The sequence below is a fragment of the Equus asinus genome, chromosome 7 (assembly GCF_041296235.1).
Source record: "Equus asinus isolate D_3611 breed Donkey chromosome 7, EquAss-T2T_v2, whole genome shotgun sequence".
Lineage (NCBI taxonomy): Eukaryota > Metazoa > Chordata > Mammalia > Perissodactyla > Equidae > Equus > Equus asinus.
The window spans coordinates 101,201,787-101,273,297 of record NC_091796.1 but is presented as its reverse complement, the minus strand read 5'-3'; the positions used below and the strand labels follow the sequence as shown (position 1 = coordinate 101,273,297).

The window sequence follows — 71,511 nt, the reverse complement described above, 5'->3', positions numbered from 1 at the left end:
TTAGGCTTTTAAATTCCTTCTTGAGTCAGGTATGATAACCTGGGTCTCTTGGGGAATTTATCCATTTCATCTGAGTTGTTAAATTTCTTGACATGTTCTTGACACCTTCATAACACACTGTTATTACCATGTTAATGTCTCCAGGATAGTGATAACCCATCTTTCATTCCTGATACGGTAAATTGTCTTCTCTTTTTCTTCTCGATCAGTCTAACTAGAGATGTATAATTATTTTTGTAGAACCAACTTTTAGTTTCGCTGACTTTGTCTCCTATTTTTTCTGTTCTCCATTTCATTGACTTTTGCTCTTATCTTATTATTTCCTTCTTTCTACTTACCTGAATTTTTAATTTGCTCTTCTCTTTCTAGCTTCTTAATGTGGAAGCTTAGATAATGTGAGAGCTTAGATTTTCTATAGAAGCTTATTTTGTATTTTCTGATGCAAATGATAAGGTTATATTTAATATCATTTCCATGTGTTTATGTCTAGCATATAAGATAAAATTTATTTTTATATATTGACTTTATATTCCACAACCTTGTTAAATTCAGTCATTAGTTTTAGTAGTCATTTTGAAGATTCCTTAGGATTTTCTATGTACACAATAGTATTATCTGTGAATAAAGATGGCTTTACTTTTTCCAATCCAATCTTTATAATTTATATTTATTTTCCTTCCCTTACTGCACTGGCTGGGACCTCCAGCACAATGAGGAATACAAGTGGTGAGAGCAGATGTCCTTGGACGACTTCCAATCGTAGTGGAAACACAGTCCATCTTTTACCATTAAAGGATGGTTTTTATTAGATGTCCTCTTAGGTTAATGAATTTCCCTTTGTCTCTATTTTAATAAAATAGAAATAGGACTTTTTTAATGCCTTCTTTTGAAATGAGTATTTTTATGGTATTTTATTACATTTCACTTATTGGCTTTCTAATCTATATTGTCTTCAGAGAAAAATTTTTGTGGTTATTCTAGGAATTACAATCTTGTGTCTTTAACTTATCACAGGCGACCATGTATTGTTATTATATCACTTTACATATAATGCAAGAACCCTACGATAATATACTTCCATTTAACCCCCACTTTCTTTTTTTTGTGAGGAAGATTTGCCCTGAGCTAACAGCCATTGCCAATCATCCTCTTTTTTTGCTTGAGGAAGATTATCCCTGAGCTAACATCTGTGCCAGTCTTCCTCTACTTTGTATGTGGGATGCCTCCACAGTGTGGCTGATGATGATGAGTGGAGTAGGTCCACACCTGGGATCTGAACCTGCAAACGCCAGGCCACCAAAGCAGAGTGCACGGAACTTCAATCACAGGGCTGGCCCCCCCTCCCATTCTTTACGCAATAATTTTCATGCATTTTATTTCTACCTGTGTTATAATCATCTTACTATATTGTTATTATATTTGATTTAAATAGTCCATTATATTTTGAACAAATTAGGAAAGGAAAAGATGTTTTTGAACTTACTCCATACTTACTATTTCTAGAATTCTTTGTCCCTTCATGTGGGTCAGTTTCAAATTGGTATAATTTTCCTTCAGCCTGAAGGGTTTGTTTAACATTTTTTTGTGTCATGTAATTCTTCTGATAGAATTCTGGTGAATTCTCTCAGCTTTTGATCTTCTAAAAGTCTTGATTTTGTCTTCCTTTTTGAAGGATGTTTTTGCTTTACATAGAATACTAGGTTGTCGGGTTTTTTTCCTCTTTCAGCATTTTAAGGATATAATTCATTGTCTTCTATCTTTTATTCTTTTTTTTCCCCTGAGGAAGATTCACCCTGAGCTAATATCTGTTGCCAATCTTCCTCTTTTTTTACTTGAGGAAGATTTGTCCTGAGCCAACAACTGTCCAATCTTCATCTATTTTGTGTGTGGATTGCCCCCACAGCATGGCCACTGACAAGTGGTGTAGGTCCACGCTCAGGAACCGAACCCAGGCTGCTGAAGCAGAGTGCACCGAACTTCACCACTGGGCCATGGGCCAGCCCCTATCTTTTATTCTTTATCATGAGAAGTTCATGGTATTTTTTATTACTGTTTCTTTGTAGGAATGTATGTGTTCTCCAACCCAAACCCTAGTTGCTTTTAAGATTTTTCTTTGTATCACTGGTTTTCAGCAATTTGATTATGATGACTCTTGTGTGGTTTTCTTTGTGCTTAATCTGGTTGGGATTTGTTGAGGTTTTTGGATCTCTGAGTCGGACATGTTTTATAAATGGGAAATATTTTTGGCATTATTTTTAAGAAATTTTCCTCTGTAACAATCTCTCTTTCCTCTCCTTCTGTTACCCCAATTACCTGTAGTTAGAATGCTTGATTTTGCATTGATGTTGACAGCGAGGCTGTGCCATTATTTCCTAGCCACTTTTCTCTTTATATTCCAGTTTGGATACTTTCTATTGCCCTGTTTTCAAGTTTAGTGATCTTTTCTTATATAGTGTCCAAACTGCTGTTAATTCTCTCTAATAAATTTTTTATTTCCAATATTGTATTTTTCAGTTGGTTCTTTTATATAACTTCTACTGCTCTACTGCGATGTCCTTATCTGTTCACTCATGATGTCCATCTTTTTCTTTAAATTCTTAAACATATTTACAACATCTGCTTTGAAGTCTTTTACTGCTAATTCCAAACTCTCTGTTATCTCTGGGCCATTTTTCTTTATTTTGGGGGTCATATTTTCTTGCTTTGCATTTGCAGCAATCTTCAATTGTATGTCAGAAATTGTGAATGCTACATTGTTGTGAGTCTGGATTTTATTGTCTTCCTTTACAAGGTGTTTTATTCTATCTGGCCATTAATTTCCTGACAGACCTGCATGATTTGTTTTTATAGACTTATTTTTAAGTTGTTTGGGGGTTAGAGCAGCCCTAATTCAATGATATGACTTTCAAGGGGCTTCAATTGAATGCCTGGAGAATTTAGAAAAGTCTCTCTACTCTAGAACTCTAATTGGAACTCCTATAGGTTCCAGCTCTGTTGACATCCAGGGTCTCTGTTCGGGTCATAAATTCCCAATGGCTACTCTCTGTCAGGCATCAGAGAGTCTCACTTTTCTTTCGCTGACATATTATCTGGCAAAGACTTAAGGGGATAGCTATGTAGATTTCTGGATCTCTTTCACAGGGCAATTCCCTTTTCCTCAAATTCTGCACTGCAGATTCCAGGTACCTCAGCACTCCCAAATTCTGATTTCTGCCTCATCAACTCAGTGAGACTGCTGTACTCTGCTTCAGCTCTTTCTGCTACACGGTGATCCAGATAATTCCTACAGTCAGAAAGCCAGGGGGATCTTGGCGCGCATCTCATGTGTTTCTCTTCTCTCGGGGATCAAATTCCTGTCCTGCATATTGCCTAACGATGTGGAAAACAGTAGCTTCATATATTTTGTCTAGTTTTTAGTTTTGTCTTTTTTAAAATTGGCACCTAAGCTAACATCTGTTACCAATTTTCTTCTTTATTTTCTTCTTCTCCCCAAAGCCCCCCAGTACATAGTTGTATATTCTAGCTGTAGGTCCTTCTAGCTGTGGCGTGTGGGATGCCATCTCAGCATGGCCTGATGAGCGCTGCTAGATCATCACCCAGGATCAGAACCAGTGAAACCTGGGCTGCCAAAGCAGAGTGCATGAACTTCATCACTCGGCCACGGGGCCGGCCTCCTAGTTTTTAGTTGTTTATGGCAAGAAGGCTGGTCTGGTATCTGGTATTTCCTTGGCCAGAAATAGAAGACTTCTCAGATTTTTAAAATCCAGTAATTTTTTGTGATATTTTCTCTTATGATAAATAAGGGTTTACTTTAGTGCCTAATTTTGTATTTGTAATTTTGTATTCTTTTTCTTAAGGAGGGCCCCAAATTGTAGACACTGTAGACCCCACAAAACTGAATCTGTCTCTTATAAGACTATTTTCTTGAGTGAAAATAAGAGTTTATTGCACAAACACAAAAAAGAGTTCCACAGAAACCCAAGGGGAGGGACGAGCGCACTGCTGGGTTTGGGAAAACTCAAACTTGGAAAAGTCAGGAACAGACGCTCCTCCCTGTCATGGTACATCCCCCTCGCTCTGCCTGTGTCAATCAGCTATTGCTGAAAAACAGCCATAGAGGCTCAGTGGAAGACAACAGTAACTATTTCTCATGCACACGTCTTCAGGTTGATGACCGTGGCTCAGGCTGCAGGTGTGGGTTGGCTATGGGAACTGATCCTGGGGGCTCATTTTCAGATTCGGGTTGTAGTGCCAACAGATACCCAGAACGTATTCCCTCACGATTATGTCAGATGCTCAAGAGGGGAAAATTAAATGCAAAATCCCATCCCAAAGCTCTGCTTGCCTCATATCCACTAGCATTTCTTTAGCCAAAGCAAGCTATGTAGCCAAACCCAAAGTAATAAGCTGGGGAATTAATCACGGGAAGTGGGGACAGGGAGAAAAATATATGACTCTACCATATGGGAGTGAAGAATTAGAACCAATAATTCAGCCTACCACACGGTCTGTATGTTTCTTTCCCTCTCTGATCACTGTACTCAACACTTCAGGCTGTGCATGGCCCCCGAGATTTTCTCATCCCTCTGTATATCATGGAAACTCTCAATATATTTATCTTTCCGAGCTGGATCCTTCCTGGAAACTCCTATTTATATCTCTTGCAAATTGAATTGACCCAGTCCATCTTTCTGAGCCAGGCTACATACAGCAAGGGTCCTTGGCCTGTCAATGGGAGGAGGCATGAGAGGTGGTGGGGGGTGATGGAGGTTGGGGCGTAGAGCTGGAGGATACAGCTAAGGATGGAGCATATTGACCCTTTCTAGGAAGCCTGGGGATAAGGTAACAGATGGAGGCAAAGGGATATTTAAAATATCTACTCATCTGTATGGCATGGGAACTAGGTAATGAGAAGGTGCTACCGACCAGTCAGAACGGGTGACAGCCCTAACAGACACACATCCACACAGGTGCCGACCCACTGAAGACCAGCTCTGGAAGGAGGGCAGGAAACAAGAGGGAGGATCTAGGACGATAGTCTCAAATCATTTTGCATCCATATTATTGGAGTCATAGTTAGAATTACAGGAAGCATAACTGAAGTATTTGTACTTTAAGGAGGAACAATAAATATTGGTGTGTTCTTATCCATCCCTGGAGATTCTATTCAGATATCACAGCCTCCTCTAAGGAAAGAGTGCTCAGACAAGTCGTTTGTCTCAAGACCACACAGCTAGTAAGTAGCTTCAACTCCTTACACTTTCCGATGTGAGATCATTTAGCAAGAGGGGTCTAGAATGTCATGCTGGAAGAGGTGGTTACTAAGACTGACTTCAAAGGAGCAGAATGCAGCCCTTTACTCCTGCATCTTAGGGAAATAATAATAATAACTCCCACTCAGTAAGCATTTTCTATGCACCAGGTACCATGCTAGGCACTGGATATGCATGATCTGTAAATCCTCATCAAATCTTTGCAAAGGAGCATCCTATTTTACAGATAGGAAAGCTGCGGCTCACAGAAATGATATACCTCGGAAAGATAAACGCTATCTACTGTAGGAGAGGAGCGGAGAACCAAGGGAGCTATGGCGACCTCTTCCAGCAGCCACGGCTATGGTTCTGTCTTCTCCTGGGAAAGGAAAGAGGCAGCGGAGGGCACATGAACACTGGCCTGAGAGTTCAGGAAGGATGTGCTAATTCCTGATCGAGACGGATGGTTGGCTCCTTCTGCTCCATCCACTTCACAAATACCCTTCTGAAGACCGTCTGGAACACGGGGGGTTAAAGTCCATAGTAAGTTCTATCTACACAGAGGACTTTTAAAATTTCCCATCTGCCGATTTTTCACGACACACAAACACCTTTGTCTTCCTAATAAGTATTTCTCTGTTCATTTCCTTTGTGGGTAGAAGACAGGGCCAAAATCTCAAATGACAGATGAAGAGCTCAATGTGCTCACATTTTAATATGTAGCTACTTCCAAGTGCCCGATATTTAGTTTTTCAGTTAAATAGACCTCTGCCACCATTCCAAGCAAAGCTACACATTGAATTTTGTTGGTAAAAGGACTTGGAAACATTATTGAATCTGATCCTTTTATCTTTATCATTATGCCTTAGTGGAAAAAAAATTTTAAAAACACATATTTTTAATTGCTGTTATTAACAGCTAATAGAAGCAGAGATTCCTTAGTTCCCAAAATATTACATAAAGATATAATCTACACAGCTACACTGAGACCAGATTTATTAAATTCATGACAAGAAAATGAAGGCTCAGAGATATTGAGAGTCTGGTCCAAGATCGATGGTCAGTCAGTGGCAGAGTTGGTACTTGAATGCTGATTTTCTGGTTCCGACCCCATCCTCATTTCTGGATGACTTCCTGGTTGTCAGAAAAAACGAGGGGGTGGTCATTGGTGAGGAGTGAGTGACAGGCTTTCTTCATATGTTTATTGCTCAAATACCCACAGACAATGGAATTATCTACTGAGTTTTCTGAAGGAAAACGTGATAGCAAAGAATGATTGCCCAGCTTGGGCGGCTGAGCCAACATCAAACCAGAAGACCCCATTGAAGTTGAGTTCACACGTCTCTTTAGTACTGAGGCAGAGTCTCACAGCTTCAGAAGCCAAAGTTCTACAGCAGAGTCTTTGGAACTAAAGACACTAAAATGGATTCTTTAGAACTGAAGACAAAGTTACCAAACAAAAAATGTAGCCAACCTTGGTCAGGTAATGACCTCAGAGGTTGGGACAATAGGGACTCAGTCGGTGAGAGGTGGGGTGGGTGGATGATGACGACAGGAAGGACAACCACATTGTGGAGTGTTGCCTGATTCCTGTTCTAGCAACTACAAATTCTCAGTCTCTTTGGGAACTGACCAAAGGATTAGGAGAGCTAACGATGTGTGCACTCCAGTGGAACCTACACGTTTATTCTGGAATATGCAGGTTTGTGTGGAAGTGCCTGAAGTTGACCTTTCCTGGGCTGGGGGTCCCAGAGATTCAGGGGCCTGTAGGCATCTCAGCAGCTTTGATTCGCATCTGGTCCACACCGATGGACCATCAGTCTGTGCGTTTGGCCTTTTATGATAGAAGTGGCTTCTTCCTGATTAAGAGAAAGATGTCAGCTTACAGGTAGGGGGTTTGAGGAGCAATCTTTGGATCTTGCCGGAATTAAGGCTGACTCACCTCTGCTTGTTCTAACTTTTATTCCTTTAGTTCCAATGAGGCAGACACTAGTTAAACAAAGATGTTCCTTTTATTTTTTACTAACCACAATGCTTAGGGCGTTTCAGCTGTTACTCCACGGCTTTCTGCCCACAGCTGCCACTGTCTGGACGGGACGTTGAGTTGTGCTGTCCTCTCAGTGATTAGGGACAGGTGACAGAGCTGAATGTTCAGGCTTTGAAGTCTCTACATACCTGGCAAGCTGCTGCCTGGGTAGGGAGGTGTGCCGACCCTTCATCGCCTTGCCGTGGAGACATCCAACCATGACTCTTATCTTATTCTGCCAAAGCGTCCCCATTATGCTTCAGCAGAAATGGAGATGGTAAATAACTCATCCCGCTTAAGGAAGAGGCTCATAGGGGAAAATTTACAGATATTATGTGATCTTATTTCTCAGGGCAATATGTAGCCCTTCTTCTGTGAAAAGTAGAGAGTTTTGTGTAACTTGTTTACGAACAACAGGGAGTATTAACAATCTGTTTGTCCCATCTGCTTCCCTTGAGAGGGAAGAATCACCACATAGTGATGTCACAGGGCCTCCCAGCCCGCAGGGGGATCTTTCTGGGGGTGGCTCGTAATAGAAGTCCCGCCATACAGGGAGGTGGAGGCCACAGGGTCTTCTAGGAGAGCTCTCGCAGGAGAGGAGTCAGGAATGTGGCCTCTGGAACTTTCTCTTCCCAATGCATGGCATTATTATAACCAGTCTGGGCTCCCGCAGTAGCTATTAGCAAAGTGCTTAAATGGCTGATGGGATTGTTTCTGTGGAGAACAATGAAACAAGGAGGCGGGCGGGCTTGGTCTTGAGTGGGATGGTCCGCAGGCAGCTGGTGGGCAAAGGGAGCCCTGAGCCTAAGTGCTGGTGAGGGGAACATTCAAAGGACAGGAAAGTGAGCTGAAGCCCTGGTGCTTAGGGGAGAGAGCAGGGGAGAAGGTGGAGGGAGGGAAGGAGGGAGAGAGGGAGGAAGGGAGACAGCGAAGGAGGGAGAGTAGGGAGAGATGGGGGAGGGGAGACTTACTCTAACTAAAGGATGCCTGTGATTTTGCCATCCAGCGATGTACACAGCGGCACCTGAGAGAGCCCACCTGTCCTCCCAGGCATTCTGCTGGGAGCTGTATCTGCTTTCTCGTCTGACTTTCACAATGACCTGCGATCCAGATGCTACTAGCAGTTTTTTATAGGTGAGGGAACCTGGGTAAAAAGAAATGAAGTGATCTGTCCAAGACCAGCACAACTGCCAGAGTCCCGGGGGGCCTCAGAATCAGGCTCCCAGCTCAGGGGGTCATCCTGGGCTCTAACCGTATCAACACCTCCATATATGCCTGATCATCTGGGAGGCACTAAAAAGACCCCAGGCCAGGCTCTGCTGCAGAGCTATTCAGCAGAAGCCTGGTGGGGAGAGGCCTGAGAACGTGTGTTTTTAATAAGCAGCCAGGCGATTCCTACCATCAGTGTAGTCAGGGAAACAGTGACTCACCAGCATGCCGTCCTTGAAGCTTGTTGTAAGGGCTACCGACTCAGACCATTCTAAGGGGTCATGGGGAAGGTAAGGGCAAGGCTTGCGATGCTTTAAAGAGCAAAGCTGAGTGGTTCACGGCAGACGCTGACAGTAACCTGAAGGTCCCTCAGTAAGAGAATGGGGAAACACGTGATGTCTACACAACAGACACTACAAGCGGTTTGCAAAATAGAGTCATTGATATGGAAGCACATTCACGATTGTTAATGAAAAAAATGTCTGGAAGCAATGTTCACCGCATGGCATCATTTGTGCAAATTATAATATTCAATCTACTGTTCATGGGGAAATGTCTGGATGGCCAGTCACGGATGGCCGCCTAGAATGTCTTTGGGCCCAGCAAGTAACAGAAACGAGGGAAGCTGTCCACTGTAACGGGGGACGTGGGGACCATGATCTATAAAGAATATGCTCTGTCTGAAGGCAACAGAATTTTACAATTTGAAGGAGAATGGTCTGAGCAAACAGATAGGCAGGGCACCTGGTCCATAACTTATACACTAAATGTTAACAGTGGTTGCAGCTTTTGGTGATATTTGGAGATTTTTCTTTAGTTGTACTGAATTTTAAAAAATTGTAATTCTTTTCAACTGTGACAAGGCATGTGTGATTTATGAAAAGATAAGTCAGAATAAAAGAATAGGCCTGAGTGGCTGTGCCAATCGGTCCCCTTTTGCTGTTGGCGTAAAAAGGCCTCTCTCTGCTTCTGTGCAAAGCTGCGCTCTGGGGGTAGGCTGCCACCTTCCTGAGGATAACACAGGGGCAGAGCTCAGGATTCTCTGAGAAGCCATTTGCTTTGCTTAGAAATCACAGAAATAGGCAATGAGAAAGGCCTGTGGGCCAGCTCCCAATAACCAAAAACCTTTAAAATAAAAAAATCTCCATAAACCTTCTTTTCCCAGGCTTCCCTTGAGACGTCAGCACACCCGAGCTGTGTGACTCTGGCACTTGATCCCGTCTGGGCCTCAGTTTGCTTATGGGTTAAAAAAAGAAAAAAATCTTAGGGAGAGGGTCACTCTGCCCTGCCCCTCCCCAATCTTGCAGAATCCGTGAGACCGGAAGCCCCTCCTCTCCCATCACAGGGTCCGGGTCCCTCACACTGCACTTGAAAGTCTTTGAGGCATTCTCCCCCGCCATGGAACCTCAGGCCCCCGGGGCTCTATACGGGAGCTTAAATGTCACTCTTTGGCTGCAAAGGGGCAGGCAGCCTGCCTGGAACCCAGGTCTGACTCCTCACCAATGACTTCACGGTCCTGGGGCCTCTGCTAACACCACTCAGCTTGCCAGGTTGCACTTTCAGCGTCAGTTCAATGAGGTAGAAACACCTACCTGATGGGGTTTGGGGGCTATTATTACCCCCCATTTACAGGGGGGAAAAGAGAGGCTGACAGAGCTGGTGTGAACCGCCCATGGTCACCCAAATCATAAGAGGCAGAAATGGGATCCAGGCCCAGCCAATTTCTCACCATCAGCAAGCACCTTGCAGCTCCCGACCTCCAAGCCACACTGCCATGCATGCCTGGCCCTCCCCTGCCAGGACCCAGGCTCTCTGAGTTTTTTCCCAGGGTAGAGGTGAAGGCATCCATTCAGCCATGCTCTCGGGCCACCTGTACTGTGATCAGGGAGAGGCAGGGTTGGTAGGAAGCTGTGTGCTGCGAGACAGAACTAGCCAGATGGCTCCAGCGGAGCTCAAACCCATAGCCTGGGCCCCGCAAGATGCTGACGGCACGTGCATGTGGAGCCAGAAGGTCTGATTCTGCTGGTTTCTGGCTGTGCGACCTTGGGAAAGTCAATGAGCCTTTTCCTTCCTCTTGCAAAATGGGGATAAGCACACACATCTCCTGGGGTCGTTGTGAGGGTCTGTAGGAAGGGTGGGACGTGCTGGGTAAAGTATAGAGGCCTGGCGTTGTTTCTGTTATTGCTGCTATTGGCCGGGCTCGGCTCAGTACACTGAGACTCTGAAGACCCAGGGCCACCGGCAGCCTCTCCCCTCCACATCCCCACAAGACGCCTTCAGATCCTGGGGGAAGCCGTGAGTTGCCCAGTGTGCGTGCTTGGGTTCTGCTAAATTAGGAGGGAAATAAGACAAGGCGTCTCAGAGCCGCGGGACAGAGGGCTGCCGCTCTGGGTGGCAGTCACTGAATGGGCAGCTTGATTTCCAGGCTGTGGATTAGGACAATCTAGAAGAACCATCGGGGAGCCGTTCAAGGGTTGGAAAGGCTGTTTTTCCCCTCGATAAATTTCAAATTAGTATACTTGAAAAATCACTGGGGCTTCTACAGTCTAAACAAAATGGTTTGGGTTTAACAGAATCACACTCAGTTTGATGATTTTTGTTGTTGAGGAAGATTGGCCCTGAGCTAACACCTGCGCCCATCTTTCTCCACGTTATGCGTGGGATGCCTGCGACAGCATGGCTGATGCGTGATAGAGGTCTGTACCTGGGATCCCAACCCGTGAACCAGGGCTGCCAAAGCGGAGCTCGCCGATTAACCCCTCGGCCATACGGATAGGCAAAGGAATGACACTGAAAATTTTAAATACTGCAATGTTGGGGTAAAAAAAAAAAGGACAACAATAGTTTTTTTCATTGCACCTTTATTGTTTACTCTGTTTACTGTTCAGAATTTTCATACAGTCTTTCTAGAACCACACAGAGCCTGTGAGACAGCTGCCTCCCCCGACATTCCATTTTCTCTCTAACCGCCTCCTCTCGTCCCTGGTCCTTATCTGTATGCTATTCTGCCAGCGGTCAAGGAGTTCCCAGGGGGTGCTTATTATTATGGGGCTGGGGAGGGAGGAATACTGAGCTGGCCCTCAGCAAAGCCATTGGGTTTCTGTCCTGACCCCCAGGACCGTTTCCTGTGAAGTCACCCCTTCTCTTCCCAGCAGCCTCCAGGCCCTCAATGGGCGAGGAAATGAGGCAGATGAGGGGTTAGAGTCCCGACTCACCACGTGATCCCAGGGAAGATTCCTGATCTCGCTGAGTCCTACTTTCTTCTTCTACAACGTGGGGAACAGAATCCCTATCCCACAAGGTTACTGCAAGAATTTAATGACTTTAGGAATACAGTGTGTGGCACAGCGCCTGGCACACAGGATGCCCTAAATGGACACCAACCTCCTTCCTTCGGGTGGGGAAGAGAACACATCTGATGAATCAATGTCAGAGCCAGGTGCTCAGGGGCATTTGCTTTATAAAAGAGGCTGGAAACCATAGAAGAGCCCATGAAATGACTCTCTAATGGTGAAATTTCAGACACCACAACACGAGGAGGGAGAGATCAAGGGGCAGAGACCTCCTGGACATCATTCGAATCCAACCAGGCAGGTCGCTGCTTCTGTTGCCCACAGGCAAGGCTGGTGCTGGCAGAAGGAATTCTGACCCTCTTTTTAAGGCCTCGCCGCTGCAGCCAGCAAAGGCCTGTCTCCGGAAGCCAGGAGAACAGGGCAAACTCAGATTTATTCCACCATCCCCGCCCGGGAGGAAGCAGCTGCATGTGGGTGTAAACCAGGAACTTTAGGAAGTGCAGCGATCCCTTAGGGCCATCACCCCGTCCCCTTCCAGTGCCCCTGAAAAGTCACCCGTCACGGGGGTGTCCTTGCAGCCTGAAACGCCCAGGTGAGCTCAAACAGTGGGGAGTCCGTGTTATTTACACCCCCCCTAGGGAGCCCAGGCGGCTCGCTCAGGAAGGAATTATGCATCTAACGCTGAGCTTCCCCCCCATACAAAGCCATTAAAATCAAAATCTGATCGCCAAATGGTCACAAGAATGAAATAATATGCTGCAGAGAAGAAGCGGAATATTCCATCCCGTAGCGGATCTGCAAACTTAGCTGCGCTCTTCCTCAATGACAGTCCTTTTTAGATTATTTTAAAGCTGATCTGTCACTCAGACCTTGTTCATGCATAAATCTCAGTAAGGGTACGGTGCATCTAAGGTCCACATGCCCACGATCGTTTTATATCTCCGATATTACAACAAAAAGCCGCTCGACGGACAATCTTAAAACATGCACCAACCAAGAGCATGGCTGGTATTATGGAAAAATGTCCTCCAGACCAAAGAGAGGGGGAGAGAAGGCCAAAGGCTAAAGATGAGAGAAACAGGATTAGAATGACGACACAACAGAACATCGGCAGTCTAGAGGGCAGAGCAGTGAAAGCAAGGAAGCTCTATGTATCTGGGAGCGCCTCTCCAAATATTTGGTTCATGCTAAAAAATAGAGCACATTTATTAAAAATATATATTTATAAACCTTGATATGAACAGATACACATGTCAAGCCAATGAAAAAAGAAAAATAAGTTATCTCCCCAGTATCAAATAGTTAGACACTTTTGATGAATGGGATGTCTGTCAAAGGACTGCCCCTGCGGTTTCTCGTCCTGGACAGCCCATCGAGTCAAGATGAAATGTGTGTCCTGGGAGACACACCGACGAGCGGAGTCTGCCCTGTTCCTCTCTTTGAATACGTGATGTCGTCAGCGACCAGGCATCTTGAACGTCTGCACCCATGCGCTCTCCGACGGCAGCCAAGGCTGGTCTTCCGAGCGTTCTCTCGGGCCCTCTGCCGAAGACGCTGAGCTCCTCGTTGCGTGGATGAGTTCTGTTGGGTTCATTGTGCTTTAGTGTCGGCTCCTTGTAGCAGGATCGGTTGATTTTTGTGACCTTTGATAAAGTTCAAAGGTGCCTTTGATCGAGCAGCGTGGGTAGGTCAAGCTCGCTTGTTCACACAGTGTCTGCTTACCGATCTGTCGACACACAGGACTCCCGTCTTGGCCATCCCGAGGCCTCTGCGGACCCGCTGGGCCGTTCACAGAGTGGTGTATATGTACACAAATATGATCACGATTAGGTTCAGGATGGTCCCGATGATGCCCAGCATCGCCAAGACACTCTCCTCTTTGCTCTCTTTTTCTTGGCCTCCTCTGTCTTCGTCATTTCCACTCGTGATTACCATCTTGGTTGCAAATGTCTTTATCTTCCTCCCCAGGCTAACCTGTAATTAGAAAGAGACAGCACAGAAGATGACTGTTTGGAAGTGCTGTCTCCCCAGCCAGGGAGATCTGGAGGGCCAGGTGACTTCCAGCCTGGGGACTAGATCAGGTGGGAGAAAAAATCCACCCACGGATCCAATGGGACACACGGCTCTTGGCCGTGGGGAAATGGCAGAGCATGACTGTCCTGACACGGGCCTGGGCACCACTCACTCTATTAAGCATGTTTTATCCCTTTTCCTAGAAGCAGAAATGCAGGCTGCTTTAGAGCAGTCCAACTAAAACATGTGTGCTTTCCCCCCGCAGCGGGAATGTTACACACATTCAAGTCCTGAGTCAAACCCAAGAAACGTGCTGCCCTGCGCTTGCCCGGAGCATGAGGGAGGGAGTGGCCGTCGCCCCGTTCTGAGCGCCGGCTGTGATGTGCGCAGGGGTGGACAGACGGGATGTGGGAAAGGCGATTTACTGAGACCAGAGAGGATGGTAAGAGGATGAAGGGAACAGCATGAGAAACTCGCATAACCTCTAGCAGGATATAAATTGGTAATCATTCTGGAAAGTTCCCTGGCATCACCTAGAAAAGTGAAGAGACACATGTTCCAGAGCTGGGCTGGACACCTGCTCTCCGAGCTGTACATCCTAGAAAAATCCCCACACCCGGGCACCTGGAGATGCGGGCAGGAACGATCCCACGAGCTTCGCGTGTGACAGCAGAGGACTGGGAGCCACCAGAACACGTGCCCGAGGGGGGGCAGATGGACACGTGGTGGTCCACGCAAGGACACGTCCTTACGATGGAATTTCATATGACAGTGGAATGAACGAAATGAGGTTCCACCTGACACCGTGGTTGAAGCCCCAGTACTTACCGTGGAGTGACAAAGCATGTGCACAGTGGGTCCAGGGTGAGTCAACTGGAGACACATACTTTGGTTTTCATAAAAAGCAAGAGAGTGATCAGCACAGAATTCAGCAGAGTGGCTCCCTCCAGGCGAGGGCAGAGAGGGAGGCCATCTGGGAGGGGCACTAGAGGCCTTCAACGTCGGCTCATTTTGCATCTGTCAAGCAGGGTGGGGGGTACCTGGGTGCCCATTTTTCTCCTCATCCTTTAAGCAGTACGCGGTTGTTTCAGCAGTTCTTTTGCATGTATGATACATTCTGCAATAACCAAGATCATTTCTTATTCTCTACGACAATGCACATGGCCATCCAGGGGCCCAGCGGGCAGCTGAAGTCCAAACCACATGCGAAAAATGACCGATGTGCGGTGATGGTGGCAGCCTGTCAACTTGATGGGATGTGCCGTGGGCCAGACCAGGGCCCCCAGCCACATTTCTTCCAGTAGAGAGCTGCACTTTAGAGCCAGAAGGCTTTTCATGCACCAGGGCTGTGATGGTTAATTGAGTTATGAGGTGCCCAGACGTTTGGTCAAACATGATCCTGGGTGTGTCTATGAGGGTGCTGCTGGATGAGATGGACATCTGAATTGGTAGACTGAGTAAAGCAGATGGCCCTTCCCTAATGTGGGTGGGCCTTGTCTAATCAGTGGAAGGCCTGAATAGTGAAAAAGGGCTGAGTAAGGGGAAGTTTCTCTGGCCTGACGTCCTTTGAGCTGGGACATCAGCTTTCTCCTGTCCCTTGGATTTAAACTGAAACATCAGCTCTTCCTGGGTCTTGAGCCTGCTGGCCTCCATACTGAAACTAAACCATCGGCTCTCTGGAGCCTGCTAGTTGCTGACTCACCCTGCAGATCTTGAGACTTGCCAGCCTCCACGATGACATGAACCAATTTCTCATAATAAATCTCTTTGTCTGTTCATCTATTATCTATCTGCCTACCTACCTACCTACCTATCTATGTACCTACCTACCTATCTATCTATCCATCCAGCCATCTGTCCATCCATCCATCTATCTATCTATCTATGTACCTACCTACCTATCTATCCATCTATTCATCTATCCACCCACCCACCCTTCTATCTATCTATCCATCCATCCATCTACCTATCTATCTATCTATCTATCTATCTATCTATCTACCTATCTATCCATCTATCCATCCATCCATCCATCTATCCATCTGTCCATCTACTCATCTATCTATCCATCTACCTGTCTACCGATCTATCTCTTATTGGTTCTGTTTTTCTGGAGAACTCTGACTACACAGGGTCAAAGGATTTCTCAGGGAAGCTCTCCAGGAAGGATCATAAACAGGAATCCAGGAAGGTGGGGAGTGTGGCTGCAGAGTGAAGTATCTGCACGCCTCCCTCTGTGGGCACAGGAACCCCGAAAGGGCTGGCTCAGACACTGTGGATCGAGTCCAGACTTCGAAAACAGTACATGCAAATAGCTGTCTGTGTGAAGGAGAGACGGACAATCGCTGAAGACTGGGGGAATTGATGCAACATGAACGGGCGCACAAAGGAACGAATGAGTATCTTGGAGCGAAGCTTCATTTCCTTCACAAATTTGGTTCACTAGACAGGCTTAGAGCAGGTCTCTACCCCCACAGCTCACCAGATAGAGCTTCTAGGTAGATCTGGTTGGTTTTCTTTTTTCCCTAGTTCAACCTTTGACAATGTATATACACACACAGAAAAGTGCACACTTGAAGTGTACAGCTTGATACATGCTCACCTCTGTTTAGCTAGCACAAAGATCAAGAAACAGAATCTTCCAGCCCCTCAAAAGGCCCCCATGGTGCCCCATGCCTCTCACTACCCCTTTCTCTCCTCTCCCCGAAGACCATTATCCTGACTTCTAACACCCTGGGTTAGTTTTGCTGGTTTGTGAATTTTATTTAACTAGAATCATACAGCAAGTCCTCTTCCGAGTCTAGCTGTTTCCCCCAAAATTATGTTGGAGACATTCACCCACATTGCTGCGTGTAGCTGTGGTTCATTCACGCTCACTGTGAACAGTATCCCTTTATAGAAACAGACCCACGATTTATGCCTCTATTTTACTGCTGATGGGCATTTGGGTTGCTTCCAGTTTGAGGCCATTATGCTGCTCTGAACATTCTCGTACATGTCTGTTGGCAAACATACATATGCATTTTCCCCAATGATTTACATGAAATTTTTCAACATACAGCAAAGTTGAAAAAAACTTTATGGTGAGCACCCACACCCTCACCATCGAAATTTCACCAACACGTTACTATACTTTCTTTATTGGATATCTATCCATGGGTCTATCCGTCCATCTTCTTTTTTGGGCACATTTCAAAGTAAACCACAAATATTATTACACTTCCCCTTAAATACTGCAGCATGCATGTATTAACTAGAGTTCTATATTTGCTTGCAATTGTTTCTTTTGATGAAAAATTTATACGAGTGCAATTTCCTAATGGCTGCACACACCCAGGAGAGGAATTTCTGGGGTATAGGGTATGCCTGTGTTCGGCTTCAGCAGATATTGCTGAACAGTTTTTCAGAGCGGTTGTGTCCGCTTGCTTGTTTGTGAGTGCTAGACCAATCCCTTCTTTTATTTTGGTGACCCCATGGCCCGGCCTTTGCACGAGAAGGTACTATAGACACCCACTCTCTTCTCTGCTCTGGACAGACACCAGGTATCTCTTTAACAGGTCTTTTGTGTCTGGTAGTCTCCATAGCTAGACTTCCAGCCTTGGGGGCAAGCTGTTGAATCTCCGCCTCCAGGCACAGCGCCTGGCAGGGACCAGGTCCCTAGGAAAAGTGTGCTGGACGAAGGGGTGGGTGCTGCCGAGGGATCTGGCATCCGCCCATCTTTGCAGGGCAGGGAATAGATTGCCAAGGTCCGTCTAAAGAGACACAATTAGTGCTGCCCTTAAAACCAAAGACCCATCATCGCAGTCACTCAGGCAAAACCAAGGGCCTGTCACAGAGGTGCCGGGTTTCAGGGCTTAATTTAGCTTAGCCTCTTCCCTGAGTTAACCCAAGAGGACTCTGACTCAGGAGGAAGTGGAGGGGAAGAATCAGGTCGGCCATGTTTACTTTCTGAGGACGCTGCACGAACAAAGGGCCCAGAGGATCCCGGTTCCGACTCACAGAAGAGTTGAACCCCAAAAGTCTGTTTCTCAGGTGCTGGAGTCATCAGCCTGCACTTCCGCCTGGAAACCATGCTGGGAGTGCAGCCGAATTCCCAAGGGAGCTACCGAGGGCTCCCTAGGAAAGAAGTGGGTGGAACACTGTCTTCTTGGTGGAAGGTGTGAAGGATGAAGGGCGGTAGAGGAGAAGGAAAGAGGTTGGGCGATCAGCCTGGAGACCAGAGCAGTAAAGGAGATGAGAGGGGAAAATAAAACAGAAAGCAAAGGCTGGGCCAGGCCTTCCAAGCCTGCTGCACGGGCATGAATTCATTCATTCACTCATCATTCGCTCGTTCCTTCCTGCCAGGAGTTGGGTGGGTGGGGGGGTGACTGTTAATGGGGACGGTGTGTCTTTTGGGGTGATAGAAACATTCTAAACTTAGATTTTGGTGATGGTTGCATGGCTCTGTGAATGGACTAGAACTACTAAATTGTACACCTTAAATAGGTGAGTTTTGCGGTTTGTTATAAACACACAATAAAACAATAAAGATGTTTATTTTAAAAAGTTAGCATTTGCAATAGTAGCTGAAGTGTAAAGTATCTAGAAATAAATCTAATGAAAATGTGTAAGATCTTTATAAAGAATATTAGAAAACTTTACTAACAGACATAAAAGAAGGCCTGCATAAAAAGAAAGATATACAGCCATGTGTCACTTAACGATGGGGAGACGTTCTGAGAATGCATCATTAGGCAATTTCATCATTGTGCAAACATCATAGCGGGCACTTACACAAACCTAGATGGTACAGCCCACTACACACCTAGGCTGTATGGTACTAATCTTACGGGACCACCATCGTATATGCGGTCCATCATTGACCAAAATGGCATCATGCAGTGCATGACTGTGCCGATCCTGGCGTGCAAGATTCAATATCCTAAAAACATCAGTTCTTCCTATAGCGATCCACAGACTTACTGTAGTTAGAGTCAAAATTTCTGCATGGTTTGGGTGCCACTTGACAGCCTGATTCTGAAATGTATATCAAAGTGCAAAGGGACAATAATAGCTAAGATATTTACTAAAGAAGAATGAGGTCGGGGGACTTGCCTCATAAGACATCAAGAATTGTGATACAGCTTTAGGAATTAAGCCTTAGACAAAGAGGCCAAAAGAAGAGAAACAGAGCTACACACACACACGGACACTGCTATCTCTGGGAGAAAACGGGCCTTGGGACAAACAGTGCTGGAGTAACTGAGAATCCATATGGAAAAGTGAAGGAAATTGAACCAGTATTTCATCAATTCCAGATGGATTATGACAACTGTGAAAGAGAAGAGTTAAGAACTTTTATAAAATAACATAAGTGAATATCTTTATGACCCCGGGGTAGGGAAAGATACCTTAATAAGACAGAAATCTCCAACTATAAGGGAAAATATTAATAAATTTAATACTTCTGTTTATCAAAAAATATCATGAAAAAGTGAAGAGTTAAGCCATAAACTGGGTATATATATGTATAGGTATGTATGTGTCTATCGTATGTATGATAGACATACCATATGTGTCATATCATGTTAGTATCAAGTCAGTAAGATAATGATAAGCGTCCAGTAGAAAATTGGGCAAAAGTCATGTCCAGGCACTTCTCAGAGTAAATAACTACAAAGAACTAACCCTCAGTAATCAGAGAAGCACATGTGCTACCACCCAACGGCCATCAGATTGTCAAGAGCTAAAAAATTCTCCAAAACCACCACACACTGACAAAGGCTGTGAACAGCGACTCTTCAACATCAGTTTCAGGGGTACCACTTGGTTACTGCCACTTTGGAAAATGAGATGACATCATTTTGTAAAGCCGAATATACTCTCCCCCTGGTGACCGGCCATCCCACCTCTGGGCACACCCTGAATGCACCTGCACCTGGGCACCACGGCATGCAGACAAGAACGTTCATGGATTGCATGGTCAGAATCAGTGACGTGCTGGAAACAACACAAATGTCCATCCACAGTAGCCTGGATCTACCGTCACTTCTTCATACACTGGAATTCTATACAGCGGTGAAAAGGAACGACATGCTGCAACAGGCATGAATGAATCGCCAACATGACTCGTGAGAAAGCATGCCGCCAAGGCTGCAGAGAGGAGGCGTCCACTTATATGAAGTTCAGAAACAGGGAAAACTAACACTATGTTATTTAGAGCTATGAGTGTGATAAAATTACAAAGAAACGCAAAAGAATAACAAACCCAAAAGCCAGGGCAGTGATTACTACTACGTTAGAGGGAAGGGGATGGAGTTCTTAGGGACGGGTGCTCAGGGAACCTCTGAAGTACCAGGAGTATTTCTTAAGCTGAGTTGTGAGCATATGGCTGCTGCTTCTCTATACCTGGCATTCTCTAAACAGGCTTCTGTTATCTATCCAATAATTAATACATCAATTAATGGATTAATAATTATTACAATTGAATAATTAATTAATAATAAAGCAATACTGATAAGAAAACAAAGTAGTAACTAATAAAAAACAACAACAAGAAGCACAACACTAGAGACTAGGACTGGGTACCAGAGTACCCTAGGGTACTAGAGACTCAGGGTACTGAGAGCTAGGCTAAATGCCAAAAGCACCCCTGCATCCTGGAACCAAGGAGGCAGCCATCCTTTCTGGAAAGACACAGACCCCTAGAGTGTCAAGGTGATGGACAGCTCGGGTTTGAGCATGGTCCTCAGCAAACTGGTCCTCTGCTAGACTGCTTCTGATAAACACACTTGAGAGTTTCTAATAGTTTAACTAATTGGAATGTATGTCTTGAAAAATAAGCCCCAGGAGTATACAGAGTTGGGTGTGGCCTGGGTGTGGAGGCTGCAGGGCAGCTGGAGAGACCCTGGAACAGAAATCCGGGCTCTGTGTGGCTGCTGGAGTCACAGCCAGTCAGGGCGAGCAGCCACCGAGGTTACTGCCCACCAGACCTGCCCAGCGTCCTTCTTTCGGTATCAGTGTCTTGATTTCCTCTGGAAAATTATCTTTCTAATGGATGCTGTCAATCAAGGTGGCAAAGGGGTGGGCCTGGATCAGGCTAAGCCCATCGACAATCTCTCTGGAGCTCAGTCTTAGCCAGGGTGACAGAAGATGGGACAACTGTAAAGCCTGAATGAGATCCATTAGCTGCTGCCGCCCGGATGCCTGGAGCCAGCCTCACTTCTGCCCTTTTTAAAGCTGGGCTCACTGTTTCCTTCTATGCCATGAACTACCTCATTTTCTGCAAAAAATAGAATGTTTCTGCTTAAGGCAGTCAGAACCCGTTTCTTACCAATATCTGCTGCCTGCAACCAAAGAACGTTTACTTGCACAGAAGGGCTACTCATGTTTATTTCCTCTGCTTCCCCCTCTGAGCTTTGATCCCCTGGTAGAACTCGAAGCGTACATTGGGCCCCTGGAATACCTCCCGTTGTTCGAACTTACCACCTGTCCAGACAGCTCATTCTACCTGCCGAAGGCTCGGTCAGGAAAGTTCTTGGCTTTGAAACAGAATGTCCTCCCTGTAGCATGCACCCACTGGGACTACTTCTGTTACTAGGAACTAAACAAAAACAAGGCCTTGTCGTCTTCTGCAAGGCAACAGCTCAGGTTTTGAAAAATTGATATTCGGTGGGAAGAAACAACAACTCTGGCCTCACATACATTTGGAATCCAATCATGGCACCTTCGTTTAGCAGCTGTGTGACTTGGGCAAGCTGCTTCACCCCTTTGAGACTCAGTTTCCCCATCTGTGAAGTGGGGGGTAATACTTAGCTTGTAGCATTAAAGATAACGGATGTAAATTGCCTAGCTCAATGATTGGCAGCTCCTATGATTAAATGATGATGGTGATGATGCCGATGATGATGATTGAGGCTCGTTCCCATTGCCCCATGTCCACACAGCCCCTCGCAATCATAATGCCTCTCCTGGAAAGGCCCATCTTAAAATCACAGCACGCATAAGGAGAACATTACTCAGGAAAGGTCTTCCCAGCCCCCATGGGGCAGGGCCGCCCCTCCCTCATTTGGATGCAGCACACCCATCAATGCTGCTCATAAGCACATCGGCTTCGGGCCACACTGTGCTGTGGATTCACGATGCAGCACAACCGCCCCGCCTCCTTCCTGTTAGAGGGAGGGAGTGTGTGAACCCCACGACAGGACCGTGCATTTGGATCTCATTACGTTTCAGTTGGCTGACTTGCGCCCACAGTGCCACCCTGTTGAGATCACCTTGGTTCCTGGATGATTCCGTCTTCCTACACAGCCGCTCTCCTCCCAGCTTCAGAAAATCCACAAACTGGCTGTGTACACCCTCCATGCAGATGTCTAAATGACTCACTTCCCAATTTTTGACCAGGTCTCAGGTTACTACTAGCTGCTTAATTACCACTCTCCGGATGCCATCATCCTGTCGTTTGCCTTCTCCTCCTGCCCCCATTTGTCCATCTTTTCTACAAGGTGCCCCAAATTCCAGCTAGGATATCTACGTCTACTAGGCTAGTAGAAAGACACGGTTGAGAGATGTCCAGTCTTAGGGACCATGCTGCGTCCTGGCAGTTTGCCCCTCTGCTCGCTTGCAGAGTCTCCTTCTCTACACCAATTTCTCAGGGCCACTTACTAAAATCAGAGATGTCCCTTCAACCACTTGGTGGTCAACAGCAAACAGGGAATGAAAATACTACAGGATCATGACCCACTGAAACATCACACAGCAGTTAAAAGGCATAAAGAAGGATGCTCATGCTATGCTACAGGGAAAAAACCACAGAATACTAAAATTCAGGCCCACTTAGAATTGAACAAAATTTTTTTTTTTTTGTGAAGAAGATTAGCCCTGAGCTAACGTCTGTGCCGATCTTCCTCTACTTTGCATGTGGGACCCCACCACAGCATGGCTGGATGAGTGGTGTAGGTCTTTGCTGGGGATCCAAACCCAGGAATCCAGACTGCTGAAGAGGAGTGTGCCAAACTTAACCACTATGCCACTGGGCTGGCCCTGCAAATAATATTTTTAAAACCTCCCTGGTACAGGAAAAAATGCCTGGGGGAGAATATTCAGAAATTTTCTGTAATGTGGTTGCTTGTGTTATTTTACTGTTTTCATGTTCAAAGCACATGTGTATGTAAGTCAAACGATAAAACTCCGAGGGCTTCTGTTTTCCTACAATCCTGGAAGAACCTCACCCCCCAAGTGATAAGAAGAAAGTGTTCAATGCCACTGAGCAAGGAGACATCTGTGTGTCAGCATCTCTCTGCTTGGGAGGCTAGAATTTCAGCTGGAAAGGGGGCGTTGCTGCCATGAGAATGACAAATGATAAAGGTCGCGACAGCCTTTCCATAACATAGCAGAGGTGTTCAGGCTGCATGGGGTCTGCTTTGGAAACATTTCATTCCTGTTTTTCGAAATAATGCCAGTCTTGGAACTAAATCTGTGCTCCCCAATGTGCTGAAAGGTACCACACATTCAAGACAAGGAGGGGAGAGACTTTCCTCCAAATTCTCCCCATGGCTTGCTGACGGGCTTCTCTGGAGTGGGTCAGCCTCAGCTGAAATTCCAAGTGTTTCTCCATCTCAAGAACACTTCTATACTTTGGGATGAGGAAGGTTTGTTCCGATCCTATTCACAAGGACGAGCTCCTGCCTAGAAACGCAGAAATGCCAGGTGACAAATGGAGTGGATGCCACTGGAGCGTCAAGGAAGCCTCAACTTCTTCCAGAAGAAGAGAGTGCCGTGGTTGCCTAAACACAGCACCCCCTGGGGACCATGAGGCCCAGGCTTCCATCGAATTCCCCTGAGTGCCCACGTCGAGCCGAGCCCCACACTAAGCAGTGGGCACACGCAAATAAAAGACAAGGCCTTTGGCCATCAAGGTCCTCCTGGCCCAGTGAGGGGAACACACAAACAGATCACCATGGGGACGTGAGCCCGGGGCATTGTGGGAGCACAAAATGGGGAGTCCCAACCTGCTGGGAGGGCACGCAGGGAATTCTCCCTGGAAGATGGGGTGTCTAAGCTGAGATGTAAAAGCCCAGCAGGACCAGCTCGGCGATGGTGGCAGAGGAAGGGCACCTAGTTAGAAGACTGACAGGTGCAGAGAAAACTGAATGTGCAGACGGCCGCAGCAAGTCTGGATGACGAGGCATCGCGGCGAACATGGTAGGAGCCAAGGCCACAGGGGAAGAAGAGACCAGAACAGGGGCTTTTGCAAACCATGCAAAAGGATTTCGGAATTTGTTCACGTTTATTCAGTAGATGCAATGGGTATGCGGATGTTCATTTCATACGCATTTTCCCAACCGTACATATACACTATTTACACTCTTTTATACACACCAGACACGTCATAATACATTTTAGTTCCTAAAATCAGACCGCAGTTAAGTAAAAGGTGGTAACTTGTTTTCCAAGATAAAACACTTGGACCAGGTGGCCCCTGGCTCTGCCGACATCTCACAGAGAGGCCTCGCTCCCTGCCTTCCGGGGACTCAGGGAGTCAGCTGGGAGCTCTCCCCAAGTGGCAGACACCCGGCACCCAAGCGCGGTTCTTGGCGGGGGCTGGGCAAGAGTTCTCCAGAGGACAGACTCTTCCACGTGTGCCCCTGCCCAGCCTGGGCGGCCACAGAATGGCCTAGGGGGTCACTCAATGGCTAGTCAAGGGAGATGGCAGCCAGGACACCCCTGGTGACTGGAATTTACTCCCAGGAGTGCCAAGGAGCCATTGAAGAGAGGGGACATCTGTAAAGTATTGAATCTGCTCAACAAAGGTTCACAATTCTGATTAGGACTATGATATGATTAACAAGTAGAGTGCAGTTCGTCATTAATTGCCAAGACGTTGCTGGATCTGGCTTTGCACATGACGTGGCCAGTAACTGTTTCTCCAGCTACACACGATGACAGCCATCGTAGCTGCTAATGAGCAAGTACAAGGCAGAGGCCAAGCCCTGTATCGTCATCCAGCCATTCGACACATATTTACCGAGCACCTACGATATGCCAGGCCCCTTTCTGGGCTACTAGGATACAGTAGCAGTGGCACAGACGAAAGTGTTATTCCCATTTTAGAAAAAAGGAACTGAGATTTAAAATTGAGCCTAAGGACCTAGCCATGAGTAAAACACAGAACTCATCCCAAACTGGGTCAAAATTGAACTTAGCAGGCGATTCTACTGCCTGACACTGCTTACCTCCTGCCTGCCCTCGCATGCCCCTCTCTGTGCTCTCTAACCACAGTGCATTTGTTCATGCTCTCTTCTTGGCTTGGACAACTGCCGCTCATCCTTCCAGGCTAAGCTTGCTTGGCAGCATCTCCGGAGCACCCTTCTTATGTCAAGGCCTGCTGCAGACTGCATCTGAACACCTCCTGCCCTATTCCATAACCAGTCCTTTCCTGCTAAACTGTGAGCTCTTGGGAGTTATGGGTCTGAGTCTGATTCATTTCAGATCCCCCAGCCTCTACGCCTGGCCTGGAGCACCAATGGTGCTCAGGGCACTGAGCGAGACAGTGAATGAATGAATGAATGAAAAGAAGGAGTGCAAGCTAGCCTGGGGAGGCCCAGCTTCCAGGTCAGGGGAGGCAAAGTCACCTGAATGGGTGACAGGGATGGTCCAGCTCAGCCCACCCAGCTGGACCTCACTATAAAGGGACAGGCAGTGAGGAGAAACTGCAGCAAATGAGCGTGCCATCTTCCCTGACTCTCCAAGCAGGGTCAGCTGGAGTGGGCCGGCTGGCTGGGCTGATCAGTGTGGGGGGAAGGGGTACAGGGAGGGGACTGCGTCGGGGGCAGGGCGAGGGGTCAGCAGCCCCGAGGCTGCAGTGAACAGAGCGCTCTCCTGCTCCACCAGCTCCTGGCTTCTTCTTTCTCTTGTCCGCCGTCCACAAATGGCGACAGCTACAAGCGTCGCACTCAGAGAGCTGGACAGCCTGGGCCTCGCCTCCCGGCTCTGCTCCTACCTGGGGAAGAGCCCAGGCAATGGCTCTGGGCTCAGCTCGTCCGTGTCACCGAGAAGAGCGAGCACCAAGATGAAAAGGGACAGGGCCCTCGGGAGGGTTGCTCGTTCTCATTCCCACCTTGAAGTCTGATGAGAAAGAGGCTTTGTTTACTGTGTGTGGAGAAAGGAAAGTTTAAACACTGATGGAGGGGGACGAAACAGCTCCCTGTACTAACCCTTTAGGGCAAATTAATCAGGATTTCCCTTGCTCAGATGCAAGTAAGGTTTTCAGTTGTGGGAAGAATTAATTACGTTAGCCTAGGCTTCCCCGAGGAGCAGAGTCGTCAGGCAGCTCTGTGGCAAGGCTGCTTAGGCCGAGCAGTGGAAACGAGACATCGCCCTGCACCCCCATCAGCAACGTCACACCCACCTGCCTGCTGCTTCCGCTGGGCCATGCACCCCACATGGCCATGGACCCCACTTGCCAGCAGACCTCACCCCCAGTTCCCAGGAGCAGCAGGAAGGAGCCTGGGAGTTGGGGAGCTGGACTGGGGTTCAGCGTGGCCCCCAGTGAGCTGTGTCACCTTAAATACATCCTCCCCCCTCCAGCCCTCATCTGTAATTGACTTGGGATGGACTCAAATTGTTGACTTTCAACAACAAACAGGTATTTCCAACGGATGAAGGTAAAGCTTAGTGGGGGGAAAGTGGGCAACATCTAACAAAACTCCCTATGCACTTACTCGCCAATGTGGCAACCCCACTCCTTAGACTCTACCCTGAAGATAACCTGCAGCTCTGTACAAATGCACCTGCAAGTTTATTCACTGCAGCATCATTTGCAAATGCAAAAATATGGGAGCAACCTAAATGCCCAGATACAGGAGAGGGGCTGAATAAACTTGGTACAGCCACACAATGGAGTACTATGCAGCTGTGAAGAAGGATGGGGGAGAGTGACGTGAACTGATTTGGAGAGAATTCCAGAACATACCGTTAGACTAGAGAAGTAAGAAGTGAAGAGTACTTATGGTATGCTACAATGCACGCAAGAAAGGGGCCATAAAATATATAATCTGCTCATTTGTACAAAAGAAATACAGGAAGAGTAAATCAGAAATGAATGAGACTGATTACTCAGAGGAGGTGAGTGAGAAAGGGGTGGAGAGAAGGGGGGACGGGACTGGGCTGGCAGGAATGAGGAGCGGGTGGCACTTCTCTGAGTGCATCTTTCGGTAGAGATCTGATTCAGACGCTTTGTAATGTTTTGCATGCCTTTCATATACCCACAAAAAGGTGATGAAACCAACCAAGATGTGAGGGAAACATGAATGGAATATAAACACTAACAAACGGATCAAACTATTACAAATAAATAACATAACTACACTGGAGTGGGTGGGAAAGAAAAGAACTAACCTCAGTGACTTTGGAAAATAGTCTTTTGACTGGATAGTGTAAGGCTGAAGACAGAAGGACTGTGCACAAAAGCTGGCATCTACTTAGCAAATGTGCTTCTCACAGGGTATGGGTGAGCAATTCTGAAACTACTCTAGTGTATTCTTGAATTAAAGAAATATATTTTAGCTAATGAGAGCTGGGTTTCTCACCGTTGGAGAAAGAAGTTACAAAGGGGAGGGGCTGGCCCGGTGGCAGAGCAAGAGTTAAGTTCGCACGTTCCACTTCAGTGGCCCAGGGTCCACCGGTTTGGATCCCAGGTGCGGACATGGCACCACTTGGCAAGCCATGCTGTGGTAGGCGTCCCACATATAAAGTAGAGGAAAGATGGGCACGGATGTTAGCTCAGGGCCAGTCTTCCTCAGCAAAAAGAGGAGGATTGGTGGCAGACGTAGGCTCAGGGCTAATCTTCCTCAAAAAAAAAAAAAAAAAGAAAAGAAAAGAAAAGAAATTACAAAGGGGAGAAGGCTAAGTGGACCTTGTCCTGTTGGACTAGAATTAGGGATATCAGTATAAACTGCTGGTTTCTAATAAACATATAGGTAGGTAGCTGCAGAAATACAGATGAGCGTGCACACGTGTGTTAGTGCATATCCGTGTAACTGCGAGTTGTGTCCCCTGAGAGGGTCTAGAAGCAAGGTGCTCCAGTAGCAGTGAGCACACCTAGCACCCAGATCTCGGTTTCTATACACCATTCTCCAAGGACAGGAACCAGCGCTCCTTGGAAGAGCGTCTGGTTGCAGGGTTTGGGAAGGGAAAATACGAGATGAGCCTTGAACACCTTGTGAGTCGAGAAAGGAAGGAGGTGCCCAAAAAAAAGATGAAAGGGGAGAGGGTTTGTCAAAAACACAAGCGCGAAACTGAAAGAACTCCTAATATTAGATCAAAACTGGAACAAGCTGAGAGGAGAATAACCACAGTATGAAATCATAACTCACAGAATGAATATCCAGGAGTCCACAGTGATATAAATCAATAATCACAGAAATAAATAAACAGGGGAGAAGGGACAGTTCTTCCCCACAGAACTCCAAGTAATAAATGTAGAAAGAAAGAGGGAAATAGAAACTCTCCAGTAGGTAAACATCACATTAGTAACTGTTGTAGACAAGAGCCGCCGAGGGATGCTAAAACTAACAGGTGGACGTTTAAGGAGAAACAGGATTTCCATGGTCTCAAAGTATCTAGGCCAAGACATTTATCATTTTAACAAAGGAAAGACAGGAACTTCACGGTGGAGATGTCTGGCAGACCACCTTAAGCGAGTGACCAAGATCGACATCACTGTGATAAGACATGGACACCATGAAGCCCCGTACGAGGCACCGAGCAGGACGCAACATCACCTCTGTGGGATTCTTGCCAAAAATGCCCAGCTTTGCTCCAATCCTGACAAAACATCAGACAAATCTGAATTTGGGGACATTCTACAAAATAACTGACAAAAGAAGTGCCAGGGTCACGAAAGACAAGGAAAGATGGAGGAAGTGGTAGAGATTGGAGGAGACCAGGGAGCTACGATGACTAAAGCAACGTGGGGTCCCAGATGGCATCCTGGAAGGGAAAAAGGACATTGACGGAAGATCTGGAGACATCTGAATGTGGCCTGTGGTTTAGCTGGTGGTACTGGATGGTGTTAACTTCCTGGGTTTGCTGACTGCACTGTGGTCGTGCAAGATCTGTGGTCATGCAACGTGGTTACTGGAGGGAAGTTGGGCGAACAGTACACAGAAACTCTACTATTTTTACAGCTTTTCTATAAGTCTAAATTATTATTATTATTATTATTATTATTAAAAGAGGTAAAGCTTAGATTCATCATTCAGTTATTCCACAAACACTTATGCCAGCCCACCAGGACTTTGCAAGGCTCTACTTAAGGGATTGCTTAAGCGTCAATCACTCTGTGAGGGTTGGAGGGGGACAGAGGCTAAGGGGTAGGGTCTTGGATTTGAACCAGACCCTCCAGGGACCTTTGGTTACAGGCTCTAGGCGAGTGTTGGGTCATGAGGAGCCTCAGAATTGAGGCGAACTTAGGGAACAATCTATCCAACGTCCTCAGCAGGGCTGGAGTCCTGAGGGGAAGGAGTGTATAGTCAGCCCCTTCAGGGTACCCAGCCTGGGCAGGCCCTCCACTGCCACCCCTCTGCAGACCCTGCCCACTCTGGTTCTCAGAAGCAATCAGGACCCAAGACCACCATCTCTCAGGGGCCGAGTCTCAAAGGCCTCTGCTTCCAGCCCCTCAGATTCTCTTTTCAGGGCTGCCACCTGGGCCTTGCCAGGGCACACCACACATACTTCCCAGGACCAGGCCTGGCTGAGTTCCTGGCTGAGGAGCCGGCTTGGAGACCCTGGGCCCGGGCCATTGACTTTTGTGCCTGCCCCTCACTCTCCAAGGACAAGGGTCCTGCTCCAGAACCTGCCTGGTGGCTGGAGCTCTGCTCCTGAGGCAGGGGGTCAGGCTGCCTGTGTCCACCCCACCTCTCCCACCCCCTGCCCCTTAGCTCTGCACATCTTGTGGCACACGTCCCACTGCCCCGTGCCCCATGGACCCTGAGTGTCGACTGCCTGCCTGGCCTCAGTCTGTCCGCCAGACGGACTTTTTCCCAGCTCCCAAAAGAGACACGATCTGGCCTAAGCCACTCACCAGGCCAAGCGGCCTGTCTCCAGGTGTCTCTCAGGTAAGGCCCCTGATCTGTTCTAACGGAACCAGCAGAACTCTGGTTACGTGGGAGCGAGCCGTCAAACACACTCAGACTCCACAGCATCTGGCTAACCCTCCTTCTCCAGCTGCAGAGGATTAAGGATGACCACAAATCTGCTGACACTCTCCCATCGAGAGGAGGGCGCCTATGTCCCCGCCCCTTGGGCGACAGCACTCAGTGGTGGCGCCCCTGTGCGACTTCTGGGTCCCACCTTAAGAGACTGGCAGCTTCCACTTCCTGTCTCTTGGAACACCCAACTCTGGGGGGAGCCAGGTACCCTGTAAGGAGTCCGACTACCCTGAGACCACCTGCCGTGAAGAAGCCCAAGCTGGCCCCGTGGAGAGGAATGTGGAGAGAGATGCCCAATGGCCCCCGGCTGTGCCAGCCGCCCAGCCCAGACACCAGACAGCAGACGGAGGGGACTTCAAAACTACCCCCTGACTCCGGTGCAGGGGAGCCCAAGGAGAACTGCCCAGCAGAGCCCGTCCCCTCACAGAACCGCATCAGATCACAGAACTTGTGTTTTAAGCCATGAAGTTCTCAGTTGGCTCGTTAGGCAGCCATAGATAACACTGGCCCAACAGGCTTTTGTCCGCAGTCCTTAAGGAAAAGGTTCTTCTTCTTCAGGCCACAGCAAGTGCTTCCCGCAGAATCTGAGAGATAAATGGGCAGACCGAGCCTTCTGGGGGAGCAGCAAAGGTTAGGAGCATCAATTTTCTCCTCTGTGAGGTGGGGTCATAATTCCCCAGGGAAGCAGAGGAGACCTGAGTGGCCAGGAGAGTGGACCAAGTGCCGCGTCTGTGGTTCACGGCCACTGTGTGCACTGTGTGTGGGGAGGGGGTGTTCTGGAATCCTTCTCCCTCAGTTCCAAGTTCTCGCAGATCCCAAGAATCCAGCAGGGTCTCCGGGTATGAGTCTGGTTGTCCCTCACCAGGATGATCCCGCCCGGCTATGACATCATCTCTCACTTCCTGCCAGCCAGTGATCTCAGCCACACTTGGAGCAGTCAGTGGGGCCCCCGGGGTTACCGAGCGCTTCCTGGAGGCCAGGCAGTGTCTGAGCACTTCGTATCCACTGATAGGTTTAATCTCACAACAACTGAAGAGGGCGAGGTGCTACCATCACATTTTACTTTATTTTACTATTATTTCATTTTATTTTATTTTGTGAGGAAGATTGGCCCTGAGCTAACATCTATGTCAATCTTCCTCTATTTTATGTGGGATGCTGCCATAGCACAGCTTGATGAGCAGTGCCAGGTCTGAGCCTGGGATCTGAACCTGCGAACCCCTGGCCACCGAAGCAGAGTGCCTGAACCTAACCACTACACCGCTGGGCCGACCTCTATCATCACATTTTATAAATGAGCAAAGTGGGCCCAGCAAGGGGAGGGGACATCCCACGGCAGGTCCCACAGCTGGCCCCAAGCCCACCCTCTGGAGTCCCCATTACATGGCTTCCTGGCAAGCAGCCACAAACCTCCCTTCCTTCTTTCATCTCTGAGCCTCAGTTGCCCCACCTACAAAATGGGATGACCACACCTCCCTATGATTGTCATATGGACTAAATGAGAACGCAACCCCGCGCCCAGCAGATGTTTCTCCCTCTCTCTCCACCACGATTCTTTATGGCTCGAAGTTGCAAATAAAGGATATTTACGAGAAATGCATGCTCCCCTCTCCCGCTCTAAGTCCCACAAGGAAAAAAGATAATCCTTTTTAAGGAAATCCAGCTTGAAGACCTTGATCAGGTCAGAAATAGAAGAAACGGAAGGAGTGGGAAGGAACGTGGACCCCTCCCCATCGGCCACAGTGAGGCATCAGTCTCTATTCTTCGCCCCCAGGGTCCATGCTGAGAGCTCCCGCTAGAATATGAAAGGGATGTGGCCAGAAGGTGCTTTTAAGAAGTGGGCTCCCCCACTGCATCTCAGGATTCCCGGGCACCTGTGCATCCCCATCTCTCAACGCCCCTGGGGAGATCCCAGGGTTTCCGGAGGGCACAGAGCAGAACAGCACCTGTAACTGAGACTTTTCAGCCCTCAGGTCTTGCTGAGCAAACAGCTCGGCCGGCTAGCTGTGGATCGACAGCCTGTATTTCATGAATATTTTTCTTTGGAGGGCTGTACCCATCAACATTTCAGTTACTCAGGAGCATTTGCATTTTAATGTGATTTTTTCGACAGGACCAGACAGCTGGGTGGGTTTTACCGTCCTCAGAGATACAAAAATCTCATCTCTGCATATGGACCTCTCCAAGTGGGTTTGTGTCCAGGCTGGAAAGAGCATCCGTCTGGATGATGGCTTTTTGAAGAAACTGCCACTGACATGCAGAGAAATTCAGGGTTATAATTTTGATCTAATACTTGTCTAAAGCTAATGGGGGAAAAATTGATTTTGCTATGAGGTGCAGTCACCGAAAAAATATACATGACGCAGCTCCTGCCCACCTGTCCAAATTCCTCCTACTCTCCCTTCCTCTCCGTCATTCCTCTACCTACTAGCACTCTTGATCTTTCTTGAAAATACTACCCCAGGGCCTTTGCACTTGCTGTTTCCTCTATCAGAACACACTCTGCCCAAACTTTTGCAATGACTTGCTCTCTCATAGCATTCAGGCTCTGCTCAGATCATAACATCAGAGAAATCTTCCTGCCAAGCTGTCTATAAAGGTCCCCATGCTTGTTAGTCTCCATCCACGTGTCCTATTCATTTTCCTCAAAGTACTAATCACTACTTAAAAGTATATTATTTTTTCATTGCTCCTCCCCACTTTGAAGATAAGCCACACGACGGCAACCTTTTCCTCTGCTGCAGCCCCAGTGCCAAGAGCAACACCAAGCGTACTGCAGAGACAAGCTGTTTGTGAATGAAGGCATAAGTGCCCATTTTCCGGAAGAGAAAGTTGTGGCTCAGTGGGGGTAAGTGATTTGTCCACAACGGCACTGTGAGGAGCCAGGGGCGTCAACCCACAGGTTATCATGAGCACAAATCCATCCGATTAATTGCAACATTCTACATTTGCCTAATTGGCATTTCTGACTTAATCAAAACAGACTAGCTCCTTTGACAACTTTACCGCCACCATCTACATGGGGCCTGGCGCCCAGAAAATGCTTGCAGGAGGAGGTCTGAGAGCACGAGCAGAACCCCCTGCCCCGACTCCCCAGGCTCTTCCCGTCTGGCCACGCAGGGCATACTCAATCTCTTCTCTAACAGTTTCGCCGCACGGCTGCCCAGACTTCGGGTGGAGCATCTCAGGACTGCGGGACTCGCCACCTCCCTTAAGCAGTCCCTGAGCAATGTCTCTTGTCAGCGCCGACCCTCGGAAAGTCCTCAAGCCGAGCCAGACAACACAGCACTTGCTCATTTCTCTGCTAAGCACACGCCTTCTGGAGCTGTTTCTTGGATGGCCTCCCACCCATCTCAAACGTTATGTTAGAAGATAAAAGAGAGAATCAATAAATGATCACTGAAAATAAAAAGCAGGGAAAAGGATGCTCTTAAAAGATAGGTTAAAAAGGCTGAAAAAAAAGGAATCAAAAAGCACTTACAAGCCACCTGCCCCTAGTCGTCTCACTACACATCAACGGGCCATCCTTTCACTCCACGAGCCCATTTGCCTGTCTATAAAATGGGGATTGGGGGCAGGTGGGGTCACCCCTTCTAAGGCTGTGTCGCTCCCTCCCTTTTGCTATTAACTATTTGTCAACGCCGATGGTACTCGGAAATCCAGAACCACTCGTCCTCCGAACTACTCACTGCCTGGGGTCCTCAGCCACCTTGTCATACACGGTAACAGCTAACATGGGTAAGTGGTACTGCACACCCGGCACTGTGCCCACCACCTGTCCAGGCCGGCTCCTTCACTCCCCAGCGTGGCCCTGTGCGCGAGGTAGGTACTGTGCCCCTCGTCAGACAAGAAACCCAAACCTCCAAGTGGCCAAGTCCTCTGCTTCCCTAGGCTCCAGCCCATGGGGGCCCCACAGCCCTGGAATGGGCCTTGCATCTCTGCACCTCTGGGCCCTGGCTCTGTCCTCAGCCATCCCTGCCCTTCTCACAGGCTCCATCGAACGACATCCAGCTCACGCTGCCTGCGGAGACAGAGACCCAGCTGGGGGCAGGGACGGCATCCTCCCCACCCCTTGAAAGTAGCACAGTTTTATGCTTACAGAAAGATTTCATATACACTTGCTGAATAAATGAAACAAAGAAAGGCATGAATAAAATCTCCTGCTAAATGCCTGGGTCTCCATCCTGCGTGAGTGAGTGGCTTCCTGAAGCTGGAGGGCTGTGAAGAACTTCCTTTAAGGGATTTTATCGTTTCTTCTCTGCAAGTCAGAAGGCTCAAAGGAGAGTTCTGAGCATCAAAAGATGAGGGGGAAATTAGCTGAAGACCCTACGGTTAACATTTTGTCCACATTGTCCGAATTTGGCACCCTGTCTGGAGTCATAAACCCCCTGGAATCCTTCCGTATGCAGGTGGAAGCCGGGGGGACCCAGGAGTCCCTGTAGGGGGCGCTGCTCCAAGGCAACAGGGGGGTACACTGGGCTCCCCAGGTGGCATCCCCAAGTGGAGGGTCTCCCGTCCTGGGAGGGAGGAGCCCGAGTCTACACTCGGGGCTGTGGGAGCCTAGGAGTGGATTCTGCAGGCCCTGCCTTTGGCAAAGAACACCGGGCCAGGGAGAAGCAACCCTCCCAGGATTGGGCTGCATACCCCCTGACAATCCTGAACTCGGAAGGAAGGAATTTCAGAGACCTCCTACTGGGGCAGCAAAGACCAGTGCACGGGAAACGTGATGCCAGTCGGAAGGGAAAACAGAGAAACAGAAAAGAACGAGGGTCTGCACCTGCGTGGGGTGTGGGGAGTGCTGCCTGCACATGGGGTCTGGTCATTGGCCAGCTGTGCGGCTTCAGACAGGCCACTCCCTCTTTGTGCCTCTCACCGTCCCCATCTTTGAACTGGGTTGGGATAGATGAGACCAGACAAGCTCTGGGATTGCTTCCAGCTTCTACATCCCATTATTCAATAGCCTAAGTTGAAAAATATATGAGAGTGGAACGGGATCAGAAAGCCAGGTATCTATTGAAGCCACCAGGACGCTCCAGCAGCGATAACTCTCCCTCCTTTGCAGAGATATTGGGCCAAATGTTTTCACTTGGTGCTGCGCGGAGCACGTTGCATCTCAGTGACGCGCTCTGACTACCTCGCCTCTCCTGCCACACTTTGCAGAATGAGAAATGTGTCCTACTCCTTTCTGTATTCCCAGCACTTAGCACGGTGCTTGGCACTCCATGAGCACACAAGAAACGCTTGCTGGATGGATGGGTGGGACTCTGGAGGTCTTTCTAGGAGGGCTCACAACACTCTCTCGGGTGGAGTCCCACCATGTCCACACTCTGCTTTTCCTTGGCATGCAGCCAGGCGACATTTCCCATCTGTCCTGTAGTTAGATGTGGCCAACGTGCCTGAGGTCTTGCCAAAGGAATATGAGCAAGTGATGTGCGAGGCCTTTGGAGGGTGAATGGTTGAGCTGCTCTCTTTGCCCTTCCTCCAGCCAGGTACAGAGGATGACAAGGTCCCGGAGGATGGGGGAGCGACAGGAAGGGGGAGCCTGGGTCCCTGCATCACCGCATGGAGAGTCGTCTACCGACCAGGGACACCCACTGGGACTATTCATGAGTGAGAAATAAATTTCTATGGTGTCTGAGCCAGTACCTTTTTGGGTCATTTGTTACAGTCATTTTGCTTGCCCTGACTAATAAATCATCTTTGCCCTTTAAAAAATGAAAAAGAAAACTGTTGAATTGTGAAAGGGGAAGGTGGCAGAAAAGCTGAATGCATTTGCAGGTTTTCCTTTGGAACTGGCGTTTCCAGGGCATTGAGGATCAGATCGCTTGTCCTCTTACTGACACAACAGCACCACATTTCTTTCACAACTGGCTATTAGCAGAAAATTCCAGCCCTCATACAGATGAATCTGGGCCTAAAATCTACCTAAAATCAATCAAGTCTTCTGGAAAACAGGTACTGAGGGCCTATTATGTATAAAGCACTGGGATGGATGCCCTGCATTTGCTGTATGTTATGTTTTTCCAAACCCTAAATCAGGCCACATGGCCTGAGAAGCACAAGAAGAACCAGCACAGAGGCAGCAGGAAAGAGTAAGTGACGCTGAGAGAGTCCCCATGACCTCCCAGATGCATGGACGTCACAGGGAAGGACATCCAGACCTGGAAGATGCAGGCCTGCCCTCTAGGTGCTCAGAGCTCACTCAGGGGAGGTGTGAACACGTGCTATTGAGAAGCAGAGTTGTGTCTGGGGAAGGCGAGCCCATCAGAACGCAGAAGTTTGGGCTCTGAATACCAGCTGTGCCATTCCACCTGTGTAACCTTGGCCAATGACTCAATCTTTCTGAGTCTGATTACTTATTCACTTACTAGCCAAGGAGGAAACTCACAGCAGCCACTAGACTTATCTCAACTCTGGATGAGCAAGCACAGGAGGAAATGAGCAACAGGAAGAGAAAGATCAAGATAAACAAACACAGAAACTGACCTTGGAGGAGAGAGAAATAATTCACGGACCAAAGCAAACAGACACACAAAGCTCTAGTTAATGTTCTCCCACTCGATGTATTAACAGCTAGGATACAATAGATTCTAGGAAGAGGAGCAATCAGAGATAAGAAAAAGCTCTTAGAAATGAAAAATATTAGTGTCTAAATGTTTTTAAAAGTAAAAAAAAAAAGATGGACTGGAAAATGAAGTCAACCAAGTCTAGAATAAATAGCAAAAGGCAATGAAATTAGAAAAATAGAAGAATAGAGAAGAAAAACCCATGCTGGAGGGTCTAAGAGCCAACAAATAAGTTCAGAAATGCAGAATGGAAAACACAATGGAGATTTAAAAAAAAAAATCAAATACATTAGGTTCTCCCAAAGCTGAAGGACACGAGTCTTCAGATTACAGGGGTCCACTAAGTGTCTGGAAGCATGAAGGAAGGAAGGTTTTCCTCATAGGATATATGAATGCCAAGGATGAAGAAAAATTCCTAAAATCTTCCAGGAAAGAAAAATAGTAAAAAGAAAATGTACAAAGGACCTAGAATCAGACTTCTCATCGGCAACATGGAAAGCTCTGAAGTCTTCAAAATTCTGAAGGAAAATGATTTTAAACTTGGAAATCTACCCTCAGTGCGAGTATAAAATACAGACATTTTCAGACAGGTTACTTCCCATGGATCTTTTCTTCGGAGGCTCCAAGCCAGGCAAGCAATGAAGGGGAGCGCAGGACAATGTCTGGGGACCAGCTGTACGGAGAAGGGGTACATCTTGGTATGGGAACAGAGAGGATCCTGAGGGGACAACAAACCAAAACCAAAACCAAATGGAGAGGGGTGCAACTGAACAGGTGGTATCAAGAAAGGGAAGATGTGATAAAGGCAGATAATGCAAGAAGGAAAAAAGAAAGGCAATTATAAGCTCCAGGAAAAAAAAATCCTGCACAATAAAGTCATGACCCAAACCTGAAGCAAACTAAACTATGGCATGATTTTAAGTAACTGATGGAGTGCAGCAAAGAGAATCCACTCGATTCTTTTATGGGACATTCTGCCTTGAGCAACCCAGGGGGCTGGGAAGCTGATCTCAGGAGAAGGAAACGTAACCCCAGCACATGGTTTACCCCAGCATTAGACACTTCTGAAAGAGCAATAATTGTATCAGTGTTGCCTACTGTTTTGCACATGGTGGAGAGTACAGGACAGGACGTAAATATAAATGACCTCAAAGTAATATCAATCCTAATGTAGAGGTGCATGATGCTGAAGGCGAGATTAAGGCAGGAAAAATGGCAGGTCACTCATACCTCATCTTACCAAATGAGGAGACGGAAGAACCGTGAAAGGATGATGGAGAAAGACATGACAAAGATTAAAAAGTAACTGACAGAAACATTTTAATAAAAATAGGTAAGAATGGGAGGAGGAGGAGCCAACTCTTCCCTTTTCACTTTAGAATGTCCACAGCTATGGCCTAAAGGTGATAACACTGCCTGGATGCGAATCCTGGCTCATGCAGAAAATAGAAAGGGTTGAGGTGAGGATTAAACGGGTTTGTACGAGTAACAGCCCCAAGACAGTGCCTGGCACACAGCAAGCACTCTGAATACACCTAGTATTTCGTTATCCGTCTGCCCAGACAATTTGATTTATTACAATGTGCGTGTGTCGATGAAAAAAGAATGTTAAATGTTAAATAAAAAGATACGCCAAGTAGAGCTATTTGAAGGAACAAGTGGGAAAGTGGACTCGGATCAGGGCACAAACTGTAAAGTTCTATTTAGAGACTGCTAAGCAGGGCAGGCAGCTTGCCCTGGGAGCTAATGAGCGGCAAGAAAATAGGGGACCGGGGGCTTTGGTGAGGAAGGCTGCCCAGGGAGAAGCCTGGAAGGAGATTCTGCTCTCGGCACTCCCACACTGTTTGCAAACTGTAGAGCTCTCTACCGCTGCCTTACATCCACATAACAAAGTACTATTTTTTTTGCAAACAGAAGTCTATACACTTTTCGGGGAGCCAGGGCAATTCCTAAAAACGCCTTACAAGTGGGATTCAGGCTGTAACTCTACTGCTCAGGTTATTTGCAGAGTAAGGCAAAGGCTGCAGAGGCTTTCTTTCTGTTTTCACGAAAAGAGAAACAACGGAGGGTCAGAACAGTCTCCAAGGTGCGGGAGGGCATGGAGCAGCCCGCAGCTTGACTCTAGTCCACCCCAGGCCCTTATTCTGAGCCAAACAGGGCAGGAGGGACCTCGTCCCAGGAGGTGGGGCTGGAACAAACCTTGTTGACAAAGACTCCGTCTCCAGCAGGCCCAGAAGTGTGAGGCCTGCACACTTCCCCTACTTAGGAGGATCAGCCCCATCTCTGGGCTCTACCTCAGTCTCCCCATCGAGCCCGAATACTGAGGTCCTGGCACTCTGCCTGGCTCCCTCCAGGGCCCCATTTCTCCCACTGCTGGCCGCGGAGCTGCTCAGGTTGGCCTGAGAAGGAGAGGCTGGGTGGTGCAGCGGGACTGGCACAGGCGGGGAGACAGAGAGAAGGCCGGGTTTAAATGCCAACCCTGTCCCTCACTGGCAGTGTGAGCTTGGAAACAATTCTTAACCTCACTGAGCTCTGGCTTTCCCAACGATTCATTGATTTATTTAACAAATACTTCACTAAGCACCTACCTGGGGCCAGGTGCCGTGCTAGGTGCTCAAGGCACGTTGTACGCTTGCAAGGAACTTAACGAGGAAGAGGCCGCCTGGTGGTGGACGCTGTGATGGACAAGCTCTGTGCGCTAGAGGAGCCCAGAGGTACAGGAGCAACAGCCTGCGGAGGGAGGAGCCGGGGTCAGGGAGAAGGGGCTCCGTGAGGGTGAGGAGGCAATATCTGAAGGAGGAGCAGAAGCAGGGAAGTGTTCCAGAAGAGCACACAGCATGTGCAGTGGCTCAAAGGAAGGAAAGACAGACTCGAAAGAACATCCAACGGTTTAGGGCACAGAGTGGTAGTGGTGAGGGAAGATTCCAGAAAACTCTGCTAGGAAGATCAGAGGCTCTGTAAGTCTCTGTTGTACCTTGTAAGGGTTTTAAATCAGTGGTAAAATGCAGAAGATGATTTCCACTTTGTAGAAATGCTAGGTTTAGGGAACCATGACCCTGGGGCGAGGGGCTGACCCCTGGGACCAGCATTATTGTGGACTGTATGATCACCCTGTAAAAGCATAGTTGACTAGTTGACTCGACCATCCCACTGCCTGGATTTTGCCTTGCCTCATTTTACAACGCTCCACCCCACTGAACCCGACACACATGCACATGCACACACATACACCAAATACAGGCACACACGCGTGCCTGGCTGGAACCAAGCTCTCTGGACACTGAGGGAGACTGGGATCCCAGCACTCCCCCCACCAAATCAAGCCTGCGTGCAAACCTGTCTCTCCTGCCCCTCCCACTGGCTCATGCTAACTAAGACCCATTGCGCCTTGCCTAGAGCTCCCCTCCCGGGTGAGACCCAGATCTGTTCTCCCTGCCTGGACTGTCCTCTTCACATGGCTGGCTGTGCTCCTCCTTTAAGACACAGCTCAAAGGGCCCTCCCCAGGAAGCCCTCACTGACTCGTCTGATCTCAATGCTGGTCTTCGCTCCCTGCACCCACCACCCGGCTGACAGCATTTGTCACCATCCTTAGAGGCACTGCTGTCTGACCTCCCTCCCAGCTCGGTTAGTCAGCCTGACCCGCCTCTGCCCTCAGCTCCGACAGGCGCCAGGAGAGAGGAGGTGCTCGACAGTCCACCTCACGGGGTCTCCACACAGCACCGCACGCCACTTCAGGAGAACCCGCTGAGCCAGGCTCCCTCCCGCCTCTGCGTCCTCCCACCGTCCTACGCCTACCTACACCTGCAGCTTCGCCGCACATCATCCCAGGCCCATCTGAGGCTTGCCGAGGGGCCGGCAGCCTCCTCTTCTAAGATCTCTTAAAGCTCTGCAGTGGGGCCAAGAGAAGCAGGTAAATTTGTGCAGGAGTTGGCTCTTTCAGGCACGGCCTTAGGGATTTTTTTTTTTTAATGTAAAACCTAACAATCTATAGACCCACAGCTCGGCACCTGCAGGAGGTCATGGGCCCGATTCCAACTCTCCTCCCTCGGTCGACTGGTAACAGTTCATGCCAGGGAAAGACATTTTGTCGTGCATGACTGCTGCTGTCAGTGGCCCGCCAACCCTGTCCTGCTCCACGTCTCACCCCCGACCCTCCCGAAGCTGGAGTGCGGCCCTCTCTCCCCCTGCTCTCCTCCTGCCCTGGATTAAAAGGCGAGCAAGAGGAGGCCGCCCAAAGCACGCTGGGCTCCACCAGGGCGTGACTCTGTCTAACCTATCTAATTCATTTAGGGACCCCAACCCCTCGCCCAGATGCGGCACGTAGCGGGGGTTCAATGAGAGCTTGTTAACAGGAACTGCACTGCCTCGTCCCCAAGGAGAGGAGTCCTGACAGAACCACATTTATTTCACCAAAAGGAGCCCTCGTCCAAGGAGATGAGCTCTTTTGCCTCAAACACCCCAGTCCCCCTGGCCCTTTCCCCAGCACTCACGGCCACTACCCCAGCTCCAGACCCCCAGGCACCTGCTCCCCCTCCTCCCTCTTCCCCAAATCTGCCATTTCCCTGAGCTGAGTCGCCTCAACACAAGGAGGCCGTGCGCCAAAGTGTGGCAAAATCCGCTCTCTGCCTTGAGTCAACAGGAGCAAGGGTGTCAGTGTGCCAGGCACTGTGTGAGACCCGCCACACACATCGCATTTGCAGGGCTGCGCCTCGGGTGGTTTACAAATGATGGAACAGGCAGGGCCAGGCAGGGCACGTGCCCAGCAGTGGAGCCGCGATGCAGCCCTGGAAGGCATCTTATTAGCCCTGGATGTAGCGTGTAAAGTGCGGGGGCCCAGCCATCAGCATCTTTCAAATGCTCTGGGGAGAATATTCTCATATGCGGCTGCAGTTGAGAACCCCAGTACTCGAGAAAGCTGTGTCAGGCAGAGGGTCTCATCTTCTTAACTGAGCTCCTACTATGCACCTGGCGCTCTGCTGGATGCTGGGGAAACCTGTGGTCTTGCAGAAGCAGCCCCTGCCCTCAGGGAGCATTCATGTGGCTTCAGAAGCAGGGCTACACGCAGGGGCAGAGGACAGATCCGAACTTATAAAGAGCTAGCTAAGGATGGCCCCTTCGCTGTGGGCCCTGGCCACTTGAGATTCTTCTTTGCTGCAAACTTTTCCTTAAAGGGCCAGGCAGCCAATATTTCCAGGTTTGCTGATCCCATGCCCACCCAGGTTGCTCCAGGCTCCTGTCCTAAGACCTTGAATTTGCCTCCTCCAAACCTGACTTTCTCAGGCTGCCTTCTGTGCTACTGATAGGACAGACCGTCCCTGCCCAAGCTCCCCTGCCACCTCCTGCCCCTTCCACTGTCCCGCCTTCTCCTCTTGGGTCTCCTCCCGCCATTGGCAGAAGACCCTTAACAAAACCCTCTAGAGGTCACTCTTCCTCTCTCTCTGGTCTCCTCTAGTGAGAAAATTTTCCCACCCCATGGGCCACAGTCACTGCAGACTTGACAGATCTAGAACCCAACTCAGCTTCATGCATTCACTCGCAACGGCAACAAGTTCTTATAGGAGGCCACCCTCCTGGTCCAAGCCACCGCCCTTTCCTCTGAGCTATTTCCACTGGGGCTGCGTTACCACCCATCCCTGTGGCCAGGCAGCAAGGCGCCATCTTTGACTCTGTGCTTCAATCAAGTCTTGCCACTTCCTCCTTAAACATCTCCCAGATTATAACCAGAGCTGGCATTTCTCGAGTGCGTGATTTTAATTAACACACATGATCTCATCGATTCCCACCGCAGCCCTGCAGGGTGCGTAGAGAGTGAAGAGACGTGCCCAGGGGAATCTCAGAGTCCCCAAGCACCAGCCAGGTGGTGACTGAATCTGCAAACACGTGGCAGCTCCCAGGCACCCGAAACTGTGCCGGAGGCAAAACAGAGATGGTCAGATGTCCCTGCCCTAGAGATGTCTGCAATCTGGCGGGGGAAAGAACCAGATTAGCTTGAATGTCTGAGCTCTGTGCTACCTCCCCAAACACAGCCACCCCTTGGCCACCCGGATGTTGGAATGACACCCTGACTGAGCAATGCACCAGGTGCTACCTGGAGTCCTGAGGAAGGATGCCACAGCCAGCCGGGGGCCACCCTGCTCCCCAGAACACGCGATGTGCCCAAGCTGCCACCCACTCTCTGCATCCAGGCACTGGCAGCATCCCAAACAGATGCAAAGCAGTACTACCTGTCCCCACAAGCTCCAGGCTGGCAGCAGCTGACTTCACACACATCCTGGCAGAGGGGCCAGAGGACACAGGGGCCCACTGGGGGCATGTGCAGGGGACAGGTGAGACCCCCACGGGCCAGTCAGCACTGATTACTCACAGAACCTCCGGGGTGAGAACATGGCCACTAGGGACCCCAGTCCTAGTCTCTCAGTGTAGTGGGTTGAATTGTGACACCCCTGAAAGATACGATCAAATCCTAACCACTGGTACCTGTGACCTTACTTGGGTCCCTGCAGATGTAATCAAGGTAAGATGCGGTCATACAGGACTAGGGTGGGCCCTAAATCCGATGACTGCCATCTTTATAAGAGAAAAGAGACAGAGATTTGGGTACAGAAAGACACGAGGAGAAGGCCGTGTGAAGATGGAGGCAGAGATGGGAGTAATGCAGCAACAAGCCCAGGAACACCAAGGATTGCTGGCAGCCACCAGAAACTAGGAAGAGGCACGGAACAGGTTCTCTAGAACGTTCGGAGGGAGCATGGCCCTGCCAGCACCTTGATTTTGGACTCCCAGCTTCCAGAACTATGAGATAATACATTTTTGTTGTTTTAAGCCACTTAGTTTGTGGTACTGTTATGCCAGCCCACTCAGTCCACGGAACTAAGACTCAGCAAGGACACGTGACAACAGAGAGCCATGATCAGGAAAACCCCCTCACTTGCTGGCGGCCTGCGTAATGGTAGGGCTACAAACTCCCCTGGGGTGGGGCCATCCAAACAGGAAGGTGTCAACTGAGTGTATCTGTACAGCCAAACATTTGCCAGCACAGATTTCTAATCTGCACATGTTGGTTCAACCTCCACGTTGCCAGTAGAACTCTATTCCTAAACCACAGACTGGATCATGTCCCTTCTTGCACCCCACCCTTGGCTGGCTCCAACAGCAAAGTCTGGCCTGGGCCCTCCAGGCTCTCCAAGACCTCTGTCCACGGCTGTGTCCATCCCCCTGAGAGCGCCTCCTCCCTCCCCCACCAATGCCTCCTTCCTGCTCTTCAAGGCCTGCATCAACACTTCTTCGGGGAAATTTCCCGAATCCCTCCGTTAGTCTCTGACCAGCTTGTGCATTCTGCCATTAGCACACCCATCCCACAGGCTTGCCTCTGCTGTAGACGGGTCCCCACCATCTCCCTCACCAAAAAGGACTGTTTTTTAGGAGTCAACAACCTGGAATCAGATCCCACTTCTCCTGCTATCCGTGCCCCCTTGGACAAGGCATGTGACCTCCCTGAGCCTCGTCATCTCCACCTTCTAAGGCAGAAGCAGTAACGGTGGCCTTTAGGAGACCTAGGATTCAACAGTGCACCTCTGACTCTGGGCCCAGTGTCGGCACGTGCCAGCTCTTCTTGCTGCTGTCCATGTCCTTTATCATTGTTAAGAGACCTCTGGGGCATCCTTAACGCCCGTGGGTCCCCAATAAGGGTCCACAGACCAGATCAGGTCTCTGACCATGGTCTTAGGTGCCTTCGGAAAAATTAGAAAATCTAAGAACAATACACATTGATAGGTTACTTAATTAAACTTAATTAAATAAATTAAGAATAATTTTTAAAAATTCTAATATTAAGGTCTTCCTATTTTTCTTATTATTTATCCTATGATGGTGATAAAAGAGGGCAGATTAAAATGTGGCAATCTCATGCCAAGTCCTCAATTAAACAGTTTTCTCACCCATGTCCATCGAAAGGCTGGCAACCACAACCCGGAATCAGGAACGGGTTTGAGGCCAGCTGCAGCGAGGGTGCCAGGTCTTTCTCCCCTGCACGCTGGCCCCAGGGAACCGTCCCCGCTACCGTCGGGGGGAGGCAGCTCTCCCTACCACGAGACCCCAGGGCCCAGCCACAGCTGTTTAGACCAGAGGGCCCTCACCCGATCCAGGCCACTCAGCTTCTCCCCTGGGAATCTAGGTCCCTAAGAAGACAGAGTGAGTAGTGAGGTCACGCAGATGTAGGGCTGAGGTTGCCATTCTGGGGTGTGACTGTGTGCTCAGAGGAGCAGGAAGAGAAGCCAAAGTCGAGAGATGGAGAGGGAGGTAGCAGATGGTGAGGCCTGGAGAGAGAGGACGCCCAGAGTCACCGGCAACGTTCTGTTCCCAGTTTCCGTACTAGCCCAGGGGTACAGACAGGGACCTGGAGGTTCACAGTCCAGCAGAGGAGACTGGCCTGCAAAGTCGGGACCAGAATAAAGGGTGAAGCAGTGCAGAGAGGGGAGGGAGCTGAGGGGAGGTGCCGGCAGGCCTGACTTCTCCATCAGATGCAGCAGGCACAGGGCCCAGGGCCCAGGAAAACGGTTCCATTTTTTTTTAAATTCAGAAGAAAAAAAATGAACTTTTACTTAGAAGAAAATGTTTTAATACATAATATGAAAATATTCATCTTTATATCAACTCACTCGTAAGATGTAATTTTTGATACTTTTTTTGCAGAGGAAGGGCCCGTGGAAGCCAAAGGGCTCTAGGCCCAAGACAGGGGGCACATGGCCCTGGGTGCAGGGAAGGGAGGCGCGAGGAGGAAAGGGCAGGTGGGAGAGGCGGCTGCAGCAGGTCTGTACCAACGCCTTTTGAACCAAATGAGCAACCCCCGAGCTCTTCCACAGCCCCGCTGGCTTCTCCGGGAAGGCTGCCTGCAAGGGGAATGGGAGGGGCGCAGGTGTTTACAGAGCTCCAGTTTCCTGCAGCTCAAGGTGGTCAGCGTTTAAAGATGTCAGAGGGGTGGCAGGATGTGCTCAGGATCCGATCGCCTGTGCCATATCCCACTCTACTGCCTCGAAACGTCCACCTGTGCAAGGCACCTAAGCTCTACGTGGTGGCTTAAAACACACCGCAAACACTTCAATGCTCCTCCCATCCAAAGATGGAGTGTCAATGCCCTCCCCTCAAACGTGGGTGGCCTTAATGACTTGCTTCGGAGACACAGAATATGCCAGAATTGACACTGTGTGATTTCTGAGGCTTGGCCATAGAAGGAGATACAGGCAGACTCCCACTGGCTCGCTCTTTCTTGGGACATGCACCCTGGATCCCTGAGCCCCAAGGTAGGAAGTCACCAGCCTGGCCCGCCATGCCAGAGAGGCCACATGGGGAGGCCCACAGAGATCTGACAAACCCCAGCTGTGCCAGCCTCCCCACACCCCCAGGCTGTGCCAGACGTGAGTGAGGAAGCCTTCCAGATGATTCCAGCCCCAGCCACAGTCTGACTGTGATCTCACACGAGACCTCCAGCATGAACCACCTACCTGAGCCCCGGCAGCCCCTGGACTCGTGAGCAAAATAAAGGATGACTGGTGTTCAAAGCCACTGTCTGGAGGTGTTTTATATGCAGCAATAAATACTCTCGAAGCCTTAGTTTCCTCATCTGTAAAATGGGAATAATAAAAGTAACTACTTTATCGAGCTGCTGCTCAGATTACATGCCCTAGTCCACGGAATATATTTAGCACAGAGTTTCCACCCAGAGTAAGCACCCAGTATATAAAAGCTACGATTATCATTAATTGTTTTGATTATAGCCATTGTGGAGAGAGAAAACAGGGCTCGCACGGCTAAAGCAAATTGTCCAAGAATCACACAGTGAGTTAGACGCTCCATGGTCTGACTCTGAGAACAGCTTCAAATAAAACACGGACACCCCCTGGAAGCAGCTGGAACGGTACCCAAAAGCTTGAAGAACTGCCATTCCAGTCTGGGAGATGCTAGGTCCTTGACCAGAAAAACAAGTGGGACTGAGGTCAGAGGCTCAAAGTGTCTTCATAATAATCACCCTGCCTACCCGTGGGACACCCACACGGTTTCCAAAACACTTAGTCTCCTACCTCACGAGGATGGTGTTATAGCTCTGCTCTCCTCTTTCATTCAAATGAGTCAATAAGGTGGTGACACATGAAATTTGCCAGCAGGTAGATTACTCCTGTCCCAAACTGCAATGACGTATGGGCCACCTGAGATTATTTATCTCGTACATATATTTACCAAGTTTGGGGGTAATAACACGGGAAAGTTTGCAAACAATTCCTTCTCGTTCGGCAGGGCTGTGACAGATGCATTTTATGAAGGGGAACTGTATTTATATATCTGCCTAATAAAGCCTTGAAGGTTTTACTGTTTTTGAAGTCAGCCAGCAGAACTGCCATCAGCCTCTCATGCATTTGGGAGAAGCCGCTTGATAAGGTGAAAAACAGCCAGGAAAGCCAGGTCGCTCCAGAAGCTCGACTGGGTTACCATGGACCAAGTCCCTTCTACACTGTGCCTCTCACTCAGCCACTTACAAGCCCGGAGAAACTCCAGGTGCTAAGCAAGCTCTGTCCTTGGTGCTGAGATCCAGGGAACAGACAGTTGAGAGAAAGAGGCAGAGACACCGATGATGATGCAGTCGGTGGACATGGGCTAAACTCGGGTACATACAAGGATCTTTGAGAGCTGGGATGACAGGCTTTCCTGGACAGCTGATGGGGCTTTTTGTGAAATCCAGAGCTCCAGAGCCCTCAGCCTCATTTCTTTCCATGCCTAGATTCTGAGAACCATTCTAATTTGCTCTGATATTGCTCTCTCCCTGCATTAAACGTCCACACAAGCTTCAGAAACCGAAGGAGTGACAAAAGGACCAGAGATGTAGAGATCATGCCCAGGCTCCTCCAACTCCAGTTGTTCAGGACCCTGGCTCTTAGCCTGGCTTCCAAGAGGAAAACCAAAGGAACAAGGAGAAAGCCACATCCTCTACGCCTGGTTGGTGGCAAGGCAGTGTGAGTACAAACTGTCCATTTCCACGTGGACTTCTGCCAACACTGGGCATGGGCCAGCCTCAAGGATCATGACTGATTCCAGAATGACTTGATGCCCCGCTCGGCTACAAGCCCACTGTGCAACCTTGGGCCAGGTGCTTCAGCTCTCTGGGCCTTGGTTTGTTGACCTAAAAATGGGGCCAATGAGAGAGGAGAGCAGCATTCCTTTCCCAGGCCCATGTCCTGGTGCAGCGAACTCTCCAGCAGGCAGCAGCTCTTCAAACAGCCTGGGACGCTTTGCCCTTGGCATGATTTGGCAGCCAGCCTGCCCTGAAGAAGGCTCTTTGCCAGGGCCAGACTCCCCAGAAACAGCTAAGAATTGCCCACTGGCCTGTGGAATGTGCTTTTTTTTCCCCCTCCTCTCTTCCCCTTAGCAATGAGAAGGTGGAGGTGGAAGACAGAGGTGACATAACCACTAGTGACCTGTGGGACATTCTTCCTTAGGTTGTCCACCCTGCTGAGCATGTTGACTGCAAAGCAAATGATCACAGAGTGGCACGCACTTCAGTTCCCGACAGCGGCCCCCTTTCCCGCCCATTAAGCCCGCTGCTGGGGGAAGCTCAGGGAAGCTGGCCGGCGAATGCATGCCCTGGATTCTCTCAGCTGTGGATGTAGGTCTGGGAGCATTGTTTTTAGGACAGGAGCAGCCTGAATGCGTTTGCAGAGGCGCAGGGAGACCCACGGCTCGGTGAATCAGGCTGGGACACTGCCCGCTCCATTTCCTGTTGGCCGGAGTCCACAATGGCTGGGCAGCAAGTGCTGGAGCCAGCAGCTACCTCGCTTTCCCTTCAAGCCCCAGCTGGGTGGGTGGAGCTGGGGTCGGGGCAGCCGTGTCTGGAGGATCACTCAACAAATACAGACAAGTGAAGACAGCACAATCACAGAAAAAGGGCCTGGAGGTCACACCTCAAGCATCCTCATTCCCGCACAGTATGTCTAGAACATTTTGCACATCTTCTCTATAATAGAGAAGTTACAAGGGGAGCATGACAAAGGACCACCAGCTATCTTTTTAAAACCCACACCCTCACTCATACACCTCCCATGGCTCCCCGTCACTTATAAGACATGGAATACTCCTTAACCTGGCATTCAAGACCCACTCCCATCAGGACAGGGCTGACACACTGCACTTCCGTGGCCCGACGCTACAGCCATACACTGCCACCTGCTCACCTGTTCCCGACGGTCCGGCCTCCGTTCATCCTTTCCTTCCCACCTGGAACGCCTTTCTCCTCGTCTCTGCCTGAGAGACTCCTACTCATCTCTCAAGGCTCATGTCAAACGCTCCCAACCTCCTCCATCCAAACCCATCTTCCCCGCCTCTGCCTTCTCAGGGCACGCTGACCGCTCTAATTAGCTACAGGTAGTTACAGAACACGTTTCCCCAGTGGTCTCTGAGTCTGTTAAAGACAGGGAACATCTTGTTCACCTTCACCTCCCACACCACCCTGCCCAAGGGCCTCTGCAGAAAGGCTCGGTCAACGTGTGCACCGCAGAAATCCGCAAGACGAGCAATGCTAAGAGTGAAATGCTTCCTTCCCTAAGGTCCAAGAAGTGTCTACAGCAGACTGAGCCCGGAAAGGTCTAAAGTTTTCACGGCCTTTCTCGTGTTGGTACACTGCCAGGCAGGCTGGCTTCAAGGAGACGCAAACTAGCCCCCGTCCACAAGACTCGTCACATCTTATATATCTGTACCCAGTTATGCACTCAGCTCGCCCTGAAGGTAAATCTTACGAGCTGGTCCACCTCTCCCTCCTTCTCACTGGGCAGTCGATATTTCTGAGTGTGGTTTGCTTAAGCCAGGCTCCGGGAGCTACTCCTGATAAACAGGCCAGAGCTCCTCTTCCTTGGCGAGAGAAGATAAAAAAGGCCAGAGGAATAGTGTCCAAACGTCAGCGTTCCATCTGCATGAAAGCAAGAGCGGGAGTCAAAGATGAAACCAAGCGGACTCTGCTCCTCCCGAGCTGCCGAGCCTCCACGTGGGGTGGGGCCCAGGATGGCGCCTGGATGCTGCCGGTGCTCTGTGAATGTTTGTGGAAGGAAGAAAAGGAGGCAGGGCCACTGGGATTAGAGGTGGCTGAAGGAACAGCCCAGCCTGGGGTGGGGGGCGCGGGGGGCGGTGCAGCCTAGTTCTAGAAACTTCCTCTGAAAGAGCTTTCTAGACCCACTTTGACAATCCAGTCCAGCGATGAGTCACCCTATAATACGGTGCCCAGAATTAAACGGCCACTTCTAAATCAACTTGTACTACAGCGGAGAGCCTGGAAACACATTGGCCTCAGTGAGCTTAAGAGCATCCATCTGAACGGGTTTCCAAAGCAGTGGTGCGACAGAAAGCAGCAGCTCCTCAGGGCTGTTCCCCACTCCCCAAGCACCCTGTCTCCTCAGTCCCCGGGTCCTGTGGGCCCTCAGGGAGCGAACACCTGGCAGCTGTGTGGGTTTTGGCAGCGGCATGGAAGCCAGTGTGGCTAGAAGGTGAGAAGCAGACAGCGCGTAGTAGGAGAGAAAGTCAGACCCAGGGCCAGACTGTGCAGGACCTAGAGGTCTTCTGAGAGTCACTGCTCACCGCTCCAGGAGCCTACAGGGAGCACCAGAGAGCTCTAAGCAGAGGAGAGCCAGGATCCTTTAGAAGGTTCCCTCTGGGTACCTGCTGGAAAACAAACTGTAGAGGGCAGAGGGGAAGCAGAAATGGTGGTTAGGAGAGACAGGAGGGCTGGAGGGACATGGCAGTGGGGGGAGGTGGAGTGGCCAGTGTGGGAGGGGGCCACATTCTGAGTACTTTGGAGCAGGAAGGGGTATTAGCAATAGGCTACAGTGAGAATCAGTGGTTCTCCAACTTCATTGTGCCTGAGATGAGAATTACCTGGGAGGGTGTTAAAAATACAGATTCTGGGCCCCCACCCTCAGAGGTTCTGATTCTGCAACAGGGCCCAGGAATCTGCATTTTAGTAAGTTCACTGGGTGCCTTCATGGAAGGAGTCCTCAGATTACACTTGGAAAAAAACCCTGCAGTGCCCTAATCCCTGCATTACAACCAGGGAAACCAGTGGAGGGCCAGAGTAGGGCAGTGGCTTGTCCCCAGGCACCCAGGTGAGCAAAAGATAATGCAGGGCTGACAAGCAGACCCCCTGACTACAGCTGGGCTGCCCCAACTGACCTTGTCCCGCGGCAGTAGCCAAGTCCTCCAGATGTTGGATGGGTCCCTAAAGGGCAGGGAAGGGTGCGCAGGTCTAGGGAACAGGAGCCATGCATGGACACCCCACAGCTGTCTTCTGTCCACCACTGTAGCCCCAGTGCTGGGCAGTGTCGAGAACAGAGCTGGCGGTCAATACATTTTTGTTAAACTGTTGACAATCAACACCTGCCTGATGGGAGAATGATGGAGGCGGATCCCAGCGATCAGGCAAGACCACAGGGAGGCACATCCCTGATGGAGGAGATGGCACCATGCCTGAGTGCCATCATACTCCACAGGGAGGTCCCGGAGCAGGCCTGAGGACAACCAGCCCTCACGTAGATGCAGCCTCAGCATCTACAGGGAAGTTTCAGACTGAGGCAATGTTGATCTCGATGGTACAACTGATTAAACAAAGTCTCAGTCTTCCCTGTTAGAAACCAAGTGTACTTTTCCACTCCTGCTTGACGTATGGAGAACACAGGGTGCGCGCTTCCATTGCCACCTTCAGATTTTAGTGTTGCAAAGCTGGGCTTACTCTTCTAGAAGTATTCAATAGAGCCCTCTCAGCAAGTTAACGGGAACCGTAGGCATTCATAAATCATTTTAAGCTTATGCATTATGCTCCCAGGACACATTCACTTTATTTAACAATGTAAGACTTGTCAATATTGATCTTTAAAAGAAGATGATGATCATTATCATCCATTTTCTGAATTAAAAGGAATCAAGACTCCTTCGGGGGGTCATGTCAAGGCCAATATAAACTTGAAAGGTTTATCTGTGGCAGAATGTAGCTGTGTGTCGGTCAGGATTCCAGACTGTATTAGCAGATACAGGCTGAGAAACCCTGGATGATGGAAAAACACCAGACCCTGGGCGTTCCTTACTTGCTCTTTTGCTTTGGGATGCTAAATGAGGTACAGGCAACAGCTCGTTGCAGATTATCAAGAAACTGAACCAGCTGGGAACACATCGACCCTCCCCAACACTGCCATCTGACCTTGTGATTCAGGCTTCAGCAATGCTCGATCTGCCAAAGCATTGAGCCCAGCAAATAAGACACACCACTCAGTCCACCAGGAGGGCTGGTGAAGGTATAGCTTTTTAACCCCGTGTGAAGTCTCACCTATACTTGTCACAAGCCACACATGAAGAAAGCACAAAAACATCTAAAATTATTTAGTGAATTGATTCTGTGATTCTCAATGCTGGAAACGGACATTAAACCATTTCTCCTAACTGTGTCCCAAATAACTGTTCAGAACATTCACGAATCAGAGGCCACGGACTTCACTGCCTTCTCGCTTACCATCTGACAGCTCTGGAGAGCTACTTGCGCATTTTCTGCTCTTTAATAGCCACGTGTACTAGAAATCGGGCCCAGAGCTGAAGCTCCCTGGCGTCTGTTCTCTCAAAATTTGGAGGCAAAAGGTACAGACTCTGTCGGTCTCACTGGGGATATGCAATGTTATTTCTAATTTACCAAATGAAAAAACCGTGCGGGCTCCTAGGATGTTTTGGTATCCTACAGCCGACAGATGAATCACAATTGAGTTTTCCAACTCATTCTGTCTCCTTTTTCTCGTTAATCACCTATCACAAAACTTGAAGCTCTTGGCACATAAGTGGTTCAGCAACCCAAGCGGGTTGGAGGGAGGGTCCTGTTTGTTAAGACATCATCGCTCACATGACATGGCAAGGCCAGCATCAGGCCTGGAACGGTTTTAAACCGCCGGCCAAGAGAACCAGCTGGAGTATCATTACTAAAATGTAAGAATGGTGATTTCAGTGTTGTGTGTTACAGATGGGATTCTGGAATCTCCTGTCCCAGGTGTGGATGATTCCATCCAGATCTACGGGCCTATCAGCAAAGACGAGCAGCAGCTACACTAACGTGGGTGGACTTCCTCAGGCCACACAAAATATCTGATGTAACAGTATCCGCATTCAGTGGCTTGAAACGTTCTTCAAAACCTGCATTTCCTTCTGAGTCCTGGAGATTCTTAAGAGCTCCACGTGAACCTTTAAGTTCCTGAATATGTTCCTCCTACTTCCCTCTCTAGTGTGTTGTTTTGGGGAGGATTAACCCGTGTTGCCTCCTGGAGGAGGAGTCATGCTCCTTCCAACAGCTTCTGTTACATAACTTTGATGTGAGGTCCTTTTCCAAAGTTGGAGGCTAGCACGCCTTGCAAAACACCCCACGTGCCAGCTTGTGCTCACTTCCCACTGAACCCCAGGGTGCCATGGGACCAAGAGAAGTTATTTCAGCTTCCCTCGAAGAACTACCAACACTAGCCATTTTGGGGTTGTTTCTGAGCATCTCTGGAATCTAACACATTTGACAGAGAGTTAAAAGAACTACAATGTGCTGACAAAAATCCTGGTGAATTCTGAAGTCCCTCAGTAGCCACATCACCCCGATACGTTACCCACATCAAATCTTCTGCCTGCTTTCTCGGCGCTATGGTGTTATTTAGAAATTCGGGATGAAGGACACAATTTGGTTGCCAGGCACACTGCAGCAACAGTGGAAAGGAAGTGGCGCGGGGCAATAAACTCTAGCAGAGCGTATTTGAAATTACGCTTGGTTCTGCCATTCAATAATTGTGTGAGTCTGAGTGACACACCTCAGCTCTCTGAGCCCGCGTGCCTCATCTAGAACAGGGGGTGAATGACATCTACTCTGCAGAGTCCTGAGGACAAAATGTGTAAGGGCTGGTGGTTCCTTCCTCCCACCACCCCCTCGCCAGTCTCTTTATCTGACAGCGACTGCAGCTTCGCTAGGAAACCTACCCCACACAACACACTACTTAAAGCGTTAGGAGGAAGCCTGCCCAGAGAAGCCGGCAAAAACACCACTGCCAAATCCACGAACTTCTCACCAGATTTCAGCTTCCGCTGAGTTCAAGGTTCTAATTAAAGTACTTTCCATTTTCAAAACAACTGCAAGCAGTAATTACATACTTTCCCTCCTAACCTTCCAGGAACAGCCTGAGACTGAGGCGAAACCTCCCAGGCCCCTGGACCTCGAGCGATGCAGATCGGACGTCATACTCTTCCTACCCCATTGACCCAGATTACATAACGTCTCCTGCAGCTCCTGCCACACGGACCCCAGAGAGGGTCCTGGCTCATTCTAGCCCTCTCAGATGTGCGCTGAGACTCCACGTGCAAGGAGCTCTGATGGGGAAGCTGGCACAACGGCCTTTAAGATGAAAGTCCTATCGTCACACATTCAGGGTAGGGTCCCCGCTTTGGGTAATAAGTAGCATCTTTTATAATGACTGGTTCCTTACTGTTTCTATGGATGTCTAATTGAAAATGTTATGTAACTTAAAGTACGGAGCATTCCGGAGCTATTAATAACCAGCTGCATGCAAACGCTGAGGACTCATGGAGCTTAGAGTCAGAGGGGGTCATCTGGTACTAATACACACACACGCACGCAGACACACACACTCCTTGCATATATGTAAATTGAAACCCAGAGAATGGGAATCACTTATCTAAGGTCAGAAAGCCAACTAACAACAGAGTCAGGAATAAGTCCCAGGTAACCTGGCCTCTGGAGGACATTCTTTTCCTCTACACTCCCCTAGGTACCTGCGTACATCCTCACTGTTGCACAGATGTCACAGCCCTCGAACTGGGTTCTCACATTACTGGGCATGTCAGCTATGATCAAAAGAGCTCATGGTCTGGACTCCCGAGTTAGAAATTGGATGCCGACAAGGGAAACGTCTCACTGTGGTTTCTCATTGGTGATACATACCCCTCCTGTTCTCCACACCAAAATCTAAGGCACCTAAAATATATATTAACAGGAAGCTATTATATGTATGGTGAGGAAGAGCTCAGCTTTAGAGATCTTCCAGAAAAGAAGTGGTTTAAGACAAGATAAAATTGAAAAGGGAGAATTCATTCTTGACTGCATATTTTCATGCCAGAGGGGGAAAAAAAGCAAAAACAAAAGTGAGAGAGAACTGTGAACTAAAGACTAAACATCAGGGATGGGAGTAACGTTTTACTACGTAATCTGGCTTTGGGCAACAGCAGTATGATATATGACCTAAAAATCATTCTATCATAATTACATCAACATTTTCAAAAGTAACTTAATGAAGATGGTTTCTCTGAACTCATTTTTATTCCAAACCTTACCAGTTAGTCATGAGGAGCTAAAATACACAATGCTGGGAGATTAATATGCTCACACAAGATGCACTGCTTGCCATTCGCAGACCCTATGAGCCTGTCAAGAATGAAAGCTTTGCTCTGGTTGTGTGAATTTCAAATAGTCACAAAACCCACTAGGAGTTTAGTTTCTGGGAAAAAGCGAGACATGCCCATGTCATCTGGGATTCAGTAACACTTTAAAAGGTTCATTAATCCACATCTTTAAAAGACCTATGACAACCCCATTAAGGGCTCATAGGTCAAGTTGATGAATTTAGCTGTAATCAACAGGCAAAGACTAAGTCAGGTCTAGACATCCTGGTGGCCCACCTTTCCTGTCACCGTCCCTCTGTGTCCCTGCTCAGGCAGGCTCCACCGATCACTGACAGAAGCAGCAAATAACTGGGTGGGGAGAGTCTAAAAGTCACTTTATTTACATGCACTAATTGTTTAGCTGGAGAAGGCTTTACGATTCAACTATGATGGATTCTTTCTGGAAGGGACAGGCAAGCTCACCAGCTTGCTGCTTTCTAGCCGGCTGGACATCTAATTGATGCATTGCATTTCATCGGTTCTTAGGGGCCAATGTCATCTCTCTGAATGAAAGCCTAACCTATCCCATAAGCCCCATCTGGTACCTTGGGGCACTTTACTACCACCATGCTTTAGCCCAAAAGACAACCCACCAAAGCACAGCTCAGGCTTCCCCTCCTTTGGGTGGACCATGAATCTTGTAGGTCCCTCCCCACCACATCTTCTTCTTGGAAAAAACAAGCTATTCAGTGTGGAGCTGTTAGTCCCAATGCCCGGGTCTGATCAGCTCACACCACCCCAGCTCAGGCCCGGAACCCACTCTTCGTAGAATCGTTTAGATGGAAGGGATCTGAGAGGTTATCCAGTCTGACGTGTTCCTTTCACTAACAGGGAAACTGAGGCCCCTTATTGCCAGGAGAAGCTTCCTGCACTGACACCAACACTGCATGAGTCGTATAGACAGCAAGCCCAATATTTGGTGACTCAACTGATTAAACGAGCTGCTCAGACCAGGACCAGATGATTCCTCGTGGCTTCTCCCTTCAGGATGGACCTAAATGCTCTGAGGCAAACAGTTAAATGCTGCAAACCTGAGAAGTAGGGGAAAGCTTAAGGCCTGATGTCTACATTAAAACCCCCTCCCCTTTTCTTCTGGGCTGACAAGTGTGAAGTGCTGCTGACACGGAAGGATGACAAACGTGAGCCAAGACAAAACCTCCGAGAGGGTCGGCTCCTGCCCCTTGGCCCTCTGGGATCAGCCCCAGGGCCTGTTAAGTAACCATCCCCAAGGCTTACACAACCAGGGGCAGGTAGACTGGATTGCCCCTCACCCCACAGAAAGGTTTAGGACAAGGTTCTGAGCCTGAGCATGTGCAGGGCAGGCAGGCACAGAAGGGGCACATCCGAGGAAGCAAACACTGCCTTTTCCATCCTTTAAGAGGCCTGGGAGAAACAGGGTCCCAGGAAAGAGGGTGCCCAGGGGGACATATCATCCTCCCACCTTAACAGAAGTAGCCTTACACTCACAGTTCACATTATGGGTAAGCAGCATGACGGAGGGATGGACAAAAACCATACGCGGCCAGCAATTTATTTCATCTGAGCAGACACTCATTGGCACAAGTATTTTCACCACACGCAACGCCTGGAGACGGAAGCAGTTAGTAGAAGAAATGAGAAGGTGTGTTTCCTACAAAGGGATCAGCTTGGCAGAGAAGTAGAAAGAGCACCCTGGGTTCCAATCTGGTCTCCCACTTCCTGGCCTTGTGACCTTGATTAAGTCAACCATTCAACCTCTCTGGGCCTCAGTTTCCAAATCTGAGCCATGGAAGAAGGGGGATCTACTTCCTCGGGTGGTTTTGAGGCACCTACCCAGGAGAGCCTGGACACCTACTACGTGGTCACTATATGTGAGCTGTCTCCTCCCCGCAAATGATGAGTTTGAACCCAGGATGCATATATCCTTATCTGGACCAAACAGGTCTCTGCCTGCGTGTCCAGCCGGCATCTGCCTCCCCTATGGCGGAGGAAAGCACCAGGTCTCCAAGGCGCCGGGGCAGTTCAGCCTCCAGGCAGGGTTTGGGGAATGGGGGAACCGAAGGGTTCCATTGGAAGCCTCATAGGCTTCCAGATTCGGGGTGGGGGCCGGGCAGGGGGTTCGGAGGCGGCCTCCAGGCCTTGCGAAGGGGCTTTGTTCCCGAAGCGGAGGGCCTGGCTTACCGAGCAGCGCATCCGGAGGCGGGCGGGGGGCGCGCGGGGCACGCAGCAGAACCACAGCCTGGCCCGGACCCGGGGCGCCTGAGCCGGAGAAAGGCGAGGAGGAGGAAGAGAAATAGGAGGCTGCCGCCAGCTCCTGCCTCATTCTCCCGGGCAGCGCCGACCCGCTGGCTGCCGCCGGCTGGGGCTGGCCGCCGGGCGCCGGACCCCGTACGCGCGGCTCATGTCCCCGTCCGCCGCTGGAGAAGTGTACGCGCAGCCGGCTCGTCTCCGGGCGGCGCCCCGGGGCTCCTCATGCCCCGAGCCCGGGCTCGGCGGGAGGACCTCGGGGAGGCAGCGCGGAGGGAAAGAGAGAAAGAGAGAGCGTGAGAGCGCGCAGAGCTGCGCCCCGCGGGGGCTGGGGGCGGCGGGCGACCGGCAGGACCGCGCCGCCCCACCCACCGCGCCGCTGCGCCCCGCGCTGCGCGCCTGGTGGGGCGCCGAGGCCCACAAACTTTAGCACATGGCTGGTCCGGCGGCCGCGGTGGCGGGAGCTGCCTCGCTTGTCGCGCGCCCCTACTCCCTCCCCGGCCCAGCCGCGGCCCCAGTGCACAGCTTACCGGCGACGGCGACCGCGGCAGCGGGGCTCCCACCCGGCTGCGCGCAGAGCAGTGCGCACCGGCTAGGAAGGAGGAAGGGGCTGGCGGCGTTGGGGTCCCTGCAAGGGAGGGGCACCTGGATGACTGCGATCGGCGCCGGTTAAGGCATCCTGGGAGGGGGCTGCGTGCGAGCCAGGGTCCGCAGGCCCGGATGAAAAGGGTCCGTGCGCCCCTTGCCCCCGCCCCGCTGCGCCGCTGCTGACGACGCGCGCGGGCTTCCCCGGCCCCGGGTCTGCGGAGCCAGCCCCGTTACCTAGCGACTCGCTCCGGGGAGCCCACGCTGACGCGCGCGACTAGCGGGGCTGCGGCAGCCGAGGGGAGGGGAGGGGAGGGGAGGGGAGGGGAGGGGGAGCTCCGGAGCGAGGAGGGCGGGCGGCTGTGGCCGGAGCTCCTCCCTCTCCCTTCCACTCTGCGCTGGGGAGGGGGCCGGGGAAGACGTGGCTTCAGCCTTACCCCGGAGGATGAGAGGGCTTGGGCTGGGTGGGGGCGGATGAGGGGAAGCACGGAGATGCTCCTTCCCTCTCACTGGGGATGCAGCAGCAGGTGGCGGCGACGTGGCCCGTGGAGGCCTGGCGCCCACAGGCGCGGAGATGGACCCGGTCCAGGCAGGAGCGCGGTGAAGGTGGCTGTGGGCGCGTGGATGTGTAAGACACGCTCCCACCCACGTGGTGTACAGGGGGACCTGAGGACGCGGGTGAAGGAGAAGCCACCTCCTTCCTCTGGTCTCCCTCCCTCCTTCCTGGACATTTTGCTCCTGCGTTGTCTCTTCATCATGGAAGCAAAGGTCGCTAGACTCCCTGCTCCGAGCTCCTCCTACCTTCTCCAGAACTGGAGGATGGCCAGGTGGTTGGGGGGCAGCTGTGTCCTCTTGATCAAACCAACCCCCCCCCCCCGCCACGCCCCCGTGGCAGCGCCTCCCCGCGCCACCCTTTTGTCCGGTTGCCCACCTTGGGGACCCTATCACCTGCCTTGGGCACCTTCCTGTTTCTGGATTTGGGACTTCTCAGACCGGGGTTCAAATCTGGGCCCCTCCAGTTTCCTGCAGTATGTTCCCTAAGGTACCCATCTCCAGTAAAATGGAGTGTTTGTCCCCTAAAGCTTGTGGCTAAGTCCTAGCACCTAAGGTGCTCTATCAGTGTGAATGTGTACTTGCTATAAGGTGTGCAGCCTGTCTCCTGCTCCTCTGAGACCTCACCAATAGACACCCCAAAGCCCAGGAAAGTGGGGAAAGGGTCGTGAAATGCCCTCGTAGCAGACAGGGAACATTGCTTTTCAAGATGAGGGAGGTGACTTGCTGGAGTCCACTGGGTGCCTCAAAGCAGAGCTGGGCCCAGAACCCAGGCACCCTGGTTCCCAGGCTCCCACACCCCACTGTGGCCCCCTCTTCAACAGCTGGGTGCAGGGAGTCTCGCTTCCCCACTCCTCAGAGGCCCTCCCATTCTTGCTACAGGATAGGAACCACCTGCTGCCTCACCCACAGGACCCAGCCCACGCCCCTTCCTGATGCTTCTGCCCTCTTCCTCTCTGGAATGGTGTAGGGAGGAGAGGCAGAACACGGACCCTGCAGAGGGGGGATCCTGCCTGCCCAGGAATGCCCCTCACTCTCCACAGGGCAGATCCCCTCCCTAAGGGGCTTTGAGCAACATCAGGGCCTGAGCTGGTTTTGTTGGCCCAGTTTCAGGATACTTCCTCTTATTATGATGATGATGATGATGGAGATGTCAATAACTCTAGTAGAAAAACCCTGGAAACCCACCCAAACAGAAACCTGTATCTTAAGACACGGTGGCCCAAAGGCAGCACTTTACTGGGAAAAATACTTCGCGTCCCAGCCCATACGCAACAGTTGAGATGCAGCATTTCCCAGTGAACTTGGGGGAAACACCTCTAAATTTCCCAACCAGTTTTTATGATTGGCAGCAGGTCCACAGAAACTCCAGAAGACCTGTTTCCTGGGACTGTATTGGCAGCCGACCCTTTTTCAGCCCAGACTTCCCAAAATGCAAGTGTAATCAGACATCTAACTTGGTCAGGGAACCCAGTGCCTACAGCAAAGGAAAGCTCCGAGCTTGTAATCCATGCACAACCAGTATCTGGGCCCCACTATTCCAGGAAACAGGGCAGCCTCTGGGGAAACATGAGTTGATGGCACAGGCATCTCATTCATGGTTCACAAAGATTTGAAGAATGTTGGCTTGTGCCGTAGCCAAAGCCAGCATGTTCACCTTTACAGTGTGTGTATGGGGCCGGACAGGAAGCCGCAGGTAGGGCTTCCCTCCATTGCATTGCCATCCCTCAAGCTTTCCTCAGTAGAGGTGGGGAGTGCACCAGCAAGCTGGGATCAAGGCAGCCCACGGATCCTCAGGGCCACATCTTTCCAGGGTGCCCATTTCCAGTGGAGGAGCATCTCCCCAAGTTTCTAAGGAGCATCCACTCAAGTCAGGCACAGTGCTGGGCACAGGGATGCAAAGATGGATTTGATAAGCCCTCTGTCCTCTGGGTCCTCCTGCATTTATAGAGGGCCTAGCCCAGGCCAGGTACTCCAGTTACTAAGGGCTTCATCTGCGGGAGCTTGTTTTAACGTCACCAAAGCCTGTAAGGTAGGTCCATTGTCCCTTCTTGGAGGGAAGCTCAGAAAGGTTATGTAACTTCCCTAAAGTCACCCATCTGGCAAATGATGGACTGGAGAGTTACAGCCTGGTCTCCCTGACTCCAAATCCATGTTGCTAGCCATGACCCTATTTCATCTGCCAGGTTAAGAGAAAATTGAGACAATAATAATACGGAAAATACCTAATGACCTTTAGGATTACAAATGAGATGTATGCATTCCCAGGAGGGTTCCTGGAACAGAGTGAGCTCTCAATGATAGAGCCATTATTATCATCACTAGATACTCAATTTTGTTTTGAGCTGATAAGGTCTACCTTATAGGCATTACCAAGTGCTACTCTTGGAAGCATAAGGAAAGCGACTACATCTGTCTGCAGGGACTGCAGCTGGCTACACAGAGGAGATGGCATTTGAGTTGGGTCTCCAGGCATGAGTAGGTGTTGGGTAGTTGGAGAAGCAGAAGCAAGAGCAGGCAGATCAGGAGGAAAACGTAGGGGAAATGCACAGAGCTGTGAACAAGCACTCATTTGGGTAGAAGCTGAGAGAGACTCGTGATAGGAAAGCAAGATGGTGGACAGGAGCTGGGGGAGGCCACTGCCTCTGTTAGTGCTGGTCCCCTCCCTGAGGCATCTGCTGAGCCAGGCCTATGTGGAGGGGAGTGGGGAGACACAGGGGGACAGAGAGCTGGAAGAGAGGACCCAGCCTCCAGGCAGCCACCCAGGCAGAGACTTACTGGCCATACTTGACTGGAGCACCTTCCATCACTTGCAGGGGCAAGGGGTCATGATCCCTGCCAACCTCAGCACTTTGCAGGGCCACTGAGAGGGACATAGGCTATCCTCTGGGTCACTGTGTGGGAGAGAGGTCTTGGCAACCTGTAATGGGTGCATTACAAGGCATGGCTAGTTCACTCATTCTCAGGTTTTCTCCACAACTCATTCATTCATTTAATAAATGTTTGTTGAGCCCTGTGATGTACCCAGCACTCTGATGGCTGTCAGCAGTCGGCAGTGAACATGCCACAGCCCCTGCCCTCCCATCACTCACCATCTAGTAGAGGAGAGAGACCAGTCAGCAGGATGGTGTGGCAAGGGCTGGCATCAGTGCTGTGGTGTCTGCAGGCCGTGTGGTTGCACAAAAGAGAGGCCCCTCTCCAGGTTTAGGCGGTTGATGAAGACTTCCTGGTGGATAAGCTTTCTAAGATGAGTGGGAGGCAGCCAGATGGAAAGGAATTGGGGGGGGGAGGGGAGAAGGTTCCATGTGCAGGGGTAGTGCTTGCAAGGACCCAGAGGTGAATTGTGGGGAACTTCAAGTCCTAAAAAATATAATCCATTGAGAAAAGCCCAACCTAGCTGTAACTTTCAGAGAACAACTCTGTGTAGTTCGGCCAGATAAGTGTATGATGTCGGGGTGGGGAGGGGGGTCCCGGAGGGAGGAAGGAAAGAATTCTTTAGAAATAGTTCAGGAAAAGTTTGAAGTATTTTTAAAAAATACTTCAAATCAGCTTGAAGTATCCTTTTAAAAGTCAGTATCTCTATTTGCTAATGACTTCCCCCGTTCTTTTTACAGTGTTTTGCAGTTTTCCAAGCCTTTGGCACCCCATATTTCACTGGCCCTTGTCACATACATGAGAGTTTGGTCGGGATGATTCCTCAGCCTCAAAGCCGATAGCTGGCAGACCCCACGACTTGAACCTGGGGCTTCCTCCTGGGTGGTCTCGTCCTGATAAGTCTGGATAATTTTGTATGGCTCTTTATGGTTTGCCAAGGACGTCCGCCTCCCTGAGTCCACTTCTCCTGACTGTGTCAGCATCTCCAGCTTCAAAGAAAGAAAATGCCAGGCCAGGAAGGGGCAACACCTACCCGGCAGAGCCTCTGGTCTGCAGGGGGCCTGGAGGGTGGCTCATGGGGCTCATCCAGACAGGCTGGGCCTCTGGGGTGAGCAGCAGTTTGAACCAGGTGTGTTCGTGCTAACAGGACGGCCCGGGTAAGGAGAGGGCTTGTGTGGGGGTGACATAAAGGACAGGTAAAAGGAAGAGGACTCAAACACTGCTTTCTGTGGGAAAGGGGGCTTTAGGGTCTGAAATCTTCCTTTGTGACACCCATATTAAAGTGGTTATCAGAATAAAATGACCCAACCAACCAAGCTCAGGAAGCAGGAAGAGACTTGGACTCAAGACAACTGAGGAGAGATGAGAAAAGAAAACAGGTCCCTGAAAGAGGGGGTCATCAACTTCAAACATCTGGAGGGTTTTCTGACAGGAGAGGGTTTGACGAGCTTTGATGTGTGGCCCCAAAGGGTAAACTAGGCCACCAGGGAGACGGTGGTTTTCTTCAGGATTTGGAAGAGTGACACTTAGAGCAATGATTGGTGAATTACAATTCATGGGCCAAATCTGGCCCGCTGACTACTTCTGTAAATAAAGTTTTGTTGGACCACAGGCTGCCCATTCATTTATGTATTGTCTGTGGTGCTTTCCTGCTGCCTGAGCAGAGTTGAATTTTTGCTACAGAGACTGCGTGGGCCACTAAGCCTATAATATTTAGTATCTGGCTCTTTGCAGATACTAAACAGTTTGCTGACCCCTGAATGAGAGCAATCCAAATACCAAATGGGCTGCCTCGTGAGGTAGTGAGTTCTCCATCATCTGTGGAATTCAAGCAAAAGCGGAAGGCCTGTTAACCAGTGATGCTGCAAAGTGCCTGAGTAACCTTTAAGGTCCCTTTGAGATTGTAAGAGTCCAGCAGTTAAGGACAATTATTCAAATTTCTTCACGGCCTGCTAGTCACAATAGCCACAACTATCGATGAATAATCCACCCACAGAGCAGCCTCAGTAGGCTCTCAGGTCTATAGTTTTTCATCATCGGACCTGAAGTCCATCAAAGAGAGCAATGGCGTTCTCTGCCTGTGTTATAGGAGATAGATGGAGTACAAATTCAGGCAATCTCAAGGGTGAACATCTGCTGGAACTCTCTACACCCAAGCCTCCACGTGTAAGCTCACTGAGAAATGAACACACAGATCATTTCTGGGCCACCAATATTCCCATGAGGCTCACATGTTACTGTGTGTTTAAAAGGGGTCAGCTACGGTATAAGCGAATTTATTTTCCTTAGGCTCCTGTTAGGGTCTCTGGGGGTGTCATTCAACAAAGTCAGTGCCAGATCTCGAACTGGGCGGACCACCTGCCCTTGGAGAACCGGTCACCTAGGCCCCAGCTACCTGGCCAGAATGTGATGACTATCTGGTAGATCCCAAAGGCGGGGAGAGACTTACTCAGCCGGGTGCATTTATCCAGCAATGCAACATCGCTGCACAGCCTCCTTAGCAGAAATTTGCCTTCCAAGTGGGATCACAAAGAAAAGCAAAATGCTCTCTTTAAAGAAAAAACATATCTGGCCATTTCACTATCTTTTTCTCAGCCAGATTGGATACAAACAGGTTCAATTTCCCCATCTCAGACTGTCTTGCAAGCACCGTGATGGAAACAAAAGAAAATTTTCTCATGCAGTAGTCACAGCCTGCGTGCAGAAGCACAGATTTTCCAACAAGAAAAGGAGAATGTCCCCTTGTGAATAGCATCGGCTAAGGCTAAATTGATTAAATATTGTACCTAGTGTCTGCACGAAGGCCTGCGTCCCATTTCCTAAGGGGCCTGTCCAGGTAGCGATTTTCCTAAAGCCATCGTTGCTTTGAGTTTTCATCCCTTTCCCCTATCAAAGTGAAAAGACAGCAGCAAAAAACTTAGGTTACATTGTGGCATTTCGTATTTTTCTTACTGCTGCTTTTGTTTTCAGGTGACAGTTAGATAGTCAAGGTTTTGGTTGCAGGTGGCCACGGGCAGGATTCCCCAGCAGAGAGACGGGTGCCCCTAAGAGCTCTTCTCCCGAGAAGCCTTCAGATATTAGGCCAGGCCCTGGCACATCCATCCTCAGACACTTAATCATACTCAAAACCTATGTGAACGGAATTGCTGCTAGCTCTCCAGCTAGAGGAAATCTGTTGCTGTGTGTTTACATAGAATTTAAAAAGACCACAGAGAATGCCGGGGACTTCCACTCGGCCGTAAACAGAAGCAGCACCTTGCTGAAAGCTGTAAATGGTCCAGGCCTTCAGGGGGATCCCCTGAGCCGGTTCCTCCTTTGTCTTCTCTTCCCGTTTGTTGTCTGTGACCGGATTGTCTAATCTCAATGCCGAGGCCTCGTGTCCACCCTCATCTCTGTTCCAGGCCACAGGGCACCTGTCTCAACTTATTTTCACATCTCCTTCAGCCGTAGGTTAGACGGGGTCGAATTCTCAAATGAAAGTTGATTCTTGTGGGCGTGTGTGTGTGTTTTACAACTTACAATGCAGGGGGCATGGTAGTAATAGCCTGTTCTGCAGTTAATTGCAAATAAAATGATTCCTGGGTATTTTATTGATAATTACGTGGTGTCAGCATGCTTGGTTTTAGCTCCCAAGGTAAAATTGGAAAGTGTTGTTGAATTGCTCTCTATACGTTCCAGCACACATTACCTTATTCCAAGGGTTAATATTAACGTAGTAATTCAGTTCTACTGGGGAGATCTTCCCATAAAATGGACATTTCCATAAAATAACTAAAAGTGTAAAGGTTGCTGAAGTCACTCATTCTTCCTTAGCCTCACGACGTATAATGTTAATTACTCTAAAAGCTGACAAATATTCTGCAGTGATGGGGGAGCCACAGTCATTAAGAGATAGCACGCCACAGAGCTGATCTGTGATCAGAGACCGTTTCTCGAAACTGCCCCCCTCCACTGCACACACCCGGTTAACGATGTCGTCAGCTAACGTTGAAGAAACCCTCACACTGTCACCTCAGTCATATGTAAGGGATGAGTTCTTGACTGCAAAGAAGGCAAAAGTTTCCCCACCTTGTCTTTCCAATCAAGATCCTTGCTAAGATTTTTATTTGTTCTAACAAATCAGCCGGAGGCTGATTTGACCTTTTTGAGACTCTGCATAAAACCAAGTCCAGTTCAAGGAAGCCGGTTTCCTTGCACTAGACTCCTCTAAATTAATAAACAAAGATTTGGATTGCTTATGAGAAGGTAACATCTCATCAAGCACACAAGTGTTGAACTGCTAGAGTGATTATGTTGACAACCCACCTAGGAAAATTTCCAAAGACATTTCATTGAGTTAAGAAAACTTTCAGTAGGAATAATAAAGATACACAAATCTCTGCTGTAGTTTCTTCATCATCATCATCACTTCCAGCATTTGTTGGACCTCTATTCTGTGCCAGGCACTTCCACATATGTTATTTCAACCTGAAATTCACAGAAACACTACAAATACATACCATTAACCCCCTTTTACAGGTGAAGCAGCGACGGTCCCAAAAACTCAAGGCTATTTTTAATCTTCAAAAATCTAAACTTAGCTGATGAATATTTCAAATTGTTAGATGTTATTAAATTAGTAGAAATAGTCAAATATATTTATATCTGACCAGCCAAAGGCTATAGCTAATACAATGCAACACATCACATCTGTCACATCAATGAACGTAAATGCAGAACTTTCAAGAAATATTTTCTCTCTTTTCAAAGTCACAAAACAAGCAGTGGCTGGAAGACTTTACCTCTTTGCTTTCTAAACAGATAATATTTTAAACTACCGTCTTCAGAGCTTATCCACTCAAAACCCTTGGTCACTGAACGTACTTTTGAACAAAGGAAAAATGTCCTTCCATCTCTTACCTGTTTTTTCTAAACCGTTAAGCTTTAAGCATCAGCAACCTGGTTAAAACGTCATTGTAATCCACTACGTTTTTAGAGATCATTGAATATACAAGTCCAGAGGGTACCACTGGGTTAGCTTCCAACCCACATCATCTTCTTAAGTCCTTTCAAAGATCGCTCGCCAGCTGCATTTCATAGCAGCTTTTACGTTAAAAGAGCAAGTCCTGCTGCTGCCTTGAGTAGGATGCACAAGGTGGATGGATGTGTGATCGGTAAAATGAAAATGTGTTTATGACTTCTCCATTTCCCAACCAAATTGTTGCCCCTTTAGAAGTGGAGGGCATCCTCTGTTTGTGTGTGTGTGAGAGAGTGTACGTGCTTCATCAAACGGCTGGAGAAGTTACCAAAGAGGAGAGATGAAAGTGATAGTATAGAAAGCGGCAGGCAGCGATGGGTCTCTCATGATGACTTTGAGTTAATACTCCTCTGGGGAAGATGGAACAAAAAAAAAGAAAGCACAAATACAGCAAAATCTGTCCTACAGAGTTAAAATCTGTTGGATCAGCCAAGCTTTTCTGGCCAAGTGGTATAGAGTATATGTTTACCCTGTTGATTTTAAGTATTACAACTGGAGAGTGACTAATATCTAAAGGTTATAATCTTCATTGGGGGTTAAGTATGATGGAGGAGTGATAAAGAAAATGAAAGCATATTTTTTTACCATAACTTGGGAAAAGGCTGCCTTGAAAAGCTAGCACAATGTTGCACTTCTCCCCCTGACGTAAGATAGGCTAATTAATATGTATCACAAATTCAACCGCTGTACCAGATCCAGGAATTTCTTGGTGCAGTGTTCTAGAGAAGCATGTACAGTCAGGGCTAACCTGAGGAACTGAGAGGTTCGAGGCACCTAGAGATTTTTTGTCTATTTTTTTGCCCTTATTCTGAAGATAAATTTCTGGGAACAGTTCATGGGGCCATATTGATTCTTCCGCTAAGTGGGAAAAATGCACAGGTTGTAAAAATTTATTGAGGGTCATTTCTCCGTTATGCATGGTTAATGGTGGTGTTTAGGGCAGCAGCAATGGCTATCATTTATTGAATACCTACCACTAGCCTTGCAGAATGCTGGCATTCCACATCTTATTTTTTTTCTTTTCTTTTTTTTGAGGAATATTAGCCCTGAGCTAACATCTGCTGCCAATCCTCCTCTTTTTGCTGAAGAAGACTGGCCTGAGCTAACGTCCATACCCATCTTCCTCTACTTTATATGTGGGACGCCTGCCACAGCATGGCGTGCCAAGCAGTGCCATGTCCGCACCCGGGATCCGATCCGGGAAACCCCAGGCCGCTGAAGCAGAATATGTGCACTTACCTGCTGGGCCCCCAGGCTGGCCCCTACATCTTGTTTTATTTAATTTTTCTACCAAACCTAAGAAGTGGTTCATGTATTACTCTCCCTTATAGAGAAGCAAACCAAGGGTCAGAGACAGTAAGAACATCCCTAAAGCCACTGTATTAGTTATCTATTGCTGTGTAACAAATTACCACAACACTCAATGACTTAAAACAACACACAATTATTATTTAACGGTTATTGTGGGTTGGAATTATGGACATGGCTTATCTAGGTCCTCTGCTTCAAGGTCTCTCGCAAACCTGCGATCAAGCAGGGTCCATGTGTCAAGCAGGGCTGGGGTCTTGTCTGAAGGCTCAACTGGTGAGGTAGCCACTCCAGGCTTTTTCGCACATAGTTGTTGGTTGAATTCAGTTCCTCGAGAGGAGCTGGACAGCCTCAAATCTTAGCTGACTATTGGCCAGAGGCCACCCTCAGTTTCTTGCCACATGGGCCTTTCCAACATTGCAGCTTGCTTCATCAATGTGGGCAAGTGGAGAAGGCAATAGAGAGAGTCTGCTAGAAAGATGGAAACCACAGTTTTAAGTAACCTAGTCACAGAAGTGACATCCCGTTACCTTCACTGTATCCTATTTGGAAAGCAAGTCATGGGTCTTTCCCACACTAAGAAGAGGGGAACATCAAGGGTGTGAATGCCAGGAGGCACAGTTATTGGGAACATCTTTGAGTCTGCCCCCCACACCCACCCATCTAGTTCTGGTAAGTGCCTTCGCTGGCATCCCATCTCCAGGTTTTTCCTCCTGTTGCTTTCTTCTCCTCATCAGATCTTTCTCATCCTGTTCTTCAGGATAAGGAGGATAAGGAGGCTGTTCTTCAGCCATATCTTCCTCCAAGAAACATTCTCTGGCAACTCCAGCCTTCCTTTTCCTCTTTCTCCCCGGTGAATTTCCCTAGCATCCATAGCAGCAGACATAGTAACCGTGAACTAGTTCTGTTGCAAACTATTTTTGTGTGTAAGCTGTTTGGTGGACTCTTAAGGCATACTTTCAAGGGGCATATATTCTTAAACCATGCACTTGCCATCACAGGGGTCTGCAGAACTTCTCCAGGGCTGATGTTCTAGGGAAGAAAGGGAGGGCAGAGTATTTTCATCTATGTAAGAGAAAGCACTTCTTTAAGAACCTTCTAGAACCCATCCAGAGATGTCCTCTCCTTTAGCATTGCACCAACTTTATTTCAGGTGCTGAGACTTCCTCACCTGAATGGCTACAATAGCTCCCACCTGGCCTCCTTGCCTCCAATCCATCCACTACTCTGTTGGTCAAGTGAACCCCCTAAACTATCAAAGTAACCATGCCATTCACCTATTTAAACCCCTTCATTGACATTCCCCAGGACAACAGCAAAACTCCTTGATTGGCTCATGAAGTCTGTCATGGATGGATCCTGTCATTCATGGACGTTTAATATCTTTTGGACAACCTGTCTACACCTTGACTGTTCCCGCATTCCCATGACTGAATGAAAAACACCCTCAACAGCAACATTTCCCAGTCTCCTTGCAGCTAGAATGCAGGCATGTGACCTGCACTTTTCCAATCAGATCTCTCCCATGGAAGTTGCATGTGGAAGTGTTACATGAGTCAATGGGCCCAATCATAACCCAGGAGATGGTCTTTGTCAGGCACAACAGTGGTGGCATCTGATTCCTCTGGGGTAGCTTCTGGCATCCAGTCCAGGATGATTGATGCCAAGTGGTGGGTGTTGACAAGCATGGCATTCTGGCATGCTCCTTATTAGTCACGGCTGCATAGTTTCTGACTGCAAGGTGCCTTAACCCTGTGAGTTGACTAATGGAGTAGAGTCTATGATTTGTCAATAATAATCCTATGGACAAGACAAGGCCTTTTACGTCCAAGCTCTGACAAGTTTCTTCAGCTTCCCTCTTGGCACTTCCCCCACACCCTCCATGCTATGATCTGACTGCATTAAAAATATTTGGAGTCCAGCAAATACTTCACGCTTTCTCTAGCTCCTGGGCTTTTCCATTTGATATTCCCTGTGTCGGAGACATTCTTATCCGTCCTTTATTTACCTGGATTACTCCTATTCAGTTTTCAAGTTCTATCTTGTGTCACTTTCCCTGGAAATTCTTTCCTCACTCTCAAGTCCATGCAAGGTCCATCTTTGACCTGTACTTCCTGTACTGCAGCACATAAACTATTGGGTTTTCATAGGCATTAACTCATCTACATTGCCCTCTAGATTTTGGGCAAAGAATATGTTTACATTGTTCACCCTTTGCAGCGGACAGCTACTGTTCTGCTCCTCGTAATTGTACTTTCTCTTATTCCAGAAAATAGTCTCTCTAATTCAGCTGGTTAGAATGAAGCTGCAGTCTTCTTGCTGATTCCAACCTTCCTAGCTACAGTGATTAGTAGGATGGGAACCTGACACAAGCTGGGCCAATCACAGCCCTTCATGAGGATTTTTGAATGTGAAAGGAGGAAAAGTGGTCTTCAGATCTATCCAGGCTCCAAAGTTTGAGATGCGGGTCTGGGAATTTTAGGGGCCATATCTCTTGTATTATTTACCTATTGCATAACAAATTAGCACAAACTTGGTGGCTTAAAACAACATGCATTTATTATCTCACAGTTCCTGTGGGTCAGGAACCTGGGCACAACTTTGCTGGATCACATCTGAAAGCTATAGTCAAGGTGTCCACAGGTGCCCCAGTCTCATCTCATTTCAAATGGGGAAGTATTCCTTTCCAGTTTTGTATGGTTGTTGGCAGAACTCAGGCCCTTGCAGCCCATGGGATAGAGAGTCTTAGTTCTTTGGCTGTTTGTGGCCAGAGGCCACCTTCAGTTCCTACCTGGTTGTTGGCTGGAGACTGTCCTCGATTCCTTGCCACATGAGTCTCCCCAACATGTCCACAGACTTCCTCCAAGCCAGCAAGGGAAAATACGCTAGTGAGAAAGGTGTTACAGTCTTATGCAATGTAATCAAAGAAGTGACATCCTATCACTTTTGCCATATTCTGCTGGTTAGAAGAAAGTCATAGGTCCTGCCCACATCCAAAGGGAGGAAATTACACAAGCTTGTGAGTGTTAGGAGGTTGGGATAATTGAAGGTCATCTTAGACTCTGACTGCCACACGCCTTCAGAGTAGAAGAACTCATTTTGGAATAAAACATAAAGAATAAAGAAAGAAGATCTGAAGGTGTTGCAGATCCTCATTCCAGTTGTATCTTAGTCCCAGCTGTAATCCTACAAGTTACCCCATCATTATTATCCGTCCTTCATGTAAGCCAATGTGTTTTGTGTCCATTTCAACCACAGGTTCTAACTAATATAACACGGTATTTTTAGTGCCTAAAACATATATGGAACATGAGACATGACCTTTAGTAATATTTTGTTCAATCATACTGAGATCTCTGCCACTTGTTCCAATATTTTGGCAATTTTAAGTTACCGAATTATACAACATTGGAGCTTGGAGTCCTCTTGTGCAACTTGTTCATTTTACATTCTAAAGAAATCAAGGTTGAGAGGACAAGAGAGTAATTTGTCCCTGACCGCACAACTATTCATATAGTGATAAAGCCAGAATAGGCTTATAAATCCTGACTCTGAGTCTGGCCCTCCGAGGGTGAGGAGAACCACCACCAGACCCTAAGGTGAGAAGATGGCTGTTTCAGAACCATGGACAGCGGTCCACATACGTGGGCCCCTCTGTGCATTTCAGCCTCGTCTGGCCGGTAGTTTCCTGAACCCACGAATTAAGGATTGAAATAAAAATATCTGGTGTACTAAGTAAGAACGTAGCTGGGTGTCATTATTAGTTTTGATGTGATTTACAGTTTTAATATATATGAGAACCATATAGCCCATCCCTCTCGTGGCTCTGAGTACCTAATTTTCCTTAATGCTGTCAGACAAGGAATTTAGATTAGCATCTATTTTTAACAGAGTTTCAGTAATTCTT

At 48.9% G+C, this 71,511-nt stretch overlaps 1 protein-coding gene across 3 annotated transcripts; it reads right to left on the bottom strand.

Moving 5' to 3' along the window:
• Positions 1 to 12,901: 12,901 nt before the first annotated feature.
• TUNAR (transmembrane neural differentiation associated intracellular calcium regulator) lies at positions 12,902 to 58,071 on the bottom strand. 3 transcript variants are annotated; one of them, XM_070514268.1, is made up of 4 exons: positions 57,799 to 58,071; positions 57,203 to 57,523; positions 46,051 to 46,169; positions 12,902 to 13,754 (listed from the first exon to the last, which is right to left on the bottom strand). In XM_070514268.1, the coding sequence occupies exons 2-4, from the start codon at positions 57,342 to 57,344 to the stop codon at positions 13,569 to 13,571; spliced, it is 447 nt and encodes a 148-aa protein (XP_070370369.1). In that variant the 5' UTR covers positions 57,345 to 57,523; positions 57,799 to 58,071; the 3' UTR covers positions 12,902 to 13,568. The 3 variants fall into 3 exon arrangements, with proteins under 3 accessions (XP_070370369.1, XP_070370370.1, XP_070370371.1); XM_070514269.1 differs by lacking the exons at positions 57,203 to 57,523; positions 57,799 to 58,071 and adding an exon at positions 56,510 to 56,622; XM_070514270.1 differs by lacking the exons at positions 46,051 to 46,169; positions 57,799 to 58,071 and having other exon boundaries at positions 57,203 to 57,362.
• Positions 58,072 to 71,511: the final 13,440 nt, after the last annotated feature.

Bases quoted from the DNA above. Each gene is read 5' to 3' on its own strand.
- TUNAR (XM_070514268.1), bottom strand. From the start codon at position 57,344: ATGAGGCAGGAGCTGGCGGCAGCCTCCTATTTCTCTTCCTCCTCCTCG. The intron at 46,170-57,202 runs GTAAGCCAGGCC...CCCATTTTACAG, and splicing joins GCCTCCGGATGCGCTGCTCG to ATGAGGAAACTAAGGCTTCG. The intron at 13,755-46,050 runs GTAGGTGGTTCA...TTCTAATTACAG, and splicing joins CAGGGGCTGCCGGGGCTCAG to GTTAGCCTGGGGAGGAAGAT.